General features: G+C 40.4%; 4 protein-coding genes across 4 annotated transcripts; 3 read left to right on the forward strand and 1 right to left on the reverse strand.

Moving 5' to 3' along the window:
* Positions 1 to 9,718: 9,718 nt before the first annotated feature.
* Positions 9,719 to 10,660, forward strand: LOC128107973 (olfactory receptor 4E1-like). The gene has a single exon (XM_052734298.1). The coding sequence runs from the start codon at positions 9,719 to 9,721 to the stop codon at positions 10,658 to 10,660; it is 942 nt and encodes a 313-aa protein (XP_052590258.1).
* A 17,099-nt stretch (positions 10,661 to 27,759) lies between these two features.
* Positions 27,760 to 28,701, forward strand: LOC128107974 (olfactory receptor 4E1). Its single transcript, XM_052734299.1, has one exon. The coding sequence runs from the start codon at positions 27,760 to 27,762 to the stop codon at positions 28,699 to 28,701; it is 942 nt and encodes a 313-aa protein (XP_052590259.1).
* Positions 28,702 to 34,323: 5,622 nt separating this feature from the next.
* On the reverse strand, positions 34,324 to 43,159 carry LOC128107975 (olfactory receptor 1509). The gene is made up of 2 exons (XM_052734300.1): positions 42,156 to 43,159; positions 34,324 to 35,666 (listed from the first exon to the last, which is right to left on the reverse strand). Exon 2 carries the CDS (start codon positions 35,643 to 35,645, stop codon positions 34,719 to 34,721), a length of 927 nt encoding a protein of 308 aa, XP_052590260.1. The 5' UTR covers positions 35,646 to 35,666; positions 42,156 to 43,159; the 3' UTR covers positions 34,324 to 34,718.
* A 27,143-nt stretch (positions 43,160 to 70,302) lies between these two features.
* Positions 70,303 to 71,259, forward strand: LOC128107446 (olfactory receptor 10G2). The gene has a single exon (XM_052733280.1). It carries the CDS (start codon positions 70,303 to 70,305, stop codon positions 71,257 to 71,259), a length of 957 nt encoding a protein of 318 aa, XP_052589240.1.
* The last annotated feature ends 830 nt before the right edge of the window (positions 71,260 to 72,089 follow it).

The raw sequence follows: 72,089 nt of genomic DNA on the forward strand, positions 1-72,089 counted from the left end.
TTGACTAACTACTCCTGGGCTCAGGGCCTGACTGGAGTATAGTTGATATACCCAATGATACTCTATTGAAGAAAAGTAATGTCTTAGTTAGGGTTTCTATTGCTACAATGAAACACCATGACCAAAAAACAAGTTAGATGGAAAAGGTTTATTGGGTTTATACCTACACATTGTAATCCATCATTTAAGGAAGCAAGGAACTCAAACAGGAAAGGAACCTGATGCAGAGGCCACAGAGGGGTGCTGTTTACTGGCTTACTCCTCATGGCTTGCTCAGCCTGCTTTCTTATAGAACCCAGAACCACCAGTTCAGGGATGGCACCACCCACAATGGGCTGGGCCCTCCCCTATCAATCATTAATTAAGAGAATGCCCTAAGCCAGATCTTATGGAGGCATTTTCTCAATTGAGGTTCCCTCCTTTTAGATAACTGTGGCTTTTGAGTTGGCACAAAACTATGCAAGACAAGTGATTTTCTCTTTCCAATCAGGTCAATTACAAATTGCTTCTTGGTTAATGGTGGAACTTTGTCTCCACTTCCTCTTCTCTGTGCTAGGATTTTGTCTGGGTTGAACCTGTGAGGGTCTTGTGAGTACTATCACAATCTCTATGAGTTCAAATGTATATCAGTCCTATTGTGTCTAAATGACACTGTTTCCTTGGACTCATCCACCACCTCTGGCTCTTACCGTCTTTATGTCTTGTCTTCCATATAGATCCCTGAGCATTGATGGGGAGAGAGTTGAAAAAAACATTCCATTTAGGACTGAATGCTCCAAAGTCTCTCACTCGCTGCACATTATCCAGTAGTGAGTCTCTCTGGTAAATATCACCTACTACAAGAAGAAACTTCTCTGATGAGGGTTGAAAGATACACTGATCTATGGATATAGCAATATGTCACTAGAAGTCTTTTATTGCTATGTTCCTTTAGGAGAATAATAGTAGTAGGTTTCTCCCTAGGGCCCAAGACCTATCCGCTCCGATTCTTGGCCATTTTAACAGTGTCAGGTATGGAATCCTACTCATGGAATGTGCCTTAAATCCAATCAGAAATTGTTGCTCTGTTAACACTTGTGCAACTATTGTACTAGTATATTTTGAAGGCAGGTTGCTGTTATAGGTTGCAGGATTTGTAGCTGAGTGATACTGACGATTACTTTTCTCCTCTAGTAGAGTGTAAAGTACATCTCATCACCATAAATGCCAGTCAGTGGTTAAAGTGAAACTTCTAGTTGGGAACCACATCAATTTCTCCAAATTTGATGACATAAATAAGTGGTGTCAGACTGTGAAGAGTAAACAATAGCCTTAGCAGCAGCCATACTAGGAGCTTTTTAAATATATTCTAGAAGCTAGAACTTTATCAGAAACATGATTTTTAATATTTTCTTCCATTCTCTAGATTGTCTTTGTGCTTTTTGATATTGTCCTTCTATGTATTAATATTGTTAATTTTAAAGACAATGTATCTGCTTTGCCCTTCATTGTTAGTGCTTCAGGTGGCTTGTCAAAGAATCCATTGCTAAATCTAAGGCTGTAAAAATTACTCCTAAGCTTTCTTCTACAAGATTTCTCTATTCTCTCTTTAATTTAGGTCTTTGGTACATTTTTGAGCTAATATTTATACCTCAAATGAGGTAAGGATCCAACAATCTTCTGACATATATGTTCAGTTGTCCCAACACTGTTTGTCAAAGAGATCATCTTTTCCCTCACTGAAAGGTCTTGTCATCTTTGTTGAAAAGCAAGTGGCCATAGCTATATGGGCTTTTCTCTCAGTTTTATCCTGTTGAATCTATTTATCTATAATCCATGACCAAAAGTAAACAAAAAAATTATTGTAGGCTACTGGTTTATAACAAATGTCCTCCAGACAAGCATGAGTCAGGAATTTTTAAAATACAGATTCTTGGGTCTTTCTTTAGATCAAAGTAATTGGAATCTTGTAAGAGCTTTTTCCAGGGGAAGAAGGACAATTTTTTTAAAGGAAAAAAATCCAGAACAGGCAAGCTGTAAATGTCAGCAGCTTCATGGGGGAGGACATAGGAGAGAAGGAAAAAGTCAAGACATTTGAGTATCAGCACTGAGGTCAGCCACATGGTAAGGAGGGGATTTTTGAGAAAGGAAACCCAAAGTACCATAAAAACCACAGTTGGGTTTTAGTTATCATGCAAAACAGACAGGGAGGGGACAGAGGGAGAGAGAGAGAGAGAGAGAGAGAGAGAGAGAGAGAGAGAGAGAGAGAGAGAGAGAGAGAGAGGAGAAAGTCCTAGGTAGGGAACCAGGAGAACTCAGAAGAGAAGTTTGTTTGTTTTTAATACCCAAATCAAAGTTTATTAGAGTTTCTTGATGGATTCAAGAGAGTAACCATCCATTACACTCATCCACACTTTTTTTTTTCTTTTTCTCCTCCAAGAGTAGACCTGTGAATAATGAACCCAGGGCACTTTCAGGCGCTTTGACAGCTGTGGGAGTGGCTAACATCAAAGCGTGAGATTCCTCCCAGAAGACTTCTAGAGAGGAAAAGAGAGAAGAAATTTGACCATCATTTCATTTTTAACTTAAAACAATAGTGGCCCTGTCTCTCTGGGCTCCCAGTAGGCCCCTCAGGGCTGAATTGATACAAGGCCATGTTATCTTCTATCTGGGTAGCTTTTTCCTTATCAAGAAGAAAATCATCAATGAGAAATTATTGTTTAAATAACACCTTGTACATATTTAAGCCTAATGTGTGGGGAGTGAGGTCCCCTAGAATGTTAAAGAAATAGTCCAATCATTTTAATCTTTGGTAATACTTTCCTATTGGGTGTTTAAGACCTTGCAGGTACCCAACATTAATTATTTTCTGTTGCTGCTGCTGGTTGTTGTTGTTGTTGTTGTTACTGTTCTGCTTACTGGGGGCTGGAACCTTAGCCCACCTCCACTACCCACATTCCCCATCTCTAAGCACCCGGCATCTTGAATTACATTTGTGTAATATTTCTGTTGTTGATAGTTCCCTTTGCTGCTTAAGCTTTCTTTAAATTCCTTTTCAGAGTTTGGAAGCTTAGTTGGGTGGGGTCTTGCCCTGAGGACACCACTCCCTGTATTCCATTTTGAATCTGCTTTTCTTAAAACTTTTTATCTCCTTGAACACAAGAATTGACTCCAATATTACATTTCCTAGTGCTCCTTTTCTTCTCAAACTGTACATATTTCTCTTTGCCCAACTTGCTCTTTTTATTATAGTGCATAAAAGTGATCACTATCATGATGGGAAGACGTGCAGAGATGACCGGCCACACTAGTGGAAGCCCATGAACTATGGACTAGTGGCTGTGAAGCCACCGCAGGACTGGACTAGGCCCTCTGGATATGGAAGACTGTTGTTTGGCTTGAACTGTTTGGGGGTCACCCAGGCAGGGGGATCAGGATCAGTCCCTGGTACATGGGCAGGCTTTTGGGAGCCCGGTGACTGTGGTGTGCTGCCTTATGTAGCCTTGGAGCAGTGGGGAGGGGCTTGGACCTATCTAGGCTCAGTGTGCCAGGCTCTGCTGACTCCCCATGGGAGACCTTGATTTGGGGAATGTGGGGATGTGGGGTGGCTTGGGAGGGAGAGATGGAGGGTGGGAGAAGGGAGGAAGAGGGATCTGTGGGTGGTATGTAGAGTGAGTAGAAAATTTCTTAATAAAGAAAAATGAAAAAAAAAGTGATCACTAGTAACCATGTAACATAATCAATACTGGACTCTCTTGAAATCTCCTCTGTCAACAACATTAACCCAAAACTCTTCAATTTAGCCTTAGGCAAATTCTTAGGACAAGGGCAAAAAACGGACACATTTTTTCCAAAATATCTTAAGAATGGTCTTCAATATTATTCTCCTTTAAAACCTCTTGAGCTGGGCTACCATAGTCCAAATCACCTCAACACTACTGTCTTCCATGCTCTACTAGGATATCCCATTAATCCCCATCTAAAACATTCCACTGCTTTTCTAGTCCACAGTCCCAAAGTCTTCCATATTTGTCCAGCAAATAGCATGGTCAGGCCTCGCACAGCCATACCCTGGTCCCTGGTACCAAGTTCTATCTTAGCCATTGTTCTATTGCTGTGAAGAGACACCATGACCAAGGCAACTCATAAGATAAAGCATTTATTGGAGTCTTGCTAACAGTTTTAGAGGCTCAGGCTATGATCTTCATGACAAGAAGCAGACAGGCATGGCACTGAAGAAGTAACTAAGCGTTTTGCATTCTGATCCATAGACAGCAGACAAAGAGAGAGAAAGAGAGACACTGGGCCTGGTATGGGCTTTTTGAAACCTCCATTCCTATCCCCAGTGACACACCTTCTCTAACAAGGCCACTCCTCCTACATCAAGGCTATACCTCCTAATCCTTCCCAAACAGTTCCATTCCCTGGTACTAAGCATGCAAATATATAAGCCTATGGGGGCCATTCTCATTCAAACCACCACATTGGTAATTACTTTTCTCCTCTGGTGGTGTGCATAGCATCTTCCAGCACTATGAAAACTAGCAAGTAAGTATGTTCTATGACTCAAGTATGTGATGTCTTCAGGCATATGGTATTACCATCAAATTCTGGACCGTAACCAAGAGCATTATTAATAGCCTAGAATGTTAGAGGTCTATGAACCCTCCTTTACCAAAAACTCCAAAAGACTTAACCCATTCCTGACACTGGATTTGGTTTTTTGTTTGTTTGTGTTTTTGTTTTGCTTTTTATTTATTATGCTACCATGAGTAGCAGGGGCCCCCAATGAAGGCCAAATCCATTTAACTTTTTATATGTGTGTTTGTATGTGTTTTAGAAAGCTTCTACAGTAGTCAGTTTCCAAATGACTATTACAAAGTATCACTAGCATTAGTAATTGCTTCCTGTATTCTGTTCTCTACCCCGCCCTCCCATCACTGCCCCCATCCTTGTCCCCGTCCTCGCTTCCACCCCCATCCCTGCCCCCATCCCCATTTCTATCCCTGTTTAACCCAGCTTCCTTTTTATCTTCCCATTCTAGAAACATTCTGCCATCATAGGAAAGTGTTTTATCACGTAGAAATCATTTACATTTTAAACACCTTCATTCTCACATCCTTCTAACATCATTTTCCTACTTACTAGCTTTATCTTACTTTATTTCTTATACCATGAAACATAGCAACATTAATAAATTTACCATCTGTTGTGAGAATTTTTTTTTTTGTGGGTGCTAAGTAATGTCTACCCTCTCCTCATGAGGTCTCAGTGACTAGTCAGTGCTCGAGTCTACCAAAGATCACCCTGAGGAGCCAATGAGCTTGTTAGGCCTACTTACAGAGTGAAGATTACAAGTTAGTGACAGGAATGTGAGGGATCTGAAAGAAACTACGCTGCATTTTGTTTCTTTTTTCTCTTTTGACAATTTTATGCTTGAATCCAATGTAATTTTATCACATTCACTCCTCACTATTTTCTCTCTTTTCCACCCAACTCCTGCTTATTCTTCCCAATTGTTTCCTCTCTAACACATTCATTCTAGTATTTGAAGTCATAGCTAGAACTGTAAGATAAAAGGAAGAAATAAAATGGATAAAATAGGAGAGAAAAAAGTCAGAGTTTCCTGACTTTCAGATGGCATTTTTCTGTATATAAGAGACACTAAACATCTCACCAGAAAACTTCCAGAAGAGGTAACACTATTATCACATTGAAAAAACACAAAATTAAGAAACAAAAATCAGTAGTGAAAAAGCAAGCATTCTCAGAAAGAAAGTGGAAAAAATATCATTCAAAATAGCCTCAAAAAATTAAAAATCTTATAATAAACTTACCAGAAAAGTTACTACAGTGGAAACATTAAAACACTGAAGACAGAAATTTAAGAAGACAATAGAAGATTGAAAGGACCCCCATACCCATAAATTGAAAAAAAATGTGAAAACAGCCATCCTGCCAAAGCAAGTGCCTATGTTAAAGTAGAAAAAGTGGTATCTTTTTCCCTTTTGTTTTGGTGGGATCTCTAAATACTACTAGTTAATTTAATTATACACAATATGCCCCAAAGATTCAGGTGTTCAGGTCCTATTTTTCATTAAACCCTCTCAGCAGTAGATGCCAAGGCTATTACATCAGCAGTCACAGAGTTAACTTTTCTTAACTATAACTTGGCAAGCTGATCTCACTGTTGGGACGTTTCCTTGGAAACAAAACCTGGATATTCAGGTAGACCAACAGCAATGCAACAGCTGCCAGCCACAGCTGTTTGCTCCCTTTATGGTTCCCCTTCAGAGCTCAAAGATGGACATTCCATCTGGAATGAATGATAACACTCGCACCTAAAGTGTGCAATAAAGCAAACAAGATGCTTTGGCCACACTGGTGTTCTGATTGACGATGACGTTTGGTTTTTAAATTGTCCTGATAAACTGGTACAACTGTAAAGAAGATTGCTCATAGCTCTCCATCTCTACTCATCACTAGGTCTAAAAAAACGACAAGACACGCTGCTCTTACACGACATCTTCAGTCCACTGGACACCATCCTAGGAAATCTTACTGCGGAATTATTTACATAGTGAAAAAGGGACTATAGTAAAAATACAAAAGTATCATTTTGCCGTGACATATGACAAACTGTGAACCAGCTCTCGAGGGGATTTCAAGAGCTTCCACTTTCTTCATAGAAAAAAGTCAGTGCACACACAGTTTTCTGACTAGCCAACTTCAACTAAGTCCTTCCCTCTACTGGAAGATAGTTTTCATTATACTCAAACTACAACCCAAAAGATCCAGGTATTTTTGAAGGGACTGAGAGCATCAGAAAAAACTCAGGTGAGATTTATAGATATTTGCATTTTATTCTTATTTTGCCCTTACTCATCATCTCCTACATTTTCCTGAAATAGGTACTTTAGTACTCCATATATTTTTATATTTATTTAGTTTATCTTATGTGTGTGAGTATTTTGTCTGCACATATGTATGTAGCATGTGAATGCCTCTGGTGAACTTGGTGGTCAGAAGAATGTATCAGCTTTCCTGGAACTGGAGTTATAGGTACTGGGGCCCAAGCCCAGGTCCTCTACAAGAGTGACAAGTGCTATTAACTGCTGATCCATCTCTCCCTACCATATTTCTGACATCAGTTATTTCATGTCATTGGACACTACGTTTTCCAAAGCACTTTGTCCTGTGAGTTCACAGAAGTAGAAGGAAAATGCTGAGAGGGGGGAAGGGTTAGTTAAAAGTGTGTGTCCCCATTCTAGGAGAAGGAAACAAAGTCTTTGCTTCAGAACAAATTTCACATGATTAATTTAAAATCAGGCCGGGCGGTGGTGGCGCACGCCTTTAATCCCAGCACTCGGGAGGCAGAGCCAGGCGGAACTCTGTGAGTTCAAGGCCAGCCTGGGCTACCAAGTGAGTTCCAGGAAAGGCACAAAGCTACACAGAGAAACCCTGTCTCAAAAAAAAAAAAAAAATCAGCCCCTGTCCCTTCAAGTGTCCATTTTAAAACAAGGAAAATAGCTGTAAGTCATTAACTAAACAATTGAAATAATTGTCTATAGCAAAAACTGTGAAATGCATGTTCTAAGAAAAATGATAAACCTTAAAATTAATCCGTAGTTACATAAAGATATTGCTGTAAATACTAACAAAACACTAGTCTGGTTATTTTACAGGTATTAATCGAAAGACCTCTGTCCAAAAAGTATCGTGTTTAGCACAATTCTGTTTTGTTAGAACCTCAATTTGACAGTACTGTTAATTTTTATTTTGACATGGACAGCAGAAGTAGGCATTTTTGCATAAGGCTGGCATGGTGAGTGACAGGGAGTATTAGAAATTGCTGACAGTGGCAGCGAAGTTTCCCCTGAGCAGTACGGGGAAGACTAATGTGTCCAGCAGAGTCTGACCTGAGGAAAGTTAGAAGGCAGACAGCACAGGATGAGGGGTCCAGGGACAAAGAGAGACAGGTTCCCAGGTGAGCCACCACTGGAAAGCTGCGGGCAAAGGTGCCATGAGGGGGCAAGCCTGACAAATGAGGCTCCCTAAAGATCACACCCCAAACTGACTCAGGACACCTAAGAGAAGAAAGGTCATAAAGACACCTCTGCTTAACTTCTTCACCACAGATATTCAGAGTGATGGCAAAGTGGATGAAGCCTGGGGCAGGAGACCTGAACTCTAGACCCAGCTGTGACCCAATTCTGTGTAACCTTGAGCCTAGTGCTTTACCTCTGTATGCCTCATTTTTGCTATTTGGAAAATGAAAAAAAAAAAATGTAAACTCTCAGCTCCCTTCAAGAACTAAAACCCTGTGACTCTTATATAGAGCATAAAAATATTATAAAAGCAGGAGTGGGGGTGGAGAGAGGTCTCAGCAATTAAGAGCACTCTCTGCTCTTGCAGAGGACCCAAGTTCTGTTGCTAGTACCCACATGGAAGCTCACAATCATCCATAACTCCAATTCCAGAAGAATCTGAAGCCCACTTGTGGCTTCCATGGGCACCAGACATGCACAGGGTGTATATGAATATGTGTGGGCAAAACAACAGATATAGATTGATGATAGATAGATAGAAAGATAGATAGATGATTGATAGATGGATAGATAGATAGATAGATAGATAGATAGATAATAGATAGGTAGATAGATACATAGATAGATGATTGATAGATAGATAGATAGATAGATAGATAGATAGATAGATAGATAGATAGATAATGCATACATACATACACACATAAAATCTTTTAAAATAGCAATGATGCATGAATCAGAGGAAAGATAAAGTAAAAGAAAATAAAACAGCTTCCTTGAATTTACTTGTAGACCAGTAAATCAATCAACAGAATGAAAATCTGAAGATCTGGAGATGATCTAGTCAACACACAGATGTTGCTAAGCCTGGACCTTGACCTCTAGGTTAAGGGATACTAGGGTTTTGTGCATCCTTCTCTAAAGAGGCGCTCAACAAACCTCACAGACACATTGCCAGCTGTCCAGCAGCATGGTGAGCTGATGTAGCCTTCTGAGACTGACATCATGGAAATTAAGCTCAGCACCCGGAGAGAGACACCAGGAGAGAAGTGATTTGGATTAGTGAAAAGTACAATCAATGGGACAACCAGGGAAGCTATATTCAAAGGTCAAGTTTATGTACCTTACACAAAGTCCCTATTCAGAGTATGGAGAACCTTAGTCCATAACCCGAGCTGGGTGTGGACTTGGAGGCAGAAGGATCAGGAGTTCAAGGACATCCTCAGCTGCATAGCAAGACTGGGCTATTTGAGACTCTGTCTCCAATACTGTAAATCTAAACCTGAAGCATTGCTACAGTAAGGGAGAAACACCTTGTTTGGACTCTCCACCCCCTTCTTCAAGGGGATTTTAATTTCCTGGTAAATCAAGGTTCACTGTTGCATTATTCCCATGGTGTGGGGTTAGCATCTAGTGAAGATGATGAAACATGATTTGTTTTTAGGAAACACAAGACGGGGCTGTAGCTCAGAGTTAAAACAAGTACTTAATATGTGTGAGCTGCCATCAAATCCCCAGCACCAAGGGAGGAGGGAGGGAGGGAACAGAAAATAAACACAAGATATTTGACCCACAACTTCTAGTTGAAGTCATAAATGACCAAGAAATTAAGTGACCAAATGGTTGACACAAATGTTAAGTGTTACATTTGTTTCACGTTTTTTCTTTAATTTTGACAGAGAGCTGAAAGAATGGAAAAGGCTGTCCTTGCCAACCAAACTTCAGTGATGTTTTTTCGGCTTAGAGGTTTATCTGTAAATCCAAAGGTACAGATGGCTGTGTTTTTCATGTTCCTCATTTTCTACGTCCTCACACTGATTGGTAACATCCTCATTGTCATAACTATCATATTCGACCGCCGGCTCCATACACCCATGTATTTCTTCCTCAGCAATCTGTCCTTCATTGATGTCTGCCATTTCACAGTCACTGTCCCAAAGATGCTGAGAGACACCTTGTCAGAAGAAAAGCTCATCCCTTTTGATGCCTGTGTGGTCCAGATATTCTTCCTGCATCTTTTTGCCTGCATGGAGATCTTCCTGCTTACAGTCATGGCCTATGATCGGTATGTGGCCATTTGTAAACCCCTGAAGTATATGACTGTGATGAACTGGAAGGTGTGTATGATTCTGGGAGGGGCCATGTGGACAGCAGGGACCATCCACTCCATATCTTTCACCTCACTCACCATCAATCTTCCCTACTGTGGTCCTAATGAGATTGACAACTTCTTCTGTGATGTACCTCAGGTAATTGAACTGGCTTGCACTGACACCCACATAACTGAGATTCTCATTGTCTCCAACAGTGGTATGATCTCTATGGTATGCTTTGTGATTATTGTAGTGTCCTACGCAGTCATTCTCGTGAGTCTAAGGCAACAGATCTCTGAGGGGAAGAGGAAAGCCCTGTCCACCTGTGCAGCCCACCTCACCGTGGTCACACTATTCCTGGGACACTGTATCTTCATCTACTCACGACCATCCATCAGCCTCCCCGAAGACAAAATTGTTTCTGCATTTTTTACTGTTGTTACCCCTCTGCTGAACCCTATAATCTACACCCTTAGGAATGAGGACATAAAGAATGCCTTGAAAAAGTTAATCAGGAGGAAAGAAATAAAAGAAAAGTGAAAATACTAAGCTCTTAGAAGTCTTGGTGATCTAAATCCAAGAAGCAGCTATGTATTGTATTTACCAGATGATATGACTTGCAACATTTTCTTTGCTATATCTAGGCCCTTTATCTAACAATCACAATAAAGGCTGTGATTGGTAACATCTTCCACTTCTAGAAATTGTAACAGGCACTGGGCACTTACCTAACTCTCTCAACAGCAGTAGATTACATGCTCTTCTAACTACAAGGGAACAAAAGCTCACACTGAGCAAATAGCATGCTGAAATTCACCCTGCTACAAAATCATAAAGACGTGACTCAAAAGGCCCAGAATGTAGCTAGTGCAGAATGTGTATTTGGCATAGAGAAGGCCCTGGGTTCAATTCCCTGCTTCAGAAAAAAAGAAGTCACAATATTGGATTTCAAATCAAATCTATCAACCCACTATTGCTAGAAGAACTGGGAGAAAATACCAACTTGAATTCATTATCTCATTCTGCTGCTCCAGCTTTTCAATTAATCAGAAATGTAAACAACACTTTAGGTTTCTGGACTGCCTTCATCTGCATTATTCATTCTGGTGTTTGCCTAGAGGACTTATCAAATTCTGGTAAATGAAACAAAGGACATTTGAACATCACTGGTGACAAAGAGAGACTTTGAACCATTGAGGTGACTAATGCTCTTGAGAGTTCATCTAAATCTGCCATCCTAGTAATGAAATGGGAATATTTTATTGTTTTTTATTTTACAAATACTTCCTGAGCACAAAATTTGTGTTAGATACTAGATTTATAGTTACAAGCACAACTAATCCATAGACACTTCTACTTGGAGTATACAGTCTAGTATAAAGAAAAAGCAAAACTGAGAGCAGCTAAATGTAGTTATAGATTCAGCAAATGCTGTCAAAAAATAGAGCACTGTGAACATGCAGGGGAGGTGGGCCCTGCACTGAGCGGCGCAGAGAAAGCTCTCTGAGGAAGTCACATTTTAGCTAGTTATGAAATATGAAAAGGAGCCAACCATGAAAAAGAAAACTAGAAAACACTCCAAGTAGAGGGAACTGTAGGTTCAAAGGCCTTTGTTGAGAGAGATAGCTTGTTCCAAGAAGTTACAACCACTGAGCTTAGAGCCTAGATAAGGGATCATGCTGGAAGAAAAGGGGCATTGGAGAAGTGAAAAACATCTTGCTGGTTCACTTAAGGAGTTTAGAGTCTTTTCCATAAAAAAGAGAGGTTGCCAGAATGGGGTTAGCAGAGAAATGATATTGGTTTGTGTTAGATGAAATAGATTGTGTTGTTGTTTTTGAGATAGGCTCTCATGTAGCTCAGCCTGGTCTTAAACTCCTGATGCTCTTAACTCTTAAGTCCCAGGCACTGGAGTGACAGACATGAGCTGCCATGCCTGACTTGGTCTATTTATTATGTAGAGAATTAACCCACTTAAGCAATTATTACTACACTACTAGTCATCACTTGAATTTTGCTTCAAGTACCCGTTTGAGTACATGTTCTATATCCTGTCCCTTTAATTTACTTGGGGTGGCCTACATCACAGCAAAGTAGCTTGTGACAAATGGAATTGGCAAAAAAAAGTGTCTCATATATATATAACAGAAAGTGGCTTGCATGGCGGGGCAGCTGTCATCCCAGCACTTGGGAGGTAGAGGGAGGAAGATCAGGACCTCAGGTTCTGCCTCAGCTATTTGTTGAGTTTAAAGTTGGCCTGGATGACATAAGAACCTGCATTTACAAAGAAGCATGACATATTGGGAATCAGATATTCACTGTGACTCCATCAGTGACCGTCATACTGCAGTTCATCTGGGATCTCCAGAGCTATAAGCTATCAGCCATCAGTGAGGATGCCACCCATAAATTCCGGGGCCAAAACAAGTGTCTCTTAATGCTTTTGTTTTTGTTTTGTCTCATTTGGTTTTGTTGTTTTTGTTTTTGTTTATCAGCAAATATGTTAGGAGGTGATTCAAGCTTTTAAGGCTATACACATATTAGGGGCCTTTTTAAGGTAGTACACATTAAGTTCTCACAGACATGTCAGATCATTAATACCATGCTTGCTTTCCCCAAATATAGCTTGGATATGGGTCTTATTATTTTATTTTATTTTTATTATTTTATTGTTTATTATATTATTGTTATCTTATATTAATGTGTTATATATTGTTGGTATATTATATATATATATATTGATTTGTTTTATTGTTTTATTTATTTTATTATTATTTCCCCTGGATAGCATTAAACCATATTTGGTGTTCTGCCTGGTACAGTAACTGAGTCAAGTTTTAAAATCGTAGAGTTTGTATAAAACAAAGGTCCTTTTCTTGTAGACAGTGATAGACATGAGAATGGCTTTCCGACGAGCACAGCAGAGCCCCTGTGTGCGGGAATCAGCAGAGGAACACGTGCTGTTCGGTAGAAAAAGTAGCATCATACACCGTTGCATAGTGGTCACTAAGGCTGTCACCTGTGAGTGGTCACCACTGTTTTCAATTGTGTTACTCACTCTTCACAGCTCTCTGGAAATGTAAAATAAAACATTTATTCTCCATTTCACATAAATTATTTCAGAATCAGGCAAAAGGTAAAAGTGTGCTTAGTTACTTGGTGAAGAATAAAATAAAAATATCTTGAATTTTTGGGGTTTTTTGTGGTTTTGATTTGGTTTGGTTTGGTTTTGGGGTCTATTGGGAGGGGGCTTGGGTTTTGGGTTTCCTTTTTTTTTTCAGATAGGATCTCCTGTAGCCCAGGCTATCCTCAAATGCATTATATATCTGTGACTAGCCTTGAATTTATTAGCCCCCACCCTCACCTCCCAGGCTTTATGCTTAAAACATTTGACATCTTGAATAGCTCAAAAGACCTTGACTCTTGTTCAGCTGCTTTTTCTTCAACCACTGAATTTCTCAAGCAGTGACAACATTTTATGTATTAGAATAACTGATGTTTTAATGTTTCCACAAAGTAAATAAGCAAATAAGGTGTTAGAGACTTATTGCTATACAACAAATATCAATGGGTCTGAATATCAATGTATGCAAATGTAAACAATATAAAGTATAATTGGATTATTGTTTTCTAAATTCATAAATATGAGTTTAATAGTGTGATGATATATTGTGTACCCTAATAAACTTGCCTGAGGATCACAGGACAGAGCCAGCCACTAGATTAGACACAGAGCCAGGCGTGGTGGCACACACCTTTAATCCCAGCACTTGAGATCTCATGCCTTTGCTTGGGAAGCACACCAGCCTTTAATCCCAGGAAGTAATATGGCAGGACAGAGAAAGTTATATAAGTCTTGAGGAAACAGGAATTCACTCTCTTTAGGCTGAGGATTTCATAGATCTAAGAACTAGTGGCTGGCAGTTCTGCTTCTCTGATCTTTCAACTTTCACCCTGCTATCTGGCTCTGGGTTTTTTATTAAAAGACCATCTAAGATTCAAACAACAAGTACTGATTTCCAGACTTTCTTCCATCACCCTTTATCACATAAGGCTTTTACTTTGGCTTGAGTTTTATAAGAGGATTAAGGAGTGGACAATATTTTATACATTTTCATCAACTAGAGAGTGATGGTTTTCATATCTTAATACTCTTGTGAACAGCTCCTGGTTGACTTGACTGAATCTTGGCCCTGTCACCTCAATCATTTTTTGCCTTTTTGTTGCAGCTGCTGGGCCATTCATTCTGTACCATGTGTATCTGTGATGTGCCCATGCCCACGCTGTCTGGTGTCTATAATTCTCCAGAATACACTTTGGGTATCATTTCTACAAGTTAACAAAATTTCAGTTAATATCTTTGGATTCTAAATTCCTTTCAAAATAGGCAAAATTCTCCACAGGAGCCTCAAACTTCTGACCTTGTATTTCAAATGCATCATTGAGCCTATTCTACAATAACAGATCAGTGAGTTCAAAAAGTCAGACTCTGAAATTGTGCAAATCTAAGCTCCCCTCTTAACCATTTTTATTGACTTTTCCAAAACAAACATTAAAATGCTACTGGAAATGTTACCCAAAATGTTGCTTGTATTCTTTTTTTTAATGTTTTAGATTTTTCTTTCATTTGTCCAAAAGAAATCAGGCAAACACCAGATTTCTATTTCAGTTGTATGTGTTAACTTCCCAGTTTAACTCACATTCTTTTCTGACATACAGCCATATGAATTTGAGGTCACTTTTCTGAAAATGCACTAAAATTGCTTGCCTGTGACTTTTTTAAATCCTGATGAAAGAACACTACAAACTTACCACTATTGAGGCAAAACAGGAACAAAGCTCAAGAGTAAAAATGCCCACTTTATCCATCTGTTGCTCCCAGCTGCACCGTGTAGCCCAGGATGGCCTGCTGGAACTGCGGGCCTGCGTTATCACATCCAGCTTCTCCTCTCTTTCAAATATGTATATGCCCTCAGTGTGTCTGAGTTTAAACTCTTCCAGTGTTAAATGGAAGGCTGATATGGATGGAGTTATTGTCACAAGAGTCTAGGACAGAGGTATAAGGCAAGCAAATGGCATCATTGGGAGCTGCCCATGCATACACTTTGGTTAGACCAGACTACCCAGGCTGGCTGGGCTCAGAGGCTGGCCTGGACCTTGTAGGTCATTCTTACTTATTGGGTCCTATTTTGTCCCATATTTGCTTGTTCCACTATTTTGTAATTAGGACAAGGTGAGAGGTTCAATTTGTCTAAGAATGCTTAGCCAAACCTCAAACTGTCTTACTCAAATACTTTTATCCTTCTGAATATACACCTAATTTCTACCTACAGTTATTTTAAAGATATACAGTAAGTCAGCTGAAAAGACAGGTGGGGCATGGGGCTAAGGACTGTCACCACCCTTGGACATGGCTCTGGTGAGTAAGTTGCTCAATGGTGGTGGGCAGGACCACCTAGTGAGTTTTCTCCACAAGGCCTTGCAGCACCCGAGTACACCACTTCGAAGTCAGAATCATTGCCATAATAGGGATCTTCAATAATGAGTTGTTTCTGTGGATCAAAGCTCCCAGGTAGCTCAATTTTAGCTTTGCAGTTTTTAACTTGATTACTTCTTCTATTCAAACCTCTCACATTGCTTTCATTTATTCATAGTATATAATCGAATTGGCAAAGAGCCTTCTCTTGTAATCTGCCATGCAATGTGATTTATGGGGACGCCATGTTTTCTCATGCAGCTCTGCCCAGGATAGTCAGGGGTGTTCCCCACTTCATAGGTGGATGTAGTTGCACTGTCTATCCTCCAATTATCTGAAACTTTTCATCAGTTACAAATTTTCTGAAAACTGTTTCTTCAGTGGGTGACTGGCAAATGTTACCGAGACACATGAACAACGCTGACTTGGACCCAACCTCTGCCATCTTTCATTACAGATGCTGGTGCCCAGAGACTGCTGTTTGTAGTCTTATGGTAAGTACTGGCCCAGAAACTGTTTTACAATAGAGACAGCAAGGAAGATTTGCTAATAAATAAATAAATAAAGCCACTATGGCAGCACTCTAAGCTCCTGGCACTTTCAGCCCTCAACAAGGCACCTATTAGAAAAAGAAAAAGGCCCTGCAGAAGGACCAATGTGCTTATTGCCAGGAATTGGGGCACTAGAAAAATGAATGGCCCCAGAAGAAATGGGTAGGCCTCCCCAGACACAAATAAGCATTCATTAGCCAAAACCAGTCCTGACTCTGAAAGAATAGGGGGGTATGTTGCTGTGGGATGTCCTGTATGCTGTAAATATATGTTGCTATGATTGATTGATAAATAAAACGCTGATTGGCCAGTAGTCAGGTAGGAAGGATAGTGTAGGCGGGACAAGGAGGAGGAAAATGCTGGGAGGTGGAAGGCTGAGGCGGGGAGACGCTGCCAGCCCCACCATGAGGATCAGGATGTAAAGTACCAGTAAGTCACAAGCCATGTGGCAAGGTATAGATTAATAAAAATAGGTTAATTTAAGATAGAAGAACTAGATAGCAAGAAGCCTGAGCCATTAGGCCAAACAGTTTAGATAATATAAATGTCTCTGTGTGTTTACTTGGCTGCGGAACTGGCGGGTGAGAGAGATTTGTCCTGACCGTGGGCCAGACAGGACCAGGAGATAACCCCAGCTACAGTATGTCTTAAATACTTTCTCTTAGAAGACTAGCCATGGCCATGATGTCTTTTCACAGCAACAGAGCATTGACTAAGACAGAAGTTGGCACTGGAAGTGGGGTATTGCTGTGACAGGCCTGACCATGCTTCTTGTTGGTAGAATGTGGACTTTTGGATTTTGGATTACAAAAGCAGTTAAACACTTTAAGTGTGACCTAATGGACCATACTAGGTGTGTGGAAGACTGTGGTACTGAGAACAATGTAAATTATGATGGCCAAGCTTAAGAGATTTCAGAAGAAAAGAATATTAGTAAGTGGCCTAGAGACCATTCTTGTGAAATTTTATCAAAAAATGTGGCTGCTTTCTGCCCTTGTTCAAAAAAATCTGCCTGAGACCAAATTGAAGGGTTTTAGATTAATAGCATTGGCAGAGATTTCAAGACAGTCTAGTATTGACTGTGTTGCTTGGTTCTTAGTGGCCACCCTTGTGCAGATCTAGAGTCAGGAGCAAACTAAGAAGGGAAAATTACAAAATGTACATTTTGAAGAGAAAAGGAGCATCAGGAAGTATAATAAAACTAGGTCCAGGGCTCAAGGACAAAAATGTTTAAGCATGAAGCTAAATAGAACAAAGGGAGTGGTGACCTCAGGGCAAGACCCCATCCAGCTAAGCTTCCAACTTCTGAAAGGGGATTAAAGAAAAGCATAAGCAGTGAAGGAAACATCAAAAACAGAAATCTGGAGAAAATATATTTAAATAAGAGGGACATGTTTCAGCCCCAACAAGCAGTTTCAGCCATGTGGCTCTGGCTTTGCAGTCAAGAATACAAGCAAGGGGGTGTGGAATCACTCCCTGCAGCTAAGGAAAGCTGCTGAGGCCAGGCATGTCTCAGGGGTGTTCCTGCATGGAGGCCTAGAGAGGTCATTGTGTAAAGCTGTAAAAGTAAAGCCTGGATTGTGTTGGAGATGTAGGAGATGACAGAGTTGTGGGATATCTGCCAAGAAAAGCTGCAGACCACATATGGAACCACCCCAAGAGAAAGAAGTGTGTTGCAGTCAACAAAGCTAAGAGAAGTTGGAGATCTGAAGAGTGCTTTGACATCAGACATGAAGATGCAGAATTTAGAGCTTGCCCTGCTGGTTTTAGGTCTTGCTTTTGTCCAGTATTTATTTCCTCACTGTGCTCCCTTCCTTCCCTTTTGGAATTGTAATGTATATCCTGTGCCATTGTATGTTGGAAGTATATGATGAGCTTTTTAATTTTTATTTTACAGGGGGTTACAGTTGAGAAATTACCATGAGTAGTAGAGTCTTTAAACTTTGGACTTTTAAGCAGTATTGAGACTCTTAAAGACTATGGGATCTTCTGAAGTTGGGCTGAATGCATTTATGCATTATGATACAAGCCTTTGGGGGTAAGGGGGTGGAATGTGGTGGATTGAATAAGAACAGCCCCCATAAGGCTCATATGTTTGAATGCCTAGTCATCAGAAAATGCCACTACTTGGGAGGGATTAAGAAGTGTGGCCTTTTTGGAGTAGATATGGCCTTATTTAAGGAAGTGTGTTACTGGGGATGGGCTTTGAGGTTACAGAAGTCCAAGCCAGGCTTGGTGGTTCCTTCTGTTCCTCCTACCTGCCAATCCAGATGTAGAAATCTCAGGTCATCTCCAGCACTATATCTGCCTGCATGCTGCCATGCTTCCCACCATGCTAATAATGAACTAAACCTCTGAAACTATGAGCAGTCCCAATTAAATGTTTTTCTTTATAAGAGTTACCACAGTCATGGTGTTTCCTCATAGTGATAGAACATTGACTAAAATCATGATCAATGGGTGCAGAACAGGCTTCTGACAAAATCCAGCATCCCTTCATGATAATAAAAAAAAAACTGAAGAGACAGAAATAGGAAAAACATACCTTAACATAATATAGGCTTTAAACAATAAACTCATAGCCAACATTACACCAAATACATTAAAAAGCAGGAACAAGACAAGGTTGCCTATCCTCTCCACTTTTACTCAACATAGTGTTGAGTGGAGTCTGAGCTAGAACAGTAAGACAAGAAAAGGAACACAAGTGGGAAAAGGAGTTAAAGTAATTTCATTCATAGATGATGGGATTCTGTACATGAGGGACCCTAAGGAGCCTACCAGAAAATCTTGAGCTGATTAAAACTTTCAGCAAAGTGGCAAGATACAAAAATAAGTAGCCTCAATCACAAATATGCTTGGGATAAAAAGAAAAAAATCCATATGCAATTATATTAGAATAAACCTAATCAAGAAAATGAAACATTTCTACAATGAAAACATTAAAGCACAAGAAACAACTTGAGACATAGACAGATATCCACTGCTCAGGGGCAGGCCATGCCATTCTGAAGAATAGGTAAGAGGCCCACCTGCCCTCAGAATCTGCCCATGCCCCCAGTTCAGATCCAAAAGACCCAAGCTGCTGACACCTATTCCTGCCCAACTCCTGCCCCTGCTACCATATCCCTTCCCCAACCCTTACACAGGCATATATCTGCCACTCAGGTACAGGCCATACCAGTCAGAAGAACAGAGAACATTTGCTGGACCAAAGGCCACACTAACTGCCAGAAGTCCAGTCCCCAACTCTGATGGAGACTCCCTGCTGGACTAGAGGTCATGCTGGCCAACAGAAATACAGACCACAAGGACCAGAAGGCCAAAGAGGAAACAGAAGCCAAGAAACAAAACACCCATCCAACAAAGATGAACTCAGAAATCAACACCTAGACCTATATTCATCCCAAACCCAGATGCCTAAACACCAGTGTAAGAACAAAAACAAAAATAGCCAGGGCAATTATGGCACCACCAGAGTCCAGCTATTATACTACAGCAACCCCTGAATAGTCCAACGTCGCTGAAGCACAAGAAAACAACCTTAAAACCAACTTTATGAAGATGATAGAGGTCCTTAAAGAGAAAATAAATAAATTCCTTAAAGAAATCCAGGAAAACACAAACAATGGGAGGAAATGAATAAATCCTTTTGTGGTGGTTTGAAAGAAAATGCCCCCCAAAGGGAGTGGAACTATTAGGAGGTGTGGCCTTGTTAGAGTAGGTGCGGCCTTGTTGGAGGAAGTGTGTCACTGTGGAGGTGGGCCTGAGGTCTTCTATATGCTCAACCTAAACCCAGTGTGATACACAGTTAACTTCCTGTTGCCTGGTACTCATGGCTCCTTCTCCAGCACCATGTCTGCCTGCGTGCCACCATGCCTCTCACCATGATGATAATGAACTAAACCTCTGAAACTGTAAGCTAACCCTAATTAAATGTTTTCCTTTATATGAGTTGCCTTGCTTGTGGTGTCTCTTCATAGCAATAGAAACCCTAACTAAGACACCCTTAAAGAAAGTCAAGAAAAAAATAAACAGGTGAAAGAAATTAATAAAATTGTTCAAGATCTGAAAATGGAAATAGAAGCAATAAAGAAAACACAAATTGAGGGAATCCTGGAGATGGAAAATCTAGGTAAGTGAGCAGGAACTACAGACACAAGCACCACCAACAGAACACAAGAGATGGAAGAGAGAATCTCAGGCATAGAAGATACAATAGAAGAAATTGATACATCAGTCAAAGAAAATGTTAAATCTAAAAAGTTCCTAACATTAAACATCCAGGAAATACTATGACAATAAAAAGACTCAACTTAAGAATATTAGAAATATAAGAAAGAAAAGATCCCCAGCTTAAAGGCCCAGAAAATATTTTCAATGAAATCATAGAAAAAAATTCCTAACCTAGAGAAGGAGATACCTATAAAGGTACAAGAAACTTACAGTACACCAAGTAGATTGGTCCAGAAAAGAAAGCCCCACCACCACATAATAACCATAACACTGAACACACAGAACAAAGAAAAAATATTAAAAGCTGCAAGGGGAAAGGGCCAAGTAACATATAAAGGCAGACCTATCAGAATAACACCCGACTTCTCAATGGAGACTCTAAAAGCCAGGCGGGTCTGGACAGATGTCCTATAGACTTTAAGAGACCACAGATGCCAGCCCAGACTACTATATCCAGCAAAACTTTCAATCAACATAGATAGATAAAACAAGATATTCCATGACAAAGTCAAACTTAAACATCTATCCACAAATCCAGCCCTACAAAAGGTACTAGAAGTACAACTCCAACCCAAAGAGGTTAACTATACCCATGAAAATACAGGAAATAATCTCACACTAGCAAAACCAAAAGAAGGGAATCTCTCTCTCTCTCTCTCTCTCTCTCTCTCTCTCTCTCTCTCTCTCTCTCTCTCTCTCAACAACAACAACAAAATAATAGGAATCAACAATCATTGGTCATTGATATCTCCTAACACCAACAAATTCAATTCCCCAATAAAAAGACATAGCCTGAGCCAGTCCTGAAATTGTGAGCATGGGAGAGCTGTCCCCATTACCCATCTGTATTGTGGTGGCATGGGCAGGGGAGAGTTGCCCTCCTACCCACCCCCATCAACTGCTGAGGCAGGTGGGAGAGCTGGCCCTGTGGTTATAAGAGTAGGAGATCCAACCCTGTTAGGTCAGGTGTGGGTGAGCCAGCCCTGAAGCTGTAAGCATGGGAGAGCTCTCCCCATTTCACATCTGGCAAACAAACCCAACAGCAGTCCAGGTTCAGATCCAAGGTTATGACTTGGCTCACACCATTATCCACCCCATCTATGATCTGCTAGAGCATGTGAAGGGAACTGACCTGCAGACCTAAAACTGCAAGATCTCCATAACACAGGGCAATAACAGGATACCCAGGAGGAGTCCTAGCTAGGGTCCAGCATCAATAGTGTAGTAGAGACCAGAGCCTCAAACCAGACCAATGACTCTTTGCAATGAACACTTGCAAGTAAAGATATATGGACTATGACTTGTTTCACTGTATCACACTGCAACTTCCATCATGAGATTTTTAAGCTTTTCCCTTTATTTTCCTTTTTTTCACTTAAATTTTGTTTTATTTAGGGGTTATGCAGGGGCAGAGGGAAGAGATGGAGAAATGAATGGGATCAAGATACATGATGTAAATGACACATAGAATAATTTTTTAAAAAGACATAGACTAACAGAATGGATGTGAAAACAGGATCCATCCTTCTGCCACATACAAGAAACACACCTCAACATCAAAGACAGATATTACCTCAGAGTAAAGGTTTGGAAAAAGATTTTCCAAACAAATAAACCCAAGAAGCAAGCTGGCAGAGCTATTCTAATATCTAACAAAATAGACTTCCAACCAAAATTAATCAAAGGAGATGGGGAAGAGAACTTCATACTCATCAAAGGAAAAATCCACCAAGATGATGTCTGAATTCTTAATAGCTATACTCCAAATGCCAGGGAACTGGCATTTGTAAAAGAAACATTACTAAAGCTTAAATCACACATAAAACCTCACACGTTAATAGTGAGAAACTTCAATACCCCACTCTCACCAAAGGACAGGTCACCCAGACAAAAACTAAACAGAGAAATAATAGTGCTAAAAGATATTATGAACCAAATGGACCTAACAGATATCTACAGAACATTTCACCCAAACACAAAAGAATATGCTTTCTTCTCAGCACCTCACAGAATCACAAAACTTTCACCAAAATTGACCATATACTGAGTCACAAAGCAAGTCTCAACATATACAAGAAAATGGAAATAATTTCCTGTATCCTATCAGACCACCATGAATTAAAGCTGGATTTCAAAACCAGAAACAACAGAAAGCCTATAAACTCATGGAAACTGAACAACTAAAGACTTCTAAAATTCAGTGAAAATGAATGCACAGCATTCCTAAACTTATGGAACACAATGAAAGTCATGATAAAAAGAAAGTCCACAGCACTAAGTGACTTCATAAAGAAATTAGAAAGCCAGCAGCGGTGGTGCACGCCTTTAATCCCAGCACTTGGGAGGCAGAGCCAGGCGGATCTCTGTGAGTTAGAGGCCAGCCTGGTCTGCAGAGAGAGATCCAGGACAGGCATCAAAACTACACAGAGAAACCCTGTCTCAAAAAACCAAAAAAAAAAAAAAAAAAGAAAGAGAGAGAGAGAGAGAGAGAGAGAGAGAGAAATTAGAGAGATCTCATACTAGCAACTTAACAGCACACCTGGAAGCTCTAGAACAAAAAGAAACAACCACACCTGTAATGGCTGGTTTTATGTGTAAACTTGACACAGGCTAGAGTCACCAGAGAGGAAGGAGCTTCAGTTGAGGAAATGCTTCCATGAGATCCAGCTGTAAGGCATTTTCTCAATTAGTGATCAATGGGGGAGGGCCCAGCCCATGGTGGGTGAAGCTATCCCTGGGCTGCTGGTCCTGGGTTCTATAAAAAAAAAGCAGACTGAGAAAGCCATGAGGAGCAAGCCGGTAAGCAGCTCCCCTTCATGGCTTCTGAATCAGCTCCTGCCGCCAGGTTCGCGCCCTGTTTGAGTTCCTGTCCTGACTTCCTTCAATCATGAACAGCAATATGGAAGTGCAAGCCAAATAAACCCTTTCCTCCCCTACTTGCTTTTTGGTCATGCTGTTTTGTCACAACAATAGAAACCCTAACTAAGATACTACCAAAGGTCATGTCTTTGAGAAATACATTTTAATTTAAAAAAAAAAAAGTGCGATCTTCATTTCTCTGCTTTTATTCTTCTTCATCAGTTTAAACACGAAACTCATATAGCTAAACCAAAGAGAAAGCAAAAGGAGAACCAGAGCAAGAGATTCTAATTCATACAAGAGATTTGCTGTTGTCTAAAATAGCAAATAGTTATTACCAAAAATATTGACAGTAGATTTTGTTTTGTTTCACCTTTTGCCTTACATGAATATTTTGCATGTGACGGTAAATGCCATATGATTGGCAAATTTCTCAAAAGTTCTAAAAAATGCATTTTATTGTTTTTTAATTTTGTTTCATGATTATGTGTATATATGATGTGTGGGTGTATTTACATGCCATAGCATACATGTGGAGGTCAGATTACTCCAATTTTGTGGAATTGGTTCTCTCCTTCCACCTTGGGGTAAGTTCCACGAATAAAATTCACATTGCCAAGATGGCATGGCAAGTCTTTACCACATTGAGCCATCTTCCTGGCCCTATACATGTTTGATGGGAAAGAAAACTAAGAATCTGAGATATGACATATTTCCTGAAATTCATACCTCTAGGATTTCCAAAATTGCACCCTGGCAATCTAGCTCTCAGACAAAGCACTTACACTATCAGAGGGCTGACCAAACTTCACATCCACTACCCTTCTCATATCTATGTTCTCATATGAATTAAATAAGCAGATGCAAAGCCATCCCTTAGTAACTAACACTTCATCTGGAATGATGAAATACTACTAGTTAATTTAATTATACACAATATGCCCCAAAGAGTCAGGTGTTCAGGTCCTATTTTTCATTAAACCCTCTCAGCAGTAGATGCCAAGGCTATTACATCAGCAGTCACAGAATTAACTTTTCTTAACTATAACTTGGCAAGCTGATCTCACTGTTGGTATGTTTCCTTGGAAACAAAACCTGGATATTCAGGTAGACCAACAGCAATGCAACAGCTGCCAGCCACAGCTGTTTGCTCCCTTTATGGTTCCCCTTCAGAGCTCAAAGATGGACATTCCACCTGGAACGAATGATAACACTCACACCTAAAGTGTGCAATAAAGCAAACAAGATGCTTTGGCCACACTGGTGTTCTGATTGATGATGGCGTTTGGTTTTTAAATTGTCCTGATAAACTGGTACAACTGTAAAGAAGATTGCTCGTGTAACTCTCAATCTCTACTCATCACTAGGTCTGAAGAAACACAAGACACGCTGCTCTTACATGACATTTCAGTCAACTGGACACCATCCTAGGAAATCTTACTGCAGAATTATTTACATGTTTGAAAAAAGGACAATAGTATAAATACAAAAGTATGATTTTGGCAGAAATCCAGAAATAATACATTTCTGCTGTGACTTACGACCAACTGTGCACGGGCTCTCCATGGGATTTCAGGGGCTTCCACATTCTTCACAGAAAAAAGTCAATGTACACACGGATTTCTGACTATCCAACTTCAACTAAGTCCTTCCCTCTACTGGAAGATAGTTTTCATTATACTCAAACTACAGCCCAAAAGATCCAGGTATTTTTGAAGGGACTGAGAGCATCAGAAAACACTCAGGTGAGATTTATAGATATTTGCATTTTATTCTTATTTTGCCCTTACTCATCATCTCCTACATTTTCCTAAAATGTGTACTTTAATGCTCCATATATTTTTATATTTATTTAGTTTATCTTATGTGTGTGAGTATTTTGTCTGCACATATGTATGTAGCATGTGAATGCCTCTGGTGACTTTGGAGGTCAGAAGAATGTATCAGCTTTCCTGGAACTGGAGTTATAGGTGCTGGGGCCCAAGCCCAGGTCCTCTACAAGAGTGCTAAATAACTGCTGATCCATCTCTCCCTACCATATTTCTGACAGCATTTATTTCATGTCATTGGACACTAAAGTTTTGAAAGCTTTTTTCCTGTGAGTTCACAGAAGTAGAATAAAAGTGCTGAGAGGAGGGAAGGGTTAGTTAAAAGTGTGTGTCCCCATTCTAGGAGAAGGAAACAAAGTCTTTGCTTCAGAACAAATTTCACATGATTAATTTAAAATCAGCCTCTGTCCCTTCAAGTGTCCATTTTAAAACAAGGAAAATAGCTGTAAAGCAATAACTAAATAATTGAAATAGTTCTCTGAGGCAAAAAATTGAAATGCATGTTCTAAGAAAAATGATAAACCTTAAAATTAATCCATAGTTACATAAAGATGTTACTGTAAATACTAACAAAACACTAGTCTGGTTATTTTACAGGTGTTAATCGAAAGACCTCTGTCCAAAAAGTATCTTGTTTGCCACAATTCTGTTTTGTTAGAGCCTCAATTTGACAGTACTGTTAATTTTTATTTTGACATGGACAGCAGAAGTAGACATTTTTGCATAAGGCTGGCATGGTGAGTGACAGGGAGTATTAGAAATTGCTGACAGTGGAAGCAAAGTTTCCCCTGAGCAGTACGGGGAAGACTCATGTGTCCAGCAGAGTCTGACCTGAGGAAAGTTAGAAGGCAGACAGCACAGGATGAGGGGTCCAGGGACAAAGAGAGACTGATTCCCAGGTGAGCCACCACTGGAAAGCTGGGTGTAAGGGTGGCATGAGGGGGCAGGCCTGAGAAATGGGGCTCCCTAAAGATCACACCCCAAACTGACTCAGGACACCTAAGAGAAGAAAGGTCATAAAAACACCTCTGCTTAACTTCTCCACTACAGATATTCAGAGTGATGGCAAAGTGGATGGAGCTTGGGGCAGGAGACCTGAACTCTAGACTCAGCTGTGACTCCAATTCTGTGTAACCTTGAGCCTAGTGCTTTACCTCTGTATGCCTCACTTTTACCATTTGGAAAATGAAAAAGAAATGTAAACTCTCAGCTCCCTTCAAGAACTAAAACCCTGTGACTCTTATATAGAGCATAAAAATATTATAAAAGCAGGATTGGGAGTGGAGAGAGGTCTCAGCAATTAAGAGCACTCTCTACTCTTGCAGAGGACCCAAGTTCTGTTGCTAGTACCCACATGGAAGCTCACAATCATCCATAACTCTAGTTCCAGAAGAATCTGAAACCCATTGTGGCTTCCATGGGCACCAGGCATGCACAGGGTGTACATGAATATGTGCAGGCAAAACAACACAGAGAGAGAGAGAGAGAGAGAGAGAGAGAGAGAGAGAGAGAGAGAGAGAGAGAGAGACAGAGAGACAGAGAGACAGAGAGAGAGACAGAGAGAGAGAGAGAGAGGTAGAGATAGATAGATGATAGATAGATAGATAGATAGATAGATAGATAGATAGATAGATAGATAGAAAGATAGATAGATAGATAAACAGACAGATAGATAATACATACATACACACACATATAAAATCTTTTAAAATAGCAATGATGCATGGATCAGAGGAAAGATAATGTAAAAGAAAATAAAACAGCTTCCTTGAATTTACTTATAGATCAGTAAATCAACAGAATGAGAATCTGAAGATCTGGAGATGATCTAGTCAACACACAGATGTTGCTAAGCCTGGACCTTGACCTCCAGGTTAAGGGCTTCTAAGGTTTTGTGCATCCTTCTTTAAAGAAGTGCTCAACAAACCTGACAGCTACATTGCCAACTGTCCAGCAGCATGGTGAGCTGCTGCAGCCTTCTGAGACTGACATCATGGAAATTAAGATCAGCACCAGGAGATAAGGGATTTGGTCTAGTGAAAAGTACAATCAATGGGACAAAAAGGGAAGCTATATTCAAAGGCCAAGTTTATGGACCTTACACACTCTCCCTATTCAGAGTATGGAGAACCTTAGTCCATAACCCGAGCTGGGTATGGTGGCACACACCACCAAACTCAACACTTGGGAAGTGGAGGCAGAAGGATCAGGAGTTCAAGGACATCCTCAGCTGCATAGTAAGAGTGGGCTATTTGAGACTCTGTCTCCAATACTGTAAATCTAAACCTGAAGCATTGCTACAGTAAGGGAGAAACACCTTGTTTGGACTCTCCACCCCCTTCTTCAAGGGGATTTTAATTTCCTGGTAAATCAAGGTTCACTGTTGCATTATTCCCATGGTGTGGGGTTAGCATCTAGTGAAGATGAAACATGATTTGTTTTTAGGAAACACAAGACGAGGCTGTAGCTCAGAGTTAAAGCAAGCACTTAATATATGTGAGTTGCCATCAAATCCCCAGCACCAAGGGAGGAGGGAGGGAGGGAACAGAAAATAAATACAAGATATTTGACCCACAACTTCTAGTCGAAGTCATAAATGACCAAGAAATTAAGTGACCAAACGGTTGACACAAATGTTAAGTGTTACATTTGTTTCACTTTTTTCTTTAATTTTGACAGAGAGCTGAAAGAATGGAAAAGACTGTCCTTGCCAACCAAACTTCAGTGATGTTTTTTCGGCTTAGAGGTTTATCTGTAAATCCAAAGGTACAGATGGCTGTGTTTTTCATGTTCCTCATTTTCTACGTCCTCACACTGATTGGTAACATCCTCATTGTCATAACTATCATATTCGACCGCCGGCTCCATACACCCATGTATTTCTTCCTCAGCAATCTGTCCTTCATTGATGTCTGCCATTCCACAGTCACTGTCCCAAAGATGCTGAGAGACACCTTGTCAGAAGAAAAGTTCATCCCTTTTGATGCCTGTGTGGTCCAGATGTTCTTCCTGCATCTCTTTGCCTGCACGGAGATCTTCCTGCTTACAGTCATGGCCTATGATCGGTATGTGGCCATTTGTAAACCCCTGCAGTATATGACCATAATGAACTGGAAGGTGTGTATGCTACTGGCAGGGGCCCTGTGGACAGGGGGAACCATCCACTCCATCTCTCTCACCTCACTCACCATAAAGCTGCCCTACTGTGGTCCTGATGAGATTGACAACTTCTTCTGTGATGTACCTCAGGTGATTGAACTGGCTTGCACAGACACCCACATCATTGAGATTCTCATTGTCTCCAACAGTGGGCTGATCTCTGTCGTATGTTTTGTGGTTCTTGTAGTGTCCTACGCAGTCATTCTCATGAGTCTGAGGCAACAGATCTCTGAAGGCAAGAGAAAAGCCCTGTCCACCTGTGCAGCCCACCTCACCGTGGTCACACTGTTCCTGGGACACTGTATCTTCATCTACTCACGCCCATCAACCAGCCTTCCAGAGGACAAGATTGTGTCTGTGTTTTTCACTGCTGTTACCCCTCTGCTGAACCCTATAATCTACACCCTTAGGAATGAGGACATGAAGAATGCCTTAAACAAGTTAATCAGGAGGAAAGAAATAAAAGAAAAGTGAAAATATTGGTGATCCAAATCAAAGAAGCAACTGTATGTTGTATTTACCAGATGATATGACTTGTAATATTTTCTTCGGTCCTATATCTAACAATCACAATAAAGGCTGTGATTGGTAACATCCTCCACTTCTAGAAATTGTCATAGGCACTGGGAACCTACTTAACTCTCTCAACAGCAGTAGATTACATGCTCTTCTAACTACAAGGGAACAAAAGCTCACACTGAGCAGATAGCATGCTGAAAGTCACCCTGCTACAAAATCATAAAGTCAGGATTCAGAAGACCCCAAATGTAGCTCAGTACAGAATATGTATTTGGCATAGAGAAGGCCCTGTGTTTAATTCCCTACTTCAGAAAGAAGAGTCACAAGATTGAATTTCAAATCAAATCTATCAACCCACTATTGCTAGAAGAACTGGGAGAAAATACCAACTTGAATTCATTATCTCATTCTGCTACTCCAGCTTTTCAATTAACCAGAAATGTAAACAACACTTCAGATTTCCGTACTGCCCCCATCTGCATTATTCATTCTGGTGTTTGCCTAGAGGACTTACCAAATTCTGGTAAATGAAACAAAGGACATTTGAACATCACTGGTGACAAAGAGAGACTTTGAACCATTGAGGTGACTAATGCTCTTGAAAGTTCATCCAAATCTGCCATCCAAGTAATGAAATGGGAATATTTTATTGTTTCTTATTTTACAAGTACTTCCTGAGCATCAAATTTGTGCTAGATACTAGATTTATAGTTACAAGTACAACTAATACATGGACACTCCTACTTGGAGTATACAGTCTAGTACAAAGAAAAAGCAAAAATCTGAACAACTAAATGTAGTTTTAGATTCAGCAAATGCTATCAACAAATGGAGCACCATAAACATGCAGTGGAGGTAGGTCCTACACTGAGAAGTCCAGAGAAACCTCCTGGAGGAAGTCACATTTTAGCTGAGGTGTGAAACATGAAAAGGAACCAACCATGAAATAAAGAAAAGTAGCAAACACTTCAGTCAGAGGAAACAGAAGGTACAAAGATCTCTGATGGGAAAGACAGCTTCTTCCAACAGGTGACAACCACTGTGGTTACAAATTAGAGACTTATTTCTACATAATAGATACCAATGTGTCTGAATATGAGTGCATGTGAATGCAAACAATGTAAGGTATAATTAGATTACTCTTTTCTGAATTCTTAAACATGAGTTTAGAAGTGATATCTAGACTTTTTCCATCATCCTATTTCACATAAGGTTGAGTTCTATAAGAGGATTAAGGGATGGACAATATTTTGTACATTTTCATCAATTCAAGCAAAATGGTTTTCATATTTTATTACTTTTATGAAAAGCCCCTGGTTGACTTAAACAGACTGTATCTTTGCCCGCTCCATTCATTTTTTTGCTTTTTTGTGGCTTTTGGTCAGCCATTCACTCTGCACCATGTGTATCTGTGATGATCTATGCATCACATACCTCATGCACCACATTGCCTAGTGTCTAATTCTCCAGAATACACTTGGGTATCATTCTACAAGTTAACAGAAGGTCAGTTAATATCATTGAATTCTAAATTCCTTTCAATTAAGCAAAACCCTCCATAGGAGCCTCAAACTTCTGGTCTTGTATCTCTAACTGCATCATTAAGCCTATTCTGTAATAGAACAGCAAGTTCAAGAAGTCAGACTTTGAAATTGTGCAAATCTAAGTTCCCCTCTTAACTATTTTTATTGGTTGACTTTTTCTAAACAAACTTTAAAATGTTAATAGAAATGTTATCCAAAATGCTGTTTGTGTTTGTATGGTAAGTACTGGCACTAACATTTGTACTGGTACTGTAATCAACTACTACAACCTAGTGCTTTGAACACCGTAAACATTGGTATGCAGGTATCTGTGAAATGTTGACTTGGAGTGCTTTGTGTAAACACACCGTGTGTGTGTGTGTGTGTGTGTGTGTGTGTGTGTGTGTGTGTGTGTGTGTATCCTATTTTTTTAATTTTATAATTTAATTTAATTTTACATATCAGCCACCGATTCCCTTGTTCTCCCCCCTCCCGCCACCCCTCCCTTCCCCCCAGCCCACCCCACATTCTCATCTCCTCCAGGGCAAAGACTCCCCTGGGGACTGAGTTCAACCTGGTAGATTCAGTCCAGGCAGGTCAAGTCCCCTCCTCCCAGGCTGAGCCAAGTGTCTCTGTATAAGCCCCAGGTTCCAAACAGCCAGCTCATGCACTGAGGACAGGTCCCAGTCCCAGTGCCTGGATGCCTCCCAAACAGATTAAGCTAATCAACTGTCTCACTTATCCAGAGGGCCTGATCCAGTTGGGGGCTCCTCAGCTATTGGTTCATAGTTCATGTCATAGTCGTTTGGCTATTTGTCCCTACGCTTTTTCTAATCTTGGTCTCAACAATTCTCACTTATACAAACCCTCCTCTTTCTCGCCAATTGGACTCCTGGAGCTCCACCCAGGGCCTGGTCATGGATCTCTGCATCCAGTTCCCTCAGTCATTGGATGAGGTTTCTAGCACGACAATTAGGGTGTTTAGCCATCCTATTACCAGAGTAGATCAGTTTGGGCTTTCTCTCGACCATTGCCAGTAGTCTATTGTGGGGGCATCTTTGTGGATTTCTGTGGGCCTCTCTAGCACTTTGCTTCTTCCTATTCTCATGTGGTCTTCGTTTATCATGATCTCTTATTCCTTGTTCTCCCTCTCTGTTCTTGATCCAGCTGGGATCTCCTGCTCCCCCAAGCTCTCTTTCCCTCGACCCTCGCCCTTCATTACCCCCACTCATGTCCAGGCTGTTCATGTAGATCTCTTCCATTTCTCCGTCATTGGGTGATCCCTGTGTCTTTCCTGAGGTCCTGTTTTCTAGGTAGCCTCCCTGGAGTTGTGAGTAGCAGTCTAGTCATCTTTGTTTTACATCTAGTATCCTCCTATGAGTGAGTACATACCATATTTGTCTTTCTGAGTCTGGGTTACCTCACTCAGGATGATTTTTTCTAGATCCATCCATTTGCCTGCAAATCTCATGATGCCATTGTTTTTCTCTGCTGAATAGTATTCCATTATATATATGTACCACATTTTATTTATCCTTTCTTCAGTTGAAGGGCATCTAGGTTGTTTACAGGTTCTGGCTATTACAAACAATGCTGCTATGAACATAGCTGAGCAAGTGCCCTTGTGATATGATTGAGCATTCCTTGGGTATATGCCCAAGAGTGGTATAGCTGGATCTTGGGGGAGATTGATTCCCAATTTTCTAAGAAAGCACCATATTGATTTCCAAAGTGGTCGTACAAGCTTGCATTCCCACCAGCAGTGGAGGAGAGTTCCCCTAGCTCCACATCCTCTCCAGCATAAGGTGTCTTCAGTGTTTTTGATCTTAGCCATTCTGACAGGTGTAAGGTGGTATCTCAGAGTTGTTTTGATTTGCATTTCCCTGATGATTAGGGATGTTGAGCAATTCCTTAAATGTCTTTCGGCCATTTGAGTTTCCTCTGTTGAGAATTCTCTGTTTAGTTCAATAGCCCATTTCTTAATTGGACTGTTGGGCATTTTGATGTCTAATTTCTTGAGTTCTTTATATATTCTGGATATCAGTCCTCTGTCAGATGTGGGGTTGGTGAAGACCTTTTCCCATTCTGTAGGCTGTCTCTTTGCCTTGTTGACTGTATCCTTTGCTCTACAAAAGCTTCTCAGTTTCAAGAGGTCCCATTGATTGATTGTATCTCTCAGTGTCTGTGCTACTGGTGTTATATTTAGGAAGTGATCTCCTATGCCAATGCATTCAAGATTACTTCCTTCTTTCTCCTCTATCAGGTTCAGAGTAGCTGGATTTATGTTGAGGTCCTTGATCCACTTGGAGTTAAGTTTTGTGCACGGTGATAGATATGAATCTATTTGCAGCCTTCTACACGTTGATATCCAGTTGTGCCAGCACCATTTGTTGAAGATGCTTTCTTTTTTCCATTGTTCAGTTTTGGCTTCTTTGTCAAAAATTATATGTTCATAGGTGTGCGGATTAATGTCAGGGTTTTCAATTCGATTCCATGGGTCCACATGTCGGTTTTTATGCCAGTACCAAGCTGTTTTTACTACTGTAGCTCTATAGTAGAGCTTGAGGTCAGGGATCATGATGCCTCCAGAGGTTGTTTTATTGTACAGGATTCTTTTGGCTATGCTGGGTTTTTTGTTTTTCCATATGAAGTTGAGTATTATTCTTTCCAGGTCTGTGAAGAATTGTGTTGGTATTTTGATGGGTATTGCATTGAATCTGTAGATTGCTTTTGGTAAGATTGCCATTTTTACTATGTTAATCCTGCCTATCCATGAGCATGGGAGATCTTTCCATTTTCTGACATCTTCAATTTATTTTTTCAGGGACTTAAAGTTCTTGTCATATAGGTCCTTCACTTGTGTGTATCCAATTTTACTTCCAGAATTGCCCTCTCTTTTTCCCCCTTCTCCTTTCTGATAATTATATACATATACATATACATATATATATATATATATATATATATGAGCTGAGAAGCTACATTTGAGAGAAATTGTGAGATATTTGTCCCTCTTCCCCTTCATTACCTCACTTGTTCCCATCACTCCATTCTTTTAGATGCTTCCTACAATGCAGTCCTCATCCTGCTGTCATGTCTTATTTGTATTGATTTTTTTTTTTTTTACCTACAGGAGTCCATGTATAAGTAAAAATATGTGACTGATATTTCAAGTCTGTCTTGTTTTTCTGTTGTTGTTGTTGTTTTGTTGGTTGGTTGGTTTTTTTTGTTTTGTTTTGAGGCACGGCTTCATGAAACCCACGCTGACTTTAAATGCACAATATAGCCACGGCTGGCCTTGAACTCCTGATCTTCCTGCCTTCTCATGCCAAATGTTGAAGTTACAGGCATGCACTACCATGCCCAATTCAGGCTTGTGTCAATTAATGTAGTCATCTCCAGCTCCATCCATGTTCCTGCAACTGACATAATTTCATTCTTCTTTACAGCTAAATAAAATCCACCATGCATATTTTTTAAGGAACAAGATATTTGGAGATAAATTTAATGAATTATATTTTATCATAAATTTAAATGATAATATTAATAAAGAAAATATATGTAGATTTTTCCTTCTCTTTTTTTTCTTTTTTCTATTAAATTTTTATTTTATTTTATTTTGGGGATAGGTTGCAAGGGCAAAGTGGATACAAAGGAATGGGGAAATGAATGGGATGGAGATGCATGATGTGAAACCACAAAGAATAAATAAAATAATATATATAAAAGAAAATATAAGTAAATAATAGGCTCATTCATGTTAATGGATTGAGATTGAATAGTGTTCAGTTTAGCTCTCAAGTCGCCTATGGAGATGATGTGACCCCAGTCTAGATTCCAGCATTCTCCTCTGTAGACACTTTTCCTAAGAGGCACATGAAAATGCGTAATGATTTTGAGAAAGAACAATAAGGAAAGACTCACATAACATCTCTTCAAGCCCACTATAAAACTAAAATGGCCAAGTCAGTGTGCTCATATGTAAGTATAGACACGTAAGTTGATGAGGCAGAGTAAAGAATTACAAATCCACACTTAAAAGAGCAAGTCATTTTCAGTAGAAGTCATTTAATAATGAAACAGTCATCTCAAATTGTGCCAATTCAAGTCAATGGATGAATAAAATAATCTCAAACATACTTATTTCATACAAAAACTAAACCCCAAAGAGATCATACACCTAGAATTTAAAGATAAAACTGTAAAATGTGTAAAGTAAAACAGTCAAAAATCTTTGAGACTTTGAGGTAGACAGATTCCAGTGTGAAAGGGTCAACCACAAAAATAAAAAAGTTAGAATCAATTTTATCAAAATGTTTAGCTTTTGATTGGAGTATTTTATTAAGAAAATAAATGTTCCGGGCTGGAGAGACGGCTCAGTGCTTAAGAGCCACTTGTTACTTCCACATTAAGGATGCAGCCACGACTGTTGCTGTCATCACAATGATTTCATGAGCAAATTTGTCTCTGCCTGAGATGCTTCATGGCATTCTTCACCTCCTCATTCCTCAAGGTGTAAATGAGAGGATTCAACAAAGGGGTGACCACTGTGTAGAAGACAGATACCACCTTGTCAATGGAGAAGCTGGTGTCTGGCCGAGTGTAGATGAAGATACATGGCCCAAAGAACAGGGCAACCACCATGAAGTGGGAGGAGCAGGTGGACAGGGCTTTCCGACGACCTTCTGCTGACTGTTTTCGAAGAGAAAACAGGATTACTGTGTAGGAAGTGACCAAGGCTAGGAAACAGGTGAGGGAGATGGTTCCACTATTGGACACAATCAGAATCCCTGTGAGGTATGTATCTGTGCAGGCCAGCTTGATGACAGGAGGGACATCACAGAAGTAGCTGTCGATAATGTTCGGGCCACAGTAGGGTAGACGAATAGTCAAGAAGGTCTGCACAAGTGAATGAATGGTGCCCCCCACCCACAGTGCAAAGACAAGCTGTACACAGACCTTCATGTTCATCACAGTGGGGTAGTGCAAAGGAATGCAGATAGCCACATAACGGTCATACGCCATAATTGTCAGCAGAAATATCTCGGCACAAGCAAAAAGATGTAGGAAGAAGAGCTGTGCGATGCAGTTGTCAAAGGAAATGGTCTTCCTCTCCAAAAGCAAACCCTCCAGCATCTTGGGCACGGTGACAGATGAGTGGCAGATATCAATGAAGGACAGATTGCTCAGGAAGAAGTACATGGGAGTGTGTAGACGTGGACTAAAGACTATGGTAACAACAATGATAATGTTCCCCAAAAGAGTTAGCACGTAAGTGATGGTAAATGGTATGAAAAGCAGAATCTCCAACACCCAGTTGTCAGTGAGGCCCAGGAAGACAAACTCAGTCACTCTTGTTTGGTTTAGAGCTCCCATCTAATGAGTGTTCCAGAGGATCTGGAGGGGAGAGGTAAATTTTAAATTATCCTGAGTAATCAGGGATAAAGTGATTGAAATGACTGTTTTTCTATGAGACTTAGCATGAATATGTAAGTTATCCAAAATCCTTATCCTTTATTTACCTGGCTATTTTCATTTCAGAATAACCCACCAATAGTATCAGATTAGAATTCTAAAATTGTAAAACTCCAACTAAAACCACTCATTATTTGACTTTTGCTATTAAGATAAGTGACCTTCAAAACCTTTAACAGTCTTTTGTTTTGTCCAGTCTAGGGTCCTTTTACAACCATTAAAATACTATTCATCTTTTACTTGATTTTTTATTATCCCAAAGCACTAACTTTAGGAAAAACTCTCCTGATTCCATAAAAGCCTGCTTCTCTTTGATAATTATTTTATGGTACTTAACTATAATAGAAAGTAAGAGATTTAGTTTTTATTCTCATTAACTAAACTTTTCTCTAAAAGTACAGAAGTAACAGAAAGATTATAAGAGCCAGAGGACCAGGAAAACCTGCTGTGAGAATGTGTCCCCTAGAAATGATGGGGAAGCCTCACCCATGATACTTCAATATGGCTACCTAAACAAGACCTGAACAAGCACAATACCAATAGACACACCAACATGGAAGAGGGGAATCTCATGGGGCCCAGCCCTAAACAGAGAAGTACAGGCAACTAAGGAATACTTAGAGTGGAAGAAATAGTCTTCCCCAGAGTTGAGCCTTCTATTTGGTTATCCAGTACCAAGTGTTCAGCTCTGAAATGATATAAACACAAGTAACACTAAATGTTCAATGGATTGAGCAAGTTGTATTTATATAATTATGCATGTATATATTTGTGTATAAATATTGTATATATATATTGTATATATATGATAATAATTAAAGAAAAAGAGGCTATGAAATTAAGAGGAAGCAAGAGAAGGTATATGAGAGGGATTCGAGAAAAGGAAGGGGGAAAATAACATAATTAGATTTTAATTGTACAAAATTTTTAGTTTTTCAAAAAGTAATAACCACATGATCTACCTCTTGCAGTACTTTGAAGGTGCCTTGTACATTGTAAGTTTCCAAAACCATTTTATTTGTACTAAACTAATTTCTTGTGAATTCAAGGCATTGTGAATCCAATCATCCCCTCACAATAGAACTAATAAGCCACAAATTATGATTCTTTAAATTCTATAATATGACTTTTCTGCCAGGAAATATTATGTACAAATACTATCACATTGCTCCTAATTGTTCATGCTGATTAGGGAGACCATAAACTATAAGACAATCAGCACAAATCACCAAAACAATGAAGCTTTGATCCAACTATTTCACTTATGGTAAGGTAATCTCTTACAGTATCCAAACCACAGAAAAAGCTAAAGGTGGAAGAATATTAAACCTAGTACTATTTGAAGCAATCTAATAACAGTCATGAGGTTGAGTGGGGGAAGTCTGAATGAACGCAGTGAAATTTGACCAGACATGTATCCAGCCATTCGAAATGATGGCGACAAGATTACCAACATGACAGCTATTGAAACAGTACGTAAGAGTGACATTTGATAGTGTATTCTCAACATCTTGCTAGATGGTGGTGCTATATTAGTTATCAAAAGACAAAGAGAAGTCGGGAAAAGGTGACAAAACAAATATGACAGAAAAGGAGAATACTCTTATTCAAAAACCCTTAAAATTTGATAGTAAAAGACAAATGATCAAACTGAAAATGAGCAAAGAATATAAACACAAAGATTACAGAAAAGGAATCACAAATGAGAATTATGTCTAAGTGAAAGTTGTTCAACTTCAGTGGAAGTTAGAGATTAAAACCAAATACATTTGGTTTTGTCACATTGACCAAAGCATAAAAAAAAAAAACTGATCATTCTTTACATAGCGTTACTGAAAGTCAGTATTCTTAAAACTTTTTGTGGGCTAAGTTGGCAGTACCAATGAGAATTTTAATGTCTATACTTCTAGACCAAGGAATCCCATTTTCAAGACTGTATTTCTTTGTTTTTTAAGACTGTATTTCATAGAACTAAGAGAACCGGTAACTAGTAACTAAAGATACATGCTTATTGAAATACTTTTTTGTAGGAGCCAGAGGGGTCAAGGACATCACAAGAAAATGCACAGAATCAACTAACCTGGATTCATAGGAACTCCCAGAGACTGAACTGACAACCAGGGAGCCTGCAAGGGATTGACCTAGGCACTCTGTATATATGTGATACTTGTGTAGCTTGGTCCTCTTGTGGGACTCCTAACAGTAGGATCAGGGGCTGTCTCTGACTCTTTTACTGGCTTTTGGAACCCTGCTCCTCATACTGGATCACCTTGCATGAAAAGAATCTATTATGAACATATTGTGAGTGTTGAAAAGGGAAGGAGAGAAGAAGAAAGGAACACAGGAAGGAATCAAAAGGCATTTGTATATGCATATATGTACATGTATATATATTTTAATATACAAATATATGTAAATATTCATTATTTCTATTTGTATATATTTTTAAAATAGATGTTGAAAAATACACATCAATTTTAATATTGTTTGCGTCCATGAGCATGGAATTGAAAGGAATAGGAAGATTTTAGTAATTTTTATATTATATTTTATAATTATCTATATACTAGGCACGCATTAAAAAGAGAATATTAAAAAAATGTATGTAGAGAAGATATCAAAAAAATGGTGACCTCATAGAGCTACAAGTCATTTCTTACTTGTCTGTGTCTAAGGGATTATGATATGGTTGTATTGTTGTTTGTCTTGCTTTGTGAAACAGTTTCACTATACTACTCAGGCTGGCCTAGAACTCCCTTTGTAGTCCAGGATGACCTTGAATCTTGTGCCTTCCCACAGTCCCATAAGTGCTGAAGTTACAGGCATGCACAAACATATCTCGCTACAATTGTATCTTTTATAAAGAAAGATGCCTGCACTGAACATCATCTCTGTCTTCATTAAAACATGAAGCCACACAGTCATTTTGCTTTGGTTTTTTAATGATACTGGCAACTGAACCCATTTAATGTATGGGTCTAGGCAGGTACTCTACAACTGAATTATATTCTAAATCTATGAGGACTCTCAAATACAGAAAAAATTAGACTTAGTACATTGCAAAATAAGGATGTTAAATAAAAAATATTAAATTCAAATTATTGAGTAAAAAAATGTTAATTAAGATATGCCTCTTTGTGGGGCAAGGGGAGAGATGCCCCCCCACCGTTACCCCTCGCCACTCCCTCTCACCAGCTGCAGCACTCAGGAAAGCAGGCCCTGCTCCTCATCTGGGCAGCACAGTAGAGCTGACCCATTGGCGGAGGCAAAGGTGAGCTGGCCCTGAGGGTGTGAGAGTGGGGTAGCTGGCCACATCAGCTTGTCTGCCATGTGATGGTGAGGGCAAGGGAAAGATGCCCTCCCCTGCCTTGCCTAAGCTTACCACCTGTAGTGGGCGAGGGAGCTGACTTCCCCCTTACCAACTGCAGCACTTGGCAAAGTGGGTCTTGCACCTCGCCTGGGCAGCACAGTGGAGCTGGCCCTGAAGATATAGTGTGGGATAGCCAACTCTAAGGGTGTGAAAGCTGGAGAACTGGCCCCGCCCCTTGCTCATTGCTGCATAGGGTGAACTAGCCAGGGTGGTGCTGGAGAGCGCAGCCTGGTAGTGAGGGCAGGGGAGAGCTGGCAACTGACCAACCCTGCAACTACCCAGGCCCAGAACCAGGGTTATGAGTTGGCCCGCCCCAACATCCAACCCATCTATGATCTGCTGGAGCAAGTGAGGGGGCTGGTCCTGCAGATCCAAATGCTGCAGGATCTCCATGGCACAGGGCAACAACATGATATTCAAGAGGAGCCCCAGTGAGGGCCCAGCATAGCATGGCAGAAACCAGGGGCCTCAAACCAAACCAATAACTCTTTATAATGAACACTTGCAAATAAAGATATGTGAATAAAAGGGTTTACTGTGTGACTCACTCTGTCACACTACAGCTTCCATGGAAAGAATGATTTTTCCTATATTTTTTCTTTTTTTTCCTCTTAAATTTTATTTTATTTTATTTGGGGAAGGAGGTCGCAAGGGCAGAGGGCAGACACAAAAGGATGGGGAAATGAATAGGATCGAGATGCATGATGTGAAAGATTCAAAGAATAAATAAAAAGAAAGTTTTCAAAAATGCCTCTTGGGGGCTGCAGAGCAGCCCTGTGGTCAAGCATTCACCTAACATACACAAGGCCCTATGTTTGATACTCAACAGAAGAAATGGAGGGAGGAAGAGGGAAAGTGGAAGGAAAGAATTCCTCTTTTATTGACTTAGTAATAGGCCTTTTAAAATAAAGAAAACTATTATCCGGGTATTGTGTTGTTATCTGGGTGTTATAGCACACACCTATAATCTCAGCGCTTTGGAGGCTAAGGAGGAGGGATCAAACTTTCCAAAGCCTGTGCATGCTGAAACACAGTGCCATGCTGCTTAAAGCACACTAAATGAAAAGAAAGCAAGGAACCAAGCAATGTTTAAGGAACAATAGGCTCTAACCATGCACCCCTTGAGGAAAGGGAAATATTTCTTTTTGTATCCCTGTAACAAAGTACTTGTCACACACACACACACACACACACACACACACACACACACACACACACACAAAAAAAAAAAAAAAAAAAAAAAAAAAAAAAAAAAAAACACCTCACTAAATACTTTTTAGCTGGAAAAAAATTTAAATAATATTACAAATAAAAAAACAGTGAAAAGAACAAACTTTGGAGAGACAAGCTGACAAGCAGTAGATGTGTATTCTATCATGGAGCAGGAGAGCCAAAGGGCCAGAACCCCCACTGGGCACGAGGAATGTGCCACGGTGTGCATAGTGAGGCAGGGAAAGCCAGCGGCCAGCTCACCTGTTTAGCTCCTCCTAGAGTTTTAGAATTCCCACAGCAGCTCCCCATCACAGGCCACAGTGACTTTCCCTTTTGTTGATTACTCCTCTGTAGAGGTTATTGCACGGCCAGAGACTAAGCCCTTTGTTTTCAGACTCCTCAGCTTAAGCCTCCTGGTGTCTGTCATTGTATCGGAAATCCCCAAACTGTATTTCCTGTCCTCTGCTGTATGTTTCTACATGACCTCTATTTGAACACTGCAGGGCCAAACCTCGGTGAAGACACACTTAGAAGGGACTCCTTTGGTAAAGGGAAGCCTCGGGGTCCATCACAGTAGCCTACCATTTTTAGCTTCAGGTGTATCTAAAAAATGCTGGGCCGCCAAGACCTTGCTTGAATGAATCCAGTATGAGAAAATGTTCTACACTAGTAGAATGTCGGGGGGATAAAAAGAGGCACAGAGGTACTCCCAAAGACACTTTAAACTTTTGACAGCTTCACAGCCCTAGTGAGATGGAGTGCAATAGACTTCAGGAGCGTTTTAGGCCTGGTGTCATCATGTCAAGATTAGAACTCCAGCCCATCACCCGCTAGAGGTCTCCCCTGTTTGGCGGATTGCTGCAGACAACTGAGTTAAATTAATTCTTGGATCTTTTGCCAGATAGTACTTCATTTCTTTTTACTTTCTTTTTCTCTTTTTTTTTTCTTTTTTGTCTTTAAAATAGTCTACATCATGTTTTATTTTTAAGACTCGACTCTTTACTGTATAAATGAGATCATCAGCCTGGTGGCCAACCAACACAGAAAACAAGGATTCTGAGAAGGAAAATTGCACTCAGAGAAACGCAGGAATGCCTTCTGCTCTGCATGCAGAGAAATGCCCCAACTTCACATCCCACACGCATGGGTGCAGTCATGATGAGCCCCAGAGAACAACCCTAATAGGGAAGCCCAGGCAGCTTAGGTAAGCCACCGTGCCTCAGCTAGTCCTCCGTATCTTCTCGGGAGCATCCCAAAGCTGATCTTTGAGCTGGCTTTCCAGAGCACAGAGGAGCGTTTTCCTCTGGTGATGAGACAAACAAGCAAGGAATAGGTGGGCACATGGTAGCAAGGAGGTTTCTTCTCTGGTGGATTTTGTCAAGCTCAGCAGTCATTCTATGAACTCTTCTAGGAATTGTGCTAGAGAGTCAAACATGAAGACCCAGAGGGAAGGGAGAGTGTTGGTCCCTCCTGACTCCAACCCCCCCACCCCACAGTCCATTGATTCTTTCAGTAATCAGAAGAAGAAAGAAGACTAGAAAAGGTAACAAACCATAGCCTCAAATATCTACGGAGTCTAGGAGTGTGTGTGTGTGTGTGTGTGTGTGTGTGTATGCATGCACATGTGCATGCATTGTGTACTACTGGGATGCATGGGATGCATGTATTCCGGCACATTTGTAGAGTAGCACCTTTATAGAAAGCAGCACATCAAAAAGAAAAATATGGCCAATTCTGAATACAAAAGAGGGATTAAAATCAATCTAAGTTAAAAGTATTGCTGTGAAGTTTCTGAGCCACCACATAGATACAATTTATCCGATAAATACCTGGAAAAGAATCTTGTTCAGTGCCGTGTCACAGTGTAGCCAGGTGCAGACCCAACAAAGGATGGGAAGGAGTGTCAATAAAGGGTGCTGTCACTACCGATGTTCTCAGTGTCCAGAAATGATCTGGCTAATTCATAGAATGGTATTATGTTCTTTCATTCACTCTTCTTGTAATTCCTTCAAGAGATAAAACACAAACAGTGAAATAGTTTAAATAAGTAACTCACTCTGATTTAGGTAACTAGTCTTCTGTGTGAATAATTATATCATTGTAATATTGGTCCTTTGGGCTATTTTTAAAGATTTTCCTTTCTCTGAAAATTCTGATTTATCCTTTCAAATGCTTTCTCCTTCTTTCTGACCAGGAAAAGAAGAATTAAGCCTAACTTTTCCAGTGTCACTTCAAGCAGTCACTAAGCGTGACGTCCACTAGAGCGTACATTAATACCTCCCCAGATTTGTCCCTCAAAGGTGAGACATTCATCCTGCATGTTTTGCATACAAGAAAAATACTTATTCTAGGTAATATAAATGTATGGTTACTTGAGGAGATATGACCTGATACTAACATTAAGTATAAATTTTGTTCTAGGAAAATGTAAGTTGTTAAGGAATCTATGTCAAATCAATTCTAGTTAATCTCAGGTTCTTTTGTTGTCCACATGACTTCATTAACGTCCAGTGAAGACCTTTTTGTGAATCGATACATTTAAAGAACACACTTGGTCAAGTCACTTCACTTTATTCTCATTAAGAAAGTAGGAAAAATTAACACTTTAATTACTATGACAGTTAGCATTATGTGTCAGTTCGACTATGCCATGGAACCCAGATGTCTGGTCAGTGACCTAGCTATCGCTGTGATGGTAATTTTATGCATGATTAAAACTTAAATCAGTAAACTTTGGAAAAAGCAGATCATCCTTAATAATGTGGACAGGCCTTAGCCACTCACTAGAAAGCCTTACAAGAGTGAGTTTCCCAGTAGAGGGAAATATTCCACCTCCAGTCTACTCTCTCTCTCTCTCTCTCTCTCTCTCTCTCTCTCTCTCTCTCTCTCTCTCTCTCTGTGTGTGTGTGTGTGTGTGTGTGTGTGTGTGTGTAAGTGTCTGTGTGTTTGTCTGTTTGTCTGTCTGTCTGTCTGTCTGTCTGTGTCTCTCTGGAGAACTTTCTTGCAATGCTTGCAATGGCCTTAAAGATGGCAATGTAATGGGGGATAGGAAGACCACTACTCTGTTCATCCTCAAGAGAGAACAGTCCTTAAAAGATGACTTTATCTCCTTCCAGGCCTGATCAACATCCATTTTAAATAAATAACAATAAACTCTTTATAAAGACAAGGTAGGAAAAAGATGGAAAGACGTGTAATCAATCCAGTTGCTCTGTTAAACTCTCTGTAAGGCACAAAGCAATAAGTAATTAATACATCTTTACATATAAGATCTACCCATCTTACCTGTTTAAAATGAATTCAACCAAAGTGATAACAGAAACCATCTATTCCATTATTCCATTAATGATTCAGTTCTCCTACACTTTAGACACCTAGGACACAAAATCACAGACCACAACCCTACACTGGGCATATCTCAGGTTTGCAAACTCTGGGGTTTTTATCTATCAAATACAAGATCTTGAAATGATCATTGAATGGTTCTAATTGAACTTGCCATCATTGAATGCCCAGGGGCATTATTAAAAGTTTCATGGCTCAATAAATTTCCTGTTATTAGTCTCATTCATTTAGCAATTTAATAAATGGACAATAAACACACTAGCCTCTAAAGAAGGAAGAGTTCCAAAGCTTTTGCAGTTTCCATGACATCAGCTTGTGTGGACATGGAAGCATTGCACTGCACACCAGGGATGTTAAGGCCATGCACAAGCAAAACAGCACCCATGAAATAGAAGACATTTCATAGAATTCCACGTATATGAAATAGCCAGAATGGGCAAATTTGTAAATGTTGAAAGTAGGTGAATGGTTTCCAGGGACTGAAAGGATAGAGAAATGAAGTAGACTGCTAGACAGCATGTGTTCCTTTTAGAGATGTTGAAAATGCTTGAAATTTAGGTTTGATTTTATGATTCCACTAGTATAGTCAAAAAAAAAAAAAAACACTCCACTGTGAGTTATAACAATAAGGTTAGTAAATTGTGATTGATATGAATCATCCAATTAAAAGCTTGCTTAGGTGTTTTTTTTCTCTAATCTACTTCTAATTGTTTTCATTAATTCTTTGAGAATTTCATACATTGGTCATCTTCACCCTGCATCCACATCTCCTCTCAATCCACCCTCCATTTGATACACACCCAACTTTGGGTTCTTTTTCTTTTTTTAGCTCATTGAGTACAATAATTGCTGTCTATATATTTCTGAGTATGTGGCCATCCAACAATGTGTGTTGAACCTCCCAGAGACCACACCTGTAAAGTAAACTAACACTCCCTCTCCAATACCTAGCAACTACAAATTGCTCCTTATCTAGGAGTGTGATTTCCTGCCTGCCTCCCCTCTCCATGTTGGGATTTGGACCAGCTTGAGCTTATACAGGTTGATGCATACTGTCATAACCACTGTAAGTTCACATGTGAAGCTGCCCAACTGTGTCTGGAAAGCACTGATTCCTTGTAGTCATACACCTCTTTTGGCTCTTAAAACCTTTCTGCTTCTCTTCTGCAATGATCCCTGAACCTTAATAGGAAGATGTGCGATACAGACATCCCATTTAGGGCTGAACATCCTACAGTTACTTATTCTCTACAGTTTGACCAGTTGTGCATCTCTGCATTAATAGTCACCTACTGCAAAAAGAAGCTTCTGTGATGAAGGCCAAAAGGTGCATAAATCTATGGGTATAATGACAAGTTGTTAGGAACTGGTTTAGATAGATAGATAGATAGATAGATAGATAGATAGATAGATAGATAGATAGATAGATAGATATACCGTTAGCAGAGTAACATGACTGAAGTAGGTTCTTCCCTAGGGCCTATGATCTGTCTAACCATGAGTTCTTATCCCCAGTAACTGTCCCAGGTATAATTTCTATCTTTTGGAGTGGACCTTAAATCCAGTCAGAAAGTAGGTGGTTACTCCCATGATGTTTCTGTCACTATTGCACCAGTAGGCATATCTTGCCAGGCTGGTCATCATTGCAGCTCACCAGGTTCGTAGCTGCATAAGACTGATAAGTATCTTTCCCCTCTAGCAGTGTGCATAGCATCCTCCAACCCTATGAAAGCCTTCCAAGTCAGTGCCAACTGGATTCCTCCATGTCCTATGACTCAAGTATGTGGTGTTTACACCAATAGCGTTTTGCCATCAAGTTCTGGAGAGTAACCTAGAGCAACTCAGGATAACAAATAAGAAGCCCAGTGCCAGGAATTGGTTATATATAATGGAGTTGCTGGCCGGTGAAGTCACACAAAGCCACAAATATTTATAGACTAGGGTAAGATGAATTCTCAAAGTGGCTTTATTTTGCATTTCCCTAGTGGCTAATAATGTTAAACATATTTTAGAAATATTTCTCAGCTATTTGTGTTTTATCTTTCGAGAATTCTTTCTTTAGCTCTATGCTTTATTTTTTTGTTGTTGTTTTCTTGATATTTAGTTTTTTTAGCTTGTTATATATTCTAGATATTAGCCTTCAGCCAGATGTATAGCTGTAAACATTTTTGCTCTTTCTGTAGGCTGCCTCTTTCCTCTGAGGATGGTATCTTTTGTTGTAGAGAAGCTTTTAGTTTCATGGGGTCCCACTTACCAGTTGTTGGTATTAATGCCTGCACTACCAGGAGCCTGTTCAGGAAGTCCTTTCCTGTACCTTTAAGTTCAAGTTTATTCCATCCTTTTTCCTTTATCAGTTTCAGAGCTTCAGGTCTTGTGTTGAGGCTTTTGGCCCATTTGGAGTTGAGTTTTGTGCAGAGTGGGAAATAAGAATCTAGTTTCAATTTTCTACATGTAGCTATCCAGTTTGACCAGCACGTTTAAGATGCTGTCTTTTCTCCAAAGTGTGATTGACATCTTCATAAAAATAAAATTAGGAGGCTGTGTGTGAGTCTTCTGTTCTGTTTCACTGATTAATGTGTCTGTTTTTATACCTGTACTATGCTGTTTTTGATGTTACAGTTCTATAGTATCACTTGAAATCAGGTATGGTGATTCCTCCAGAAATCTTTTTATACTTCAGGGCTGTTTTCTTTTGTGTTTCCACATGAGATTTAAGGTTTTTTTTTCAATCCCTATAAAGAATTGTGTTGAAATTTTAATCAGATTTCATTGAATCTGTAGATAGCTTTTGGTAACATAGACATTTTCACAATATTAATCCTACCCATCCATGAGCATGGGAGATCCTTCCATCTTCTGATATCTTCTCCAATTTCTTTCTTCAGTTTCCTAAATTTCTCATTGTACAAGTGTAGATGTAACCAACCATCTTATTAAATAAGAAACACAGAGCCGATTCAGAGAAGAAAGCCAAGAGGTCAGAGCTAAGAGCCTCACCCTTCCTGATTCAGCGGTCCTCTTCAGCCAAGAGAGCTCTCCGAAAGGGAGCTACTTCCTGTGTGTATGTCTTTATATAGTCTAGCTGTTCTGCCTTCTCATTGGTTGTAAACCCAAACACGTGACTGCCTCGTCACTGCCTGTATGTACCGCCCTCCAGGTCCTTAAAGGCGTGCGCCACCGCCGCCACGCACTTGCTATGGCTCTAATAGCTCTGACCCCTGGACAACTTTATTTATTAACATACAATTAAAATCACATTTCAGTACAAGTAAAATACCACCACATACAAGTCTTTCATTTATTTCTTTAGATTTATTCCAAGATATTTTAATATTTTAGGCTATTTCAAATGGTATTGTTTCCCTAATTTCTTTCTCAATTTGTTTATTATTTTTAGATAGTAAACTTACTTGTGGGAGCCCGTTTTCGGGTTCCTTGTGGCTTTACCCAGCATGTCCGCATAGAGGATGATTAGGACCACGGGCCTGAGTGCAGGTGTCTGAGATGGTCTGCACTTGGCTGTGCTGGGGGAGGAGGTCTTTTGTTCCACCCCTTGGCATCTCTATAAATACCCTGGGGCAGAGACAGTTGGGGCCCGTTGGAAAAGGTTCCAGGCCCTCTCGAGGCTATCCTTTATTTTCTATCTGTTTATCTCCGCAATATTCTCCACAATAAATCCTTCTATCTAATATTTCCTGCTGCTCACACTCAAGAAAACTCTGGGGAACTGTGGGGTTGGTGGGTAAACGCCCCACACTTACTGATTTTTGTAAGTTAATTTTTGTATTTGTGTGGTAGTTTGAATGAAATGGCCCCCATAGGCTCATTGGGAGTGGAATTGTTAGGAGGTGTGACCTTGTTTGAGTAGGTGTGGCTGTATTGGAGGAAGTGTGTCACTAGGGTCAAGCTTTGAGGTTTCAGAAGCTCAAGCCGGGCCCAGTGTCACTCTTTCTTCCTGCTGCCTGCCCATCGAAATGTCGAACTCTCAGCTACCTCTACAGCACCATGTCTACCTGCATGCCACCATGCTTCCCACCATGACAATAATGGACTAAACCTCTGAACTGTAAGCCAGCCTCAACTAAATGTTTTTCCTTTATAAGAGTTTCTGTGGTCATGGTGTCTCTACACAGCAATAGAAGCCCTAACTAAGACAACCCTGCTACTTTGCTAGATGGTTTATCAACTGAAGGAGTTTTCTGGTGTAGACTGTAGGGTATTTTATGTACAGAATCATATCATCTGCAAATAAGGATACTTCAACTTCTTCCTTTCCTATTTATATCCCCTGTGTCTCCTCAGTTGTCTTATTGCTTTAACCAAGACTACTGTTAAGCAGGAGCAAGTACAGTGGACACTCTTGTCTTGTTCTTGATTTTTAGTAGAAATGCTTGAGCTTTTCTTCCACTTAGGATGATGTTAGCTATAGTCTTCCTATATATTGTGTTTATTGTGTTGATATATGTCCCTTGTGTTCCTAAACTCTCCAGGACTCTTCTCTTTAAGGGAAATTGAATTCTTGTCAAAAGCTTTTCCTGCATCTAGTGAGATGATCATGTGGTCTTTGAGCCTGTTTCTGTGGTGGATTATGTTTATTGAGTTACATATGTTGAGCCATCCCTGCATCTCTGGAAGGAAGGCTACTTGATCATGATGGATGATTGTTTTAATGTGTTCTTGAATTTATTTTGTTTTGTTTTGTTTTGTTTTTTGTTTTTCGAGACAGGGTTTCTCTGTGTAGCTTTGCGCCTTTCCTGGATCTCGCTCTGTAGCCCAGGCTGGCCTCGAACTCACAGAGATCCGCCTGCCTCTGCCTCCCGAGTGCTGGGATTAAAGGCGTGCGCCACCACCACCCGGCTGAATTTATTTTGTAAACATTGTATTGAAAATGTTTTTACCTACATTCATTAGAGATTTTGGCCTATAATTTTTATTTTTGTTGGGTTTTTGTCTTGTTTTAATATTGGAGTAATACTGACTTTGTAAAAGAATTTTGGAAATGTTCCTTCCTTTCTATTTTGCAGAACAGTTTGAGGAATATTGCTGTTAGTTTTTCTTTGAAAGTCTGATAGAATTTTGTACTGAACCCATCTATCCCTGGGATTACTTTTATGCTAGAGATTTTTAATTATTGCTTTTATCTCATTGGATATTATGGGTCTGAAAATTATTTACTTTGTCTTGATTTAACTTTGGTAGGTCATACATGTCTATCAATCTGTCTCTTTTAGATTTTCTAGTTTGGTAGAATATAGATTTTTAAATATATTCTTATAAATGTCTGAATGTTCCTGGTGTCTTTTGCAATGTCTCTCTTTGCATTTCTATTGATCTGCATCTTCTCTTTTTGTTTGTTTGTTTGTTTGTTTGTTTGTTTGTTTGTTTGTTTGTGGGTCGATTGGTTTGGGGATTGTTTTGTTTTGTTTTTTGGTTAATTTGACCACAGGCTGGTCAGCCTTGTTCATCCTTTCAAAGAAATAACTATTTTATTGATTATCCTCTGTATTTTTTCATTCATATTTCATTAATTTTGACCCTGATTTTGATTATCTGTTCCAGAATATTTTTTTTGCCGTCTTACAAAAATTATTAAAAGAAATTAAGTCTTGTGTCTTAGAGTACATGATAACCACTAAAATGATTAACATACTGAAAAGATTTATAAATATTAGTGTTAACACATATATCTATGATTCATTTCTGCAAGGTTATCAAAATATCATTTAACTGGGCTTGATCTGTAGTTAAAAATGACATGTGCCCCTAATAATGATGGGGAGCGTTATCGGGAAGACAGCTAGTTATTTGTGGTTTAAGTATTTCATATCTATCTTCAAGTATAAATTACCAGACTTTTTTCAGTTGTATATTCAGTAAAATATTGAACTTTGATTTCCCATTCACTTCCAATTTGAAGAGTTGTTTTTAGTTTTTATATACTGTCTTTTTTGTTGTTGTGTTTGGTTTGGTTTGGTTTGGTTTGGTTTTTGGGTTTTTTTGTGTTTGGAGACAAGGTTGCTCAGTATAGACCAGGCTGTCTTGGAACTTGCTCTGTAGACCAGGCTGGCCTCAAACGCAGAGTTCTGCCTGCCTCTGCCTCCCGAGTGCTGGAACTAAAGGTGTGTGCCACTGTCTTTTAAAATGAGTGTTGGCTGGAGAGCTAGCTCAGTGGTTAAGAGCACTTATTGGACTAGTTCCAATTTCTAGCACCCACGTGCTGGCTCACAATCATCTATCTGTATGCCTTCTTCTGATCTCTACAACACAAGGCATGCATATAGTTCACATCCATGCAGGCAGGCAGAAGATTCATACACATAAAATAAATAAATCTTTAACAATTTCTAAATAAATTTAAATGGGCCTTTACTCAGAGAAACTTATGAAACATTTAATTGCATATATATTAAATTGCTTCAATATTTGTTTGTAATCAGTTGTTTACAATTTTCTTCTGAAACTGTCTTCAATGACTTGTTCAGAACAACAAAACATGTCCACTAGAAGGAAAGAAACAATTGTCTTGCTTTTTAAATTCTACTTCTTTCTATAACCAACCTCTTTAAGTTTTTCCAAGTTTTTACAAATAAGTCTATATAAGACTAACTTTTTAACTTATAGGGAGAAATTAGTCCTCTGCCATTAGCAAATATTTGACATTTAGAGGACAGCACAACTCCTTTCATATTGGAGGGTGGAAGAGTGTGGGTAGTGATCGTAGATCAACCCAGGGCCTCACTTAGCTCTGTCTCCAACATGGAACATAAACCTTAAGTACTATTAGAACTTTTAAGATCTTTGATAAGTTTACCAGTAGTTACAGAGGCAAAATAAATACTCCAAAGTGCTTTCTGTGTATTCACATAAATACTTCTCCCTTTTGAGACATAAATACTTGTTTAAAATCCCTTTTCTTACTTAGAATAGTTAAAGAACATGCATATTATTCCTTTATTTTCTGATTACTTCATCACATGGGACATAGCCTCTGGAACTTTTGTATAAAATAAAAATAGGATTATATGGGAATCTGAATGCCTTTGTGCCAATTCTAGTATTTATAAAGAAAATCTAAATATTTTCAACTGAGACTACAAAGAGAGCATCTAATATACTTTGTAGTTGAATAACTAACTGATACTTGCTTTTTCTGTTTATCACCTTTTCCACATTGATGTGTACTTGAAGTAACTGATATCCTAAAGTGATATTTTTGGAATGTTGTCTAAGTTACTAATTTTCTTTCCTGTCAATTATTTTTACTACTTCTTTGTCTTCCATAAAAGGGATTAAATGTCCATTTTTCCATGGAGATAAATTTTTATCTTGGACTATCAAGGAACAAGTTACCCTCAAAGAGTCATGTTATTCTGAACTGATGCAACCGATTCCTTTTACTAACTACAAATTACAACAAATTCCCATCGCCCTTTTAAAGTCTAGAGAGTATATTAGCATATTCTTTTTATAACAGCAATTTAGCATACTACTTTAAACAATGGATAATATATATGAAAACACCTCCCAGAATATCTCTTAGCTCAATTATAATAAGCTGTATATATAGCATCATGAACTCACTTGTCAAGTTTTCTCAGTCAACATGTCACTGAAAAGATGGATAAAAGTTTAAGTTCTGAATTTTGTGCGATCCTTTGGTAATAAAAACCCTGAGTCCAGTAAGGATTTTGTAGGCAGAGTGATGGCGCAGCAGGGGCACACGTACCATGGTAGTAACCAATAGCTCTCCAATTGGACTTCAGACCCGCTCAACAGGAGAGAAACTATGTCTGGTATGGAAAACTACTCAGTGCAGGTGAAGTCATGAGTTTTAGAGGAGTATCTACAACCACCACTTTATTAAAACAGCAAAACCCCTAACAGCACTCTAACATCATCCTTATACTTGCAGATGAGTGCAGTTTTCACCCTCCATCAAGGAAACTTCTCTTTGCAACAGATGGAGACCAGGGTAGGTGGGAGGAACTGGGAGGAAAAAAAGGAAAGAAGAAATGTTATATTATAATCTCAATTCTTTTTATTTTTAAAAGGAAGTATTACTAAATGCTATACCATTGCAGAAATTCACTTTTAAAAAAAACTTTTTTGTTAAACAAGATTTCACATGTTTCAGGCTGGCCTTGACTCTGATAAGTAGCCAAGGACAACTTTAAATTCTGCTTTTCCTGCTCCCATTTCCCAAGATGTGTGCCACCATAACTGATTTTATGTGGGACAGGGGACTTTGTACCCAGGGATTTGTAAAGGTTAAACAAACATCACTGTACAAACTGAGCTACATTCCCAGCAAGAGATTCACTTTAAATGCAAAGACACAGAGATGTTCAAAGTAAAGGCATTTGAAAAACAATATCTCATGCTGACACAAATCTAAAAGAATCCGGGACAGGCCACCAACAGGCATAGACCAAACAATATCCAAGGAAAGCCTGGTGCTCCTCAAAGGTCAATGAAAAGAGTGGTAGCCTAACAACAGAAAAAAATCTTTCAGGCAGTGCCCTTCCTGCTCCAGACAAATGCCAACATAAAAACCTTAACCCCAGAGTCCACCTAGTGAACAGAAAGCAGAGCTTCCATTGTCCATACAGCAGAAACAAGCGATGGTCCAGTTCCTCAGCAAGTGCGTCTCAGTGGAGTCCAGGAGGAAGCAAAACCTCCCTCTTATCTATGAAATGGAATGTCCACACCTCTGCAGACAAACTGTTTGCTGAATTTAATATAATGGCCATTCTCATTCTAAGAAACAGAAAAACGCAATGTAAATGAGAAATGACGACAGACATCAACACGAAGATGAATCGATTCTAAACTCATGAGACAGCATGTTTAAACAGCTACTGTGAAAATGCTTCAACAAATAGTTGAAATTCCTCCTAAGTAGGAAAGTAAAACATTTCAGTCAGGAATAATGGAGGAAAACATCAAGTAAATTGGAGAATAAAAAATTAATATTAAATCAAAAATCTTTCTGGTTAGAATCAACAGGAAAATGAGACTGATTGAATCTGAGAGCCTGGGAACAGAGCTACCTACCTGAACAATAGCAAGAAAATAGTTTGTGGGAAAAATGTGTCTCAAAGACCTATGAGACAGTAACAAAAGATTTAGCATTCAGTGGGTAAAGACTCTTGCGGCCAAGCTGATGACATGAGTTCAGTCTTCAAGACCAACAGGATAGAAGGAGAGAGCTGACTCTGGTCTGGCAAATTACCATCTGACTTCCACATATGGCCATGGTTTTGTGTGTGTGTGTGTGTGTGTGTGTGTGTGTGTGTGTGTGTGTGTGTGTGTGTAAGCATTACAAAGTGCAAACTATAACTGTCTTCCAAACCTAACCTATTGACATGTTTCTTGTGTTAGCCTAGCAGCCCAAACCCCAGTGGTCAACACTGGCAACACTTGCCTCACAGGACTTTCTGGCAAGTGGAGTTTCATTTGCCTCTCTGCCAAGTAAACCTGAACACTAGAAAATCAATATGCCTGATGAGAAATACCAACAAATTCTTGACACGAGTTGGTAAGTCATATGGGAAATGTAAATGAAATGTGCTGGGTTTTTTTTTTCATTAAAGAATTAAATGACACAAAGGAAGTTCCATCTTAAAAAAAAAATTATAAAGATATGTCCTAGAAAAACCCCACCCCTGAATCAGCATTCTCCAAAGATCAGAGTGTGTGCTCAAGGTTGCATCCTGCTTTCAAAAGTTGCCCCCTTTGCCTATCAGATGTGCCTTTCTGAATTAGTGAGCCTGGCAAAAATGTGAAGCCAACATCTGACTCTCAAAATGAGGCACAAGACAATATTCTACGTGAAGGCTAAAGATTAAACCCCAGATGTCCCACAGCTGTGCTCCTGTGGGGTAGGATAATAATGCAGCCTCAGCCATCCTAGCCCACAGACTGCATCAACTGACTCCTTGAATGCATTCCACCTAGATGCATCTCAGGGAAAGCATGAACAGGAATTTACCAGCCGGAGAAAGCAAATGCTCCTCCCTCATAGCTGTAGAGGAACCCAGGGCTGCATGGCACAAAGTTACTCAAGTGAGCAGGTCTGCCACATTCCTCCAGAGCCTGAACCACAGTAAGTATTGCGTGTGGAAACTTTAATCCCCTATATTCCAGGGGATGAGTTATATCTGGCTAGGGGGCAGGGAGTCCCAGGCTAGAAAACTCCAAATGAAAGATCAAGCAGGCTTAATTTGATCACCTGATCTGTGTAGCACCCCTCTGCCACCTCTGGAAATTGATTCAAACCATATTCCTGAGGTAGAAGGAATCACATTCTCCTAATGAAGGCAAAAATTAGTCAGACTAATGCCCCCTATTTCAAGTTACTGTCTGTTTTCTTTCTGTTATTATTTGATTTGGTGGAGGTGGTGGTATTTGTTGTTGTTGTTGTAAGTATCCTATGCCAGAAACATAGGAAAATATGTTTGTGTATTTCCACAATGTCAGAATTTATCAAATACCAGTAAAAACAGAAGATTCACTGGTTTCAATGGCAGTGATTAGGCAGTTGATCTTGCCTATCATGGTAATCTGGCCATGGAAGATGCAGGTTCTTTTATTCTAATCTTAATGACTAATTTTAACTCTCATATCACACAGAACACAGTAAATATATCTATATGTTCATAAACATGGTTTACAGGATGAATACAAGTCAAAGAGGCTACAGAAGAATTCAAGAGGTTTCAGAAACGGACTGAAAGGCAAGTAGAGTTTTATGAAAGCAACGACCCCAGGTCTGCTGTAAGGAAACTGTTGGTATAGAGATCAGGCCCTGGGAGAGTCAGATTTGAATGAATATGCGGTCAGCTGTGGACATGAGAAGGCAGAACGGGGTCAAAACAGGAAACAATGGATTCAGATCTACACAGGCAAGCAGGTGGATAGACAGACATGTCAACAGTGGGGAACAAAGCCAAGTTGAAGACCCAAGAACAATAGAAAGTTCTCTACCTGTGGTCATTGGTATCAGATTATATACTGGTGAGGGGCTGTTTGGCATCACAGTGCTAGGCATCTATCACTTTATGGGGTCTAGGTAAAGGAGTTATACCCTTTCTTTGGACTGATATGTCTGAAAGTTCTTGGCCCTGGTTCCCCTGGTACAATCTTTATGTATTCATATGCCCTAACAGTCACAATTTACCTAATAAATTCATAGGCTACTACTCCCAGGTATGAGCCATTTTCAATCCGTTCTGCATGAGTGGTGTTGGAATGATAGCAGTGTTTGGTTCTGCCCAGGGAAACAATCATCCTCCACCTTCACAACGGAGTCAAAAGCTACTTATAAAATGGAGTCTCTCCAGGCAAGGCCCAGCCTGAAAAACCACTATTTTATACAACTTAAATGAAAAAGCATTCCTACTTCTTCTGGAGACTTGGTTGCATCCTAGCTACCACCTGTATGTATCACATGACTGGCTATATCTGGTGCTAACCTGAGGTACACCTCATTTCTCACATCAAACATAACCTACATCTGAGCTTGCATGATGTGCTCAGCTTTAGTTCAAGCACAGACTATAATAATCATGTTTCTCTGAACCTAACCAAGAGGAGGCTGTGATAGTCAATAAGCTTCATTAAAGGATTTAAAGATGTCATAAAGGAATTCAAATCAGGAAAGGAAAATCTTCAAATTAACTGTAAATTGTTAATAGTCCTGATTCCAGGGATCCCTAATGGCTCTCCCTTCTCACCCTGTTTCCTCATGTTGCTTATGTTTACACTTCTCTCCGTTTTCCACAGTTCTCTGGACTGTGTGCATACTCTTCAAGTATAAAGCCTTGGAACTTTGTGTCTATCCTGCTACCCACTTTGTCTCTGAAGAATAAACCTTATGGAGAGCCAGGCACAGTAGCACACATGTTTAACCCCACCATTCAGGGGTTAAAGGTAAGTGCAGGCAGATGCAGGCAAATCTCTATGTGTTGAGCCCAGACTGGTCTACATGGCGAGCTCCAGGCCAGCCAGAGATACACAGTGAGACCCTGTCTCAAAAACCAAAAAATAATAATAATAATAGCATTCATAATGAAAATAGCCCTATATAATTACTCAGTATAGTTACCATCATAGTCTGAAACACTCACATTTGGAATTCCAAAGTTCAGTGTTTCTCCAGATGGAAAAAAAAACCCTGCCTCATGAGCAAATGCTATCTTGCAGCTTTAGATTCAGAAGATTCAAGCATTTTCAGCATTTTACTTCCCACAAAGGATACAGAAATCCTGGATCAAATCCCAGCACTTCTGCTGTGGGACCCTAAGTGAGACGTCAAGATGGCAAGTGAAATAATAAGCTTCCACAGGGCTTGCTATGAGCCGGCCCCACTATGCTACACCATGCAGAGGTAGACTCAGCTCCCAGCAGCCCTGTGGGGCAGGCACTGTTTACTAGCCCCATTTTATACACAAGAAAACTGAACTAACAATAAAAAAATCAACAAATGTAAAAAGTATTTTAAGTTAAAGTGGTTTGCTTAAGACCACCCATCTAGAAAGTGGCAAACTCAAATCCAGGCTGTCTCCAAGGGACCCAGTTTTTGTTCACACCAAGCACACACTAAGGAAATATAACCCTGCCCCTGCTGTGGCCCTCTTTGAATTTTTGTGCAGCTGCAGAGGCGTCACAGTCACCGTGTCCCTCACAGCACAGAGGTAAGAGGCAGAGTCTTTGATCTGGAGTTCTGTCAGAAGGAGGTAACTGTACCTCTCCGAGCGGCTCAGGAATGTAGAAAAATGCCCACTGTCCTTCAGACCATCCAAAACATCATAAGAAAGAAAGACAGGTGCTTGGCCTTCGTGTTGTCGGTACCAGGATAGCCCGTTGAACCCTGACGTGCTGTACGTGCAATTGACCTGAGCAAAGGTTCCCTCCAGAGACATCAACTCGGCAGGCTGCTCCACGCCTTGTCCTGCAGCACCTATGAGACACGGGGGAAAAAATGGGAAAGGGAAAGGGAGGGTAGAAATGCTGTAAATAGATTATTTGTGTATGGAATTCTAAAACAATTTTTAATTAAAAAAAAAAATACGTTTCCATATGTTCCAGGAAAACTTCCAGTGATAGGAAGTTATTAAGATAACAATGAGTGTCAGAAACAGCAGCAGCAATGGAACTGCAAGAATGCTTATTATTAGAAGTCCAATAACAGTGGGTACTCGAGAGGAAGGAAGGGAAGAAGGGAGGGAGGGAGAGAGAAAGAGAGAGAGAGAGAGCCCGGCAGTGGTAGCCTACACCTTTAATCCCAGCACTCCAGCACTGGGGAGGCAGAGGCAGGTGGATCTCTGAGAGTTGGAGGCAAGAAGTTCTACAGCGAGAGCTACAGGACAGCCAAGGATACACAGAGAAACCCTGTCTCAAAAAAAAAAGAAAACATCTCTCGGCAAAGACTTCTTCCTGCATTATAAAAGTTGCAATCATTTAGCTGAAGGAGAATTATTGTGAAAACTCCCGGCCATGCTCTCTGTTAAGTTGGTGCTTACCTCCCACCACCAGGAAAAGATGGAGAACAAACCCCCACATCATCTGCAACAGGACACCGCCAGCGTGACACTAAGTCCCCGGCTCCTAAGCACAGTCAGCTTCAGAAAGAAAACCCTGTGTGGGTGGGGTGGAGGTTCATCCTGGATGCAAACCCACAGAAGCAAGGGCAGGATGTCCTTTCTCGAGGGGTGTCTTCAAGCTGTCTCGGGGACAGCTGGGGAAGTCCTTTTGAACTTGGGAGTCCCTTCTGAAGACTGTCTTCTGACTACTCCGTTGGGCTTAACCCACGCCTCTTTGATGACACGGGCACAGTAGTGTCACCTGTGAAGAACAAAGAGGACAGCTGGAAGAGGTGTGCAGACCTCTAACGCCAGCAGTTGAGGGGCCCAGGAGGATCCTGTGCTCAAGGCCAGCCTGGGATACTTAGCAAGACCCCGTCTTAAAAAGAACAAGGAAAAACAACAAAGGGGTCCGTAATACAAGAACAGAAGCTCTCAATTGCCCCATTCTGTTTCTTTTCCCAAAACAGGAAAAAAACAAAACACAAGGTGTTAGAGGCTGTAGATTATACACACAGTGTGGGTACACTGCTGTCCTCATCATTGTTGTTTGTACAGTGAAGAAATGAGGAAAGTATCTGTCTATGAGCAACTATATGTGTGACTACACAGGAAGTGGGAAATTAAACTACTTCTGTTCATTATTTCAGAAGCCTAGAATTTAAAAAGAAGAATGGAATAAATAACACTTTCTTAAATATCTCTGCTTTGTTTTTTTTTTTGTTTGTTTTTTGGTGTTTTTGTTGTTTTTTGTTTGTTTTTTGTTTGTTTTTCTCAACAATGTGAAACCTTGAAAAAAAAAGAAGACAAAGAAGTCAAGAAGTGGAAGACTAGGCTAAAAAAAAAGTTAGGTTAGTCAGTCTGGAAGAAATCTGTATTTCAACCAACCTACTAACTGTTAAAAGCTGCTTGGCGCCGGGCGGTGGTGGCGCACGCCTTTAATCCCAGCACTCGGGAGGCAGAGCCAGGCGGATCTCTGTGAGTTCGAGGCCAGTCTGGGCTACCAAGTGAGTTCCAGGAAAGGCGCAAAGCTACACAGAGAAACCCTGTCTCGAAAAACCAAAAAAAAAAAAAAAAAAGCTGCTTGGCTCGGCCTGGGAGGAGGGGACTGGACCTGCCTGGACTGAGTCTACCAGGTTGATCTCAGTCCTCGGGGGAGGCTTTGCCCTAGAGGAGGTGGGAATGGGGGGGTGGATTGGGGGGAAGGTGAGGGGGGCCAGAGGGGGGAGAACAAGGGAATCCGTGGCTGATATGTAGAACTGAATTGTATTGCAAAATAAATAAATAAATAAATAAATAAATAAATAAATAAATAAACATAAAAATAAATAAATAAATAAATAAATAAATAAATAAATAAGAACAAATGACAAATCTCAAAAAAAAAAAAGCTGCAGTTAATGCTGCATGTTGTGATGTGTGTCTCTGATTCCAATACTTAGGGGTGCAGGAAGGAGAATCAGAAATTCAAGGTCATCCTTGGCTACATAACAAGTTCAAGGCCAATTTGGGATATACATGAGACCCTGTATTTTAAAAAACTGCATTGTTTTCTCAAATTAATGTCTTCCATGTGGTATCTTCTCTTCTATTATTGGGTTGTTTGTTTAGTTTTGTCTGGTTATGATTTGGTCTGAGTTGGTTTGGTTTGGTTTTCCTTGCCTCTCTTTGCCTTTTTTCTGCTGGATTGGCTGGCTTGCCTTGGTTTGGCTTGGCTTGGCTTTATTTTAATTTGCTTTAGTTTGGCTTGGTTTGGTATTGAAACAGACCTAGCTGTGTAGTCCAGGCTGACCTCAGATCCATGCCCTTCTAAGCACTAGTGTTACAAACATTTGCCTCCATGTCTGGTTGAATATGTGGTATTCTTACTAGAGTGACTACACTCATCATGAAACATTTGGATTCGTTTTTTGTGTACTCACTCCATAAAGTAGAATGTAATACATGGCGTTATTAAAGACAGTAATGAGGTGTGGACCTTGTATGCTACTCTTCTGACCTACCAGGAAATATTCACCACTGGAACAGTAGTTTCATGACTACTATGGGCTAATCAACCATTTTTTAATTGGATTTGAGACCTATCCCAGGGGAGTGAACACATACTTGGTACTATAAATCTGGTCAAAAGCCTGTCACTGAGGAGGTCACAGGACCTCAGAGAAAATGTACTACTGATATTTTGCTAGCTGGACATGTAGACAAACTGTAGTGGTTTGAATGAAAATGGCCCCCATGACCCTTAGAAAATGACACTATTAGGAGGTGTAGCCTTGTTGGAGGAAGTGTGTCACTGGAGGTGGGCTATGAGATGCCAGGTGCTCAAGCCAGGCCCAGTTCCTGCTGCCTGCCAATCCAGATGTAGGACTCTCAGCTACTCCTCTAGCACCATGTCTACCTGCATGCTGCCATGCTTCCTGCCATGATGATAATAGACTAAACCTCTGAACTGTAAGCCAGCCCCAATTAAATGCTTTCCTTTATAATTTGACTTTCTGTGGTCAGGGTGTCTCTTCGCAGCAATAGAACCCTAACTGTAGGCAGAGTTTTCCTGTCCCACAGCCACTCTCACATAAACACACTGAGGCTTATATTAATTATAAATGTTTGGTCAATAGCTCAGGCTTGTTACTAACTAGTTCTTACAACTTAACCCCTTTCTATTCATCTATGTGGTGTCCCAAGGCTTGTGGCTTTTACCTCTATCCCATTTTGTGTATCTGACTCATTCTCTGTCTGGTTGGCAACTCCTCTGACTCTGTTCTTCCTCATCCCATCATTCTCAGTTTGGCTTACCTGCCTAACTTTATCTTGTTCAGTTATTGGCCAGTCAGCTTTTTTATTAAACCAATCATAGTGACATATATTCACACAGTGTACAGAAAGATTATTCCACAGCACCTAACTATGACACTGTCTCCTAAACATTGATGCCCACAGATGAGAACTCCTCTCAATCTAGGTCAGGGAAGTTTCTTTCTTCAGAGGTTAATACAGAAAGTCAGAACTGGTCACAGTGTTGGGAATAAGTGATACTGAGTATGTAGACCTAAACAGTACATCTATATCACCCATTCCCAGGCTCAGAGAACATCACAGAAGAGAAGGAAGACAGATTGTCAGAGGTAGAGGATGGACAGGAACATTGAAAACACCATCTTCTGGTTATGGCAGGGCTATTGCAATCATGAACACACAGCAGATGTGGCTGCCTGAATGAGGCCTGCATAAAGTGAGGGGGAGGCTCACTGGAAAGAAGAAAGTCAGAGAGAGTGGGAGAGGATAAAAGAGGGTGGTTGGAGGTGAATATGATCATAATACATTCTATACATATACATAATTGTCAATCAGTCAACAATAAATGGGAAAAATAATTTAAAAATAAAGATAATACTGGCATCTTTTGTGAGATATATATATGTATATATATACATATATAGCACTGCAATTTTACACACACACACACACACACACACACACACACACACACACAAAATCACCACTACCACCACACCAAACTTTAAGCATTTTCTTGCTAATTTAGAATTGAAAGACCCATGGACTGGAGAGATGGCTTATCAGTTAAAAGCACTGGCTGCTCTTCCAGAGGTCCTGAGTTCCAACCAAATGGTGACTCACAACCATCTATAGTAGGATGTGGTGCCCTCTTCTGGCATGCAGAGCACTCATACATAAAATATAAATAAAGCCGGGCGGTGGTGGCACACGCCTTTAATCCCAGCACTCGGGAGGCAGAGCCAGGCGGATCTCTGTGAGTTCAAGGCCAGCCTGGGCTACCAAGTGAGTCCCAGGAAAGGAAAGGCGCAAAGCTGCACAGAGAAACCCTGTCTCGAAAAACAAAAAAATAAATAAATAAATAAATAAATAAATAAATAAATAAAAAATTTTAAAGTCACTTAAGAATAAAAGAACTGAAAGACCCTTTAGAAGCCATCCAATTTTTATAGACCTCCATTATTTTACAGTGGCAGATCCTACAGCTAATATCACACTCCAAGAATTATTTCTTCATTTCCAACCAAGTCTCCAGTATTACTCATAAGATTGTTTTTTCTAATTTTTATTTTATTTTACAAAACAATAGGTTTACAAAATAATAGGTTTCCTTGTCACATTTGTATACATAGTTGATTGAACCCCGACTCCCCCCACATCTCCCTTCTCCCTGTCCCTGCTTATACTCACAGTGTTCTACCTTTTCACTTTGTTGTTAAATATGTTCTATTGCCCTCTCCACATGCTTCCCTTAAATCCTCCTTTTTGCACTCTCACAGTCCCCTTTCTAGTTTACTAGACTCTATACATGCTTACCCATAGATAAGTAGGTAGGCCGGCAGGTAGATAGACAGACAGATACATTAAAAGCAGGGATACACATATAAGAAAGAACATGCAATATTTGTCTTACTGGACCTGAATTATCTCACTAAATATAACCTTTCCAATTGTATCCATTTTCAAGTAAATTGCATATCATTATTCTTAACTCCTGAATAAAACATTGTGTATGTATACCATGCTTTCATTACCCCTTCATCTGTTGATAGCTGATTCCATTAGTTGTTACTGTCTACAAAGTAATTAACATGGATATAGAACTATCTCTTTGGTAGGATATAGAGTACTTTAGGTATAGGCACAGAACTGGCTTAGCTAGGTCATATGCAGATTCTATAATTAGCTTTTTTTTTTTAAGGAACCTCTATACTGGTTTCCATATTCACTGCACAAATATACATTTCCATAGGCAATGAATAAGGTTTCCTCTTACCTCACATTCCTGCCAATATTTGTTATTTGTTTTCTTAATGGTAGTGTCTCTGGCTGAGGTAAAATTCAATCTCAAAGGAGTTTAATTGCCATTTCCCTGTTGATTAAGAATGCTGGACACGTATCTAAATATGTAGTGGCCATTTGTATCTCTTCCTTGGAGAGCTGTCTGTTTAGCTCATTAACCAATATTATGATTTGGTTGATATTCTTGTTTCACTTTTTCCTCTTTCTATCGTTATATTAATCCTGTCAGATGTATATAGTTGGCAAAAACTTCCTCTCATTCTGTGGGTTGTCTGCTCACTCAATTTTTCCCTTTTTTGTACAGAATCTTTTTAATTTCATAAGATACCTTTTTTTGGGGGGGAGCTGAGGACCGAACCCAGGGCCTTGCACTTGCTAGGCAAGCACTCTACCACTGAGCTAAATCCCCAACCCCAAGATACCATTTTTTTAATTGTTGAAATTAGGAGCTAGAGAGATGGTTTAGTAATTAAGGGCACTTTTTCAGGTTATATTTAGGAATGTATATGTACAAATACATATATGTATGCAATAGCAATTAATGAAAAAGAAAAGCCATGAATTTGAAGGAGAGTGGGAAAAGGCACATGGGAGGACTTGAAGGGAGGAAAGGGAAGGATAATATGCTGTGATAAAATTACAATCTTTAAAACAAAAAAAGTATTTATTGCTCTTCCAGAGGACCCGGGCTCAGTTTTCACACATGGTGGGTCTAACAACCATCCACAACTCCAGTTCCAGGGGATATGATACCATCGTTTGATTTCCATGGGTATAGACATACACAGTGCACATACATACATGTAAACAAACACTTATACACACAAACTTTAAAAAATAAAAATTAATCAATAAGTAAGTGAGTAAAGTGTTGGAATTATTGCCTGAACAACTGGAGTTGCCCATGCCTGTGCCTTGAAGTGTCCTTTTTTTCTTCTAGTATTTGCAGAGTTTCAGGTCTTCCCTTAAGGTCATAAAGATGCATTTGGAACTTATTTTTGTACAGGGTGAGATATGGGGATCTAGCTTCATTTCCCTACAAGTAGATAGTCAGAGTTCTCTGGTCAGTTCCAGGTGGGTTTCTTTATGTCTTGTGTCCAAAGTGAGTGATATCTTCAGCCATAAGGTCTTACCACCTAATTATGGTGGGCAACCAAGAGCAATGACAGTACCCTGTGTTGTCTGAGGGCCTCCCTGACCAGTAATTCATAAGGAGGCATCCTAGTCATGACAGCCTGGCACTGAGATTTTTGTTTACTAACCCATGTCTTCTGGGGGCAGCATTGCCCGCCTACGCAGGATAATCCTAGTCAAACCCATATGCATTTGTACATATATAATATTCTCAATTATCTCACAAAATAGTGGGTTTCCATAAAGTTTATTCATATATCCTTATGAATACACAACCTACCCTCTCCTGTCCCCAACCCTACTATCCTCACTTAGATCCTTAACCCTATCTCTTCTCTTATTTCACCTGTGTTCTACTATCCTCTCTGATTAAACTTTGATCAGATAACAGAAAAGTCCCCAGTCTCCGAAGACTGAGACTTAGAGAGCCCATAGACAAGGCCAGTCTGCATTCTTTGGGAGAGGAAAACATAAAAGAAGAGAGACTAGAGTGGGAAGAAGGGGAACAGAGCGGGAATGAGCTGGTCTGCTAAAATTGATGTGTATAAAATAGAAAGATAAATATGAAGGAGGGAGAAATGGATGGATACACATCAGCTGAATGCTGTCTGTGCTGATTGCTGGACCAATCTCATCTCTCAATGCTTCTTTGCAGCTCTTAGAAATTTGTCTTATCCCTGAGAATTCCTTGACAGTGAGGCATCCTGTACTCACCTCCAGGTCTTTCTTTGGAAGATTGGGTACAAGTTCTGGTCAAGTTTATGTGATACCTCACAGGTGGGATTTCAGATGCTGGCCACACCTCTGGGTGGTCCTTCAGGAGTGCAGCTGTGGCTGCTGACCCTGATCCTCTATAATCCTTCATTTTGTTCGGTGTGCTGGGTAAAGCCCCTTCTGATGGCCGTTACTCAGCTTTCTTCAATTTATTCCTGGAGGCTCTGGCAGACTGTGCCTTGGTATCACTCACTATCTTCCAAACAGATTACTGACACTGTGATCCCCTGGTACTGGAAAAGATGTTTGGTGCCAGTAGGTGGGGTCCCAACCTAACCCCGGAGGGTAGGGCCTGAGGGTCCACTGATTCACTAATTTCATCAGATGCAGTTGGGCTGTGCGGTTTTTCTTTTTCATTTCTTATTAGAAATATTCATTTATTGGCAAGGATATGCACATGCCATGGTGCACATGTAAAGATCAGAGGACAACTTGTGAAAGTTTGTTCTCTCCTTCTACTATGTGGGTCTCATATCTACTTATATGGGCAGGTATGCTAACTAATTCTATGTCACCTTGAGACAGTCTACTCAGTTTGTAAGAGGGACTCTCAGTGGAGAAAATGCTCCCCAGGTTGGACTGTAGGCAAGTCTGTGGTACATTTCTTGATTGATGATGGATGTGGGAGGGCCCAGCTCAGTGTGGGTGGTGCCACCCCTGGGCTGGTGGTCCTGTGTGCTATAAGAAAGTAGGCTGAGCAAGCCATGAAGACCAAGCCAATAAGCAGAGCTCCTCTGTGACCTCTGCTTCAGTTCCTACCTCTAGGTTCCTGCCCTGGGTGAGTTTCCAACCCTGACTTCCTTCCATGATGGACTGTGATGTAGAACTGTAAGCTGAAACAAAAACCTCTTCCTCCACAAGTTGCTTTTGGTCATGGTGTTTTAGCCTGGCGATAGAAACCCTGACTAAGACATCAAGCTTTGTGGCAAGCACCCTTACCCACTGAGCCATCTTGCTGGCTCCAAGGCTGCATGATTTTCTGCATAAGCATTCCTACCTCCTTAGTCTCCTCTCATTCTGCAGCCACTGTCGCCCGCAGGTCCCAGAACCCACACAGCGAGTCTCAAGTGACAGGCTGTGGCACATGTGCCTGACACTAGCTTTTATAACATAATAAATGCCTTTCCAAAGTGACTCACCTTGGAATCTAGACATGAGGGTGCATGTAGAAATGAATTGAATATTAAGAATACTCCAGGGGTTGGGGATTTAGCTCAGTGGTAGAGCGCTTGCCTAGCAAGCGCAAGGCCCTGGGTTCGGTCCTCAGCTCTGAAAAGAAAAATACTCCAGGTAGCTTTATTTGTTTTATTTCTCTCTCTGTCTCTCTGTCTCTGTCTCTCTGTCTCTCCATCTCTGTGTGTGTGTGTGTGTGTGTGTGTGTGTGTGTGTGTGTGTGTGTGGTATATTCACAAATGTGCAGTGTGGTATGTATATGATGTACTCACATGGGGGTATATATTGTATATTTGCATGTATATGTTGGTGGGTATGTCATGTGTGGTGTATGTGTGTGTGTGTGCTTGTGGGGATGGTATATGGTATATCCATGTGTATATTTGTGTATATATGTATCTTTGTATGTGGTATATGTGTGTGGGTACATGTAGGGGTAGCGTGTGGTATATTTGTGTGTATGTATGTACAAGTGTGGTATATATATATGTTGATGCATGTGAGGTGGTGTATGGTGTACTCACATATGTATGTTGTTTGTGTGTGTATGTTATGTGTGTATGTGGTGTATGTGCATGTTGGGATGTGTCCTCACGCTTATGCAATAAGCACTTACATCCCCTGGGCTATCTCCCCAGCCCTATTACAGGTAGCTTTAAATGTGAGGTTCATATTTGAAACCACAGCTTTCTTTTTTCCTGTCCATGGCATTCGTTGAAAGTCACCTATTGAGAACCTACTACTACATGCTAAGCATATGACAAATGGTGCCAGGGATTCCACAGTGAGTCGAAGTACTATCGTGACATCCGCATTCTGGGAAATGGAGACAAACAATAGATGAGTAAGTCCAATGTGTCCAACAGGGTTGAGGGCAACTAAGAAGACTAAAACAGAGGAAGAGGAAGGCCAAGGGAGATGTCAGTGACTTAATGGCATCTTAAAAGGGAGCAGGTGAGCCGGGCGGTGGTGGCGCACGCCTTTAATCCCAGCACTCGGGAGGCAGAGGCAGGTGGATCTCTGTGAGTTCGAGGCCGGCCTGGTCTACAAAGCGAGTTCCAGGAAAGGCACAAAGCTACACAGAGAAAGCCTGTCTCAAAAAACCAAAAAAAAAAAAGGGGGGGGGGAGCAGGTGGTAACCAGACTGGGATGAGGATTTGAGAGACGAGGGAATAAAGGAGACCCTGAAACATCACGAAGAAGTCAGCAGCCTCACAGAGCATACTGAGATTATTCTCCACAGCCTCCTTTTCCATGATCTACCATTCATGTTGCCTGATCCCTCTCTCAACACAAAATAATGAGGATTCTGGGAGGGAGGCCTCATGAGGGGAATACTTGACAGTAGATTTCCCTTGAGGTCAGAATGCTGCTTCAAATCTCTAGACAGTGCTTCTTTTCCCTGCTTTCCATCAGGGCAAGAAAGGCAACATGATGAAAACTGATGCAAAATATGACTTGAGATATAGAAGTCGGATTCGTCAAAGAGCCCTGAAAGGCATTTGCCTGCAGGGCAAACTCCTGAAAGAATGCCAAATCCTTTTTAAAACAGAGAGGAGCCCTGTACCACAGGCTGCACTGAGCCTCTGAGCAGCATCTCTCTATCTGCAGAACGATTCCACTCAGGGACAGCCAACCAATTCTGCAGCTCTATACACGTGAGTCTAAGAGGAAACTCAGTGTAGAGAAGTGCTCCACTAAAGACACAACTAGCCTGCAGCTTGGAGACTTGACTGTACTGTCTAAACGTTAGTCTCTTTTTTCCATTTCTTTCTAGAACTTCCCAAAAGTACTAGTATAAATTCAATCTTTATAAACTTGAAAATGGGGCTTAAAATCTTAATACCCTTTTTATTTTCTTTTTTTTATTATTATGATGGCAATGATAGGGGGGCAGGTCAAGAGGAGGTGGTGTTAGTTCTGCAGAAACAAAGACAGGCTAAATGTATCTTTCCACTCCAGTGAAAAGGCACTAAGTTCCCTTCCTAAGTAAGCTCTTTTTCATTTAACATTTGGTAAAAGACAAAAATCTACTCTGTGGAGTACATAAAATATGTCTAGGATATCTGACATGGCATACATTCCCTCTGATCTGCCCTGTCCTTACCAGGGCATCTAACTGAATGAAAGCCAAAGAAGGCAAATATCCTTGCCAGAAACAGATTTGAACTGGATATTTCCCCCCTCCTCAGGGTAATAGGATCCTTTGAGCATGTCCAACACAGCACTAAGCCAGTTTCCCTCCCCATCTTCAGAATTTCATACCTGTTTCCTAGTACCCCAGATCCCAAGGGTCACTGCAGAAATCCAATGTTTCAAATTGCTGGGGTAAGTGTTTTATACCCTTGGAACGTCTCCAGGAAATGTGCTCATATCAGAGATGCCTGAACTAGGGCCAAGATACATACGAAGCTGCTCATCATGGGGTCCCAAGATGCCAGAGGTCCCTGTAATGTCTCCCTATCTCTCACATTCTTACCTTCTCAATGGCACCCTCTCATTCATCCTCACAGTCTTCTGAGGTGATTTATTGTGTACCCTAATAAACTTGCCTGAGGATCAAAGGACAAAGCCAGCCACTAGACTAGACACAGAGCCAGGCGTGGTGGCACACACCTTTAATCCCAGCACTTGAGATCTCATGCCTGTGCTTGGGAAGCACACATGCCTTTAATCCCAGGAAGTAATATGGCAGGGCAGAGAAAGGTATATAAGGCATGAGGAAACAGAAACTCACTCTCTTTAGGCTGAGGATTTCATAGAGATAAGAACTAGTGGCTGGCTGTTCTGCTTCTCTGATCTTTCAGCTTTCATCCTGATATCTGGTTCTGGGTTTTTTATTAAGAGATCATCTAAGATTTAAACAACAGTCTTCCCCTGAAATTTTTACAATTGCTTTTCAAAGATGTATCATTTAGTCTCTGATGTCACTGGAATCTACTTTTGAGATGTTCTTATATTGAATTTTGACCTTTCAATATTTTTGTGTGCTTTGATTAGATTCTGACCATATTATAAGATAATTCTATCATTATCAGATGCAGCCCAATATTTGGATATTTTCCCAATATCTTAATTCTTTAATCAGCCAGGGTTGATATACTTAAATTATTTGCAACTTTTCTGAAAGCTAAAAACAACAGCTAAAAACAAGAAAATCTCAAATAACATGACATAGAAAACTAAAGAATGAGAGGCAGTGCAGTGGGATGCTAGGTAGTCTGTCTTTGTTTCCTTTAAGCTGGCCTGGACTGTTCCACTCTTACTATCAGACCCAAATCTTTAGCAAACATATGCTCTATTTCTCTGGAAATCCATACATTCCTCTGCAGCTCCTGGACACCATACCCCAGGTTTTGAACTACCTGTCTTTAAAACTACATTATTTGCGTAGCTGTCTAGGAACAGAGACTATCTTTAGCCCCACCAACTGTGCCCTATGCCAATTTCCTAAGTCCTACCAGGCAGGGCACCCAGCCCCTGAGTGGTCAGAAGAGTTTTCTTCCAACAGGGAACTGTAACAAATGAACCCATAGTTATGCACAGTAATGCAAAGAGCAGAATGGCAATACAGACCAGTTAGGGAGACTGCTCATTATATATAAGTATGGCTTTAAAATATATATATATTTTATAACTTAGGAGACAGCTCCAAATTACTACTCCAGTGTAGCAGTTCTAATTTGATATAGAAATTTGAACTTTCGTAAAACATATCATGAAAATACCATGGGCTCAGGTGGAAGCACACTGGTTTTATACGTCTATTTTGGCTTACAGTTCAGTCCATGTCTGCTTAGCCCTGTGTATCTAGGAGAATATTTACAGTAGAAGCATGTGGTGGAGGCTTCTTGATAAACAGGAAGCCGATATGAAAGCACTCCTTTAGTTTCCTTGTTATCTGGCTGGTTCATGTAATTGATATCGTCAATGTCCTTTAAGGAGAGTTGCAGGATGACAAACTGAAACCTGTGTGTATTATATACATGCACAAGCTTGCTAACAACCCTTGTGTTGGTCAATAGTTTATAACAAATAATAAAAATTCCTTTGTGATTCTGTATTTTACAAAATTCAATCTAAACCAATGGACATATAAATCAATCAATAAAACTAAATAATATCCTGAAATGATAAAGAGACTGAGTGATCTCTGGAGTTTGTTATAATGAAACTAGACCTATATTGTATAATAGAAAAGACTGACCTTGGCTGAAATAGGTACAAGGGTCCAACAAGTGAAATCAAATTATTTATCACTTTTAATGCACTAGAAAGTAACTGATGAGCCAGGTGGTAGCGCACACCTTTAATCCCAGCACTTAGAAGGCAGAGGCAGGTGGATCTCTGTGATCCTGGTCTATACAGTGAGTTTCAGGACAATCAGTGCTGCTACACAGAGAAACCCTGTCTTGGAGGTGGAGAAAAGCATAACTAATGGAAAGGTTGGTAAGAAATTAGACAATGTAAATAGAATAAGATAATGATTGAAAAGGTATATGTAGTCCTCAAGAATCAGAAAAGAATTCTTGAAGGTAATGGCCCCATGAGCAAGGCCAAAGAGAAGAGTGAGCCCTACCAAGAGAAAAGGTAAGCGGCAAAGCTTGCACAGGTGTGTCAGAGCACACTTCAGGAGAGCCTTCAGAGTCTCGTGCACCGACCAACACGAGGTGAGGACTGGTAGGGTGGTGAAGCCACTGCATATTTTGCATGCTATGGTAGAATATGGGATTCTCAGCCAAAGACGAAGGGGCAGCACCACAGTGAGGTCAAGTGAGAGGGAGAACACACGTGATCACAGGCCGTTACTTCCACTCTGCCCTGCCTTTGGTATAACCTCACCTCATTAAATCCTTTCTGGTTGGAGTCATTGGTCCATCCTATGGCTCAGGGGTTCTCCTGTTCCTTGATCTGTACAACACTGTTTCTTGGTGCCTCTCACTGGGCAGGAGGTTCCATACTTCTACCAAAACAGCCAGCCTCTGCACTGTTTCTTTCTTTTCACATACACCTTTCAAAACAATTTTACACACATGTATTTCTCTCCTAACTGCTAGACACTAATCATTGAACAAAAGCATTGTCTTACCTCCTCCCCCTATTGTATTCTCCTTGTCTAACTTCATGATTCATCTTAACAGACTAAGACATGAAGAGAAACAGAAACACATCGCTGGACACTGTGGTGACAGATTTCATTCTCCTCGGCTTGGCTCACCCCCCAAGTCTAAGAACCTTCCTCTTCCTGGTCTTCTTCCTCATTTACATCCTGACACAGCTGGGTAACCTGCTCATCCTGCTCACTGTGTGGGCTGACCCCAAGTTGCATGCCCGTCCTATGTACATTCTTCTAGGTGTGCTCTCATTCCTGGACATGTGGCTCTCCTCAGTCATTGTTCCTCGACTTATTTTAAACTTCACTCCTGCCAGCAAGGCGATCCCATTTGGTGGCTGTGTAGCTCAGCTGTATTTCTTCCACTTCCTAGGCAGCACTCAGTGCTTCCTCTACACTTTGATGGCCTATGACAGGTACCTGGCAATATGCCAGCCTCTTCGCTACCCTGTGCTCATGAATGGAAAGTTATGCACAACCTTAGTAGCTGGAGCTTGGGTAGCTGGCTCCATCCATGGGTCTATTCAAACCACCCTGACCTTCCGATTGCCCTACTGTGGACCCAACGAGATAGATTATTTCATCTGTGACATTCCTGCAGTGTTGAGACTGGCCTGTGCTGACACAGCAGTCAATGAACTTGTGACCTTTGTGGACATTGGGGTGGTGGCCGCCAGTTGCTTCATGCTGATCCTGCTCTCCTATGCCAACATAGTTCACGCCATCTTGAAGATCCGCACTGCTGACGGCAGGCGGCGTGCCTTCTCCACCTGTGGCTCCCATCTCACTGTGGTCACCGTCTACTATGTCCCCTGTATCTTCATCTACCTTCGGGCAGGCTCCAAGAGTCCCTTGGATGGAGCAGTTGCTGTATTTTACACGGTCGTCACTCCGTTACTGAACCCCCTCATCTACACCCTGAGAAACCAGGAAGTGAAGTCTGCTCTGAAGAGGCTAAGAGCAGGGAGAGGGAATGTGAATGGAGACAAGTAGCCACTGGCTCAGGGACCCCACACATCATCATCACTGTCATGCTTTTAACCTCCTCATGGGACAAATGCACAAGTGATAATGGTTTAAACTAAACTGAGTTTAATTGAAATTGGAAGAAACTTCCTATATAATCATTTCATTGTAGATTTTTTTAGAACTAAATGGACACCTTACTTTTACCATCTCTAACAACCTTTTAAGAAGAGAAAATGCTTTGTTACAAGCCAAGGCAGACACTAATGTATCTACATCTTAGCAAGTCCATCATTATACCAGAAGCCTTGAAAGGAAAAATAAAATAAAACAATGTTAACCAAACTTCCGTTTTCACTGTCTTTGCCCTTAATCAGGCCTCTCCAAATTCTATGAGTTTTGCTTGTCCATGGCATAAATACTCCCAAGCAGTTGAACTTGAAAATCCTGAATCATTTTGGTAGTTAATTTTGGTTGTCAACTTGACACACCTGAGAGAAGAGAATCTCTATTGAAGACTTGCCTCTGTCAGATTGGCCTGTGGACATGTCTGTGGGGCATTTCCTTGATTGCTCTTTGGTAGATGAGGGCCTAGCTCACTGTAGACGTGCCACCCCTGAAGAAGTGGTCTTGAGTAGTATAAGGAGGATTACTATGCTAACCAGTAAGCAGCACTCCTCCATGCTCTCTGCTTCAGGTCTTTGTCTCCAGGTTCCTGCCTTGAGCTTCTGCCTTAGCTTCCCTTCATGATGGACTACAAGCGGTAAGCCAAATATATTCTTCCCTCCACCAAATGGTTTTTGGTTAGTCATTTATCACAGCAATAGAAACCTAAGTAGGATAATCACTAATGGTTC

Source organism: Peromyscus californicus, unplaced genomic scaffold, assembly GCF_007827085.1.
Source record: "Peromyscus californicus insignis strain IS unplaced genomic scaffold, ASM782708v3 Scaffold_12__1_contigs__length_115047231, whole genome shotgun sequence".
NCBI lineage: Eukaryota > Metazoa > Chordata > Mammalia > Rodentia > Cricetidae > Peromyscus > Peromyscus californicus.

Coding starts and splice junctions, on each gene's coding strand:
- LOC128107975 (XM_052734300.1), bottom strand. CDS start 35,645: ATGGGAGCTCTAAACCAAACAAGAGTGACTGAGTTTGTCTTCCTGGGC.
- LOC128107973 (XM_052734298.1), top strand. CDS start 9,719: ATGGAAAAGGCTGTCCTTGCCAACCAAACTTCAGTGATGTTTTTTCGG.
- LOC128107974 (XM_052734299.1), top strand. CDS start 27,760: ATGGAAAAGACTGTCCTTGCCAACCAAACTTCAGTGATGTTTTTTCGG.
- LOC128107446 (XM_052733280.1), top strand. CDS start 70,303: ATGAAGAGAAACAGAAACACATCGCTGGACACTGTGGTGACAGATTTC.